Genomic DNA, 72089 nt, shown 5'->3' on the forward strand with positions numbered 1-72089 from the left:
AAGGAAGGGGGCATTATGATCAGCAGACATAATGTAGGGGGTCACGGGGAGAGCTGTATAACACAGAGAAGACAAGTAGTGATTCTACAGCATCTTACTACGCTGATGGACAGTGACTGTAATGGGGGTATGTGGGGGGGAGATGGGTGATGGGAGAAGTCTAGTAAACATAATGTTCCTCATGTAATTGTAGATTAATGATACCAAAGAAAAAAAACACAGTGAGTTATCACCTCACACCAGTTAGGATGGACAGTATCGAAAAGACTAAGCAACAAATGCTTGCAAGGACATGGAAAAGTGGAACCCTCCTACACTGCTGGTGGGAATGTCAGCTAATTCAACCATTGTGGAAAGAAATATGGAGGTTTCTCAGAAAACTAAAACTAGAAATACCATTTGACCTGGGAATTCCACTCCTAGGAATTTACCCAAAGACTATAATTTCTCAGATTCAAAAACACATATGCACCCCTATGGTTATTGCAGCACTACTTAAGATAGCTAAGATATGGAAGCAACCTAAGTGTCCATCAGTAGATGAATGGATAAAGAAGATGTGGTACATATACACAATGGAATACTACTCGGCCATAAGAAGAAAACAAATCCTACCATTTGCAACCACATGGATGGAGCTTCAGGATATGCTTGGTGAAATAAGGCAGGCTGAGAAAGACAAGTACCAAATGATTTCCCTCATTTGTGGAAGGTAACAAGGAAGCAAAACTGAAGGAACAAAACAGCAACAGACTCACAGACTCCAAGAAGGAACTAGCAGTTACCAAAGAGGAGGGGTAGGGGAGGAAGGGAGAAGGGGATTCAGGGGTATTATGATTGGCACACATGGTGTGTGGTGGGATCAAATGGAAGACAGTGCAGCACAGAGAAGGCAAACAGTTGACTCTGTGGCATCTTACTCCACTGATGGGCAGTGACCACAATGGGGCATGGGCAGAACACGATAAAGGGGTGAATGTAGTAACCACATGGTTTTTTCATGTGAAACCTTTATGAGAATATATATCAATAATACCTTAATAAAATAAATAAATAAATGAAAGAAAATATCTTACTTCTTGGCAAAAAGTGAATCTGTGGCAAATTACTACACTGATGGACAGTGACTGCAATAGGGTATGGGGGGCAACTTGATAATATGGGTGAATGTAGTAACCACATTGGTTTTTCATGTGAAACCCTCAAATGGGGGTATATCAGTAATACCTTAATAATAATAATAAAAATAATCTTACTTCTCAACTTCCTGAGTGCTAAAATGCAATCTCATCTTTAAGATGGGATCCTTCGTGCCTTTTACTATGTAGTCTGTGGCTGGGCTTACTTGCCGTATTAATTGCCCAGGTTATATATTACGTCATTAGGGGCTCGAGGAGGAAAAGCAGCATCCAGGCAAAGCTAAAGTTAAACTGGGCCTTTTAGCAGGCTAAAGTAAAGTTTACAATAGCCTCATTTAATTGACACAATGAAGACATGGGCCATGCTGAGCTATTTTCTTATCTGGGGGATGTTCACACATTCCAGGCCAAGTTTCTCCTGGCTTTTTAGTTTTAACTCAGCTTCACTGAACAATGCTTATACTCCTACTAGTCTGACATTTTACTTTAGAGAATTAATGTGACTCTGACTGCGCTCAACTGTTTAATACGGAGTTTTGGTAGGGGTCTTTTTCAGAGGCCCCCACGCTACTCTGACTATACCCATGGTCCCTGTCTCAGAATCTCTGCCGGTAATTGCAAACTACTCAGCTGCAGACCACAAACCTCAATGACTGAAAGACAGTAATTTTTAAATACAAGAAAATGCACTGTCAATTCCAAAACCAAAGTAAAGAAACTTCATTCCCAAATAGAAAATACGAGAGGTACCTCATGAAAAAATTTTCAATTCTAAAGGCATTGCCTTCCGGGCAGCCTCTACCCCGCCGCCCCGCTGCGGGTCCCACTTGAACTTCAGCTCCCCCGGCCCTCGCCCTCGAGGCCCCCGCCTAGAAAATCCACACAAGGCAAACCGCCCACGGGCCTCCACATCTGCGTGGCCTCACCTGTGCCCTCCACCTGTGGCCCCGGCCCAGTCGGCGGTAGCAGGTCGGCGGCTCGGCACCAGGCCAGACAGAGAGCAGCCGCCTTCACCGCCCGGTCCCAGACAGAGGAGCAGCGGTCCAGCCAGCCCCTCTCCCCTGCCTGGCCGACTTCGGCGGCGGCGCGGACAGCCTTCTCAGCGCACTTGCTCCACCTCCCTCCCTCCCCGGACAGCCCCTCTGGTGGAGTGCGCCATCTCCCGACCCCCGGCCGGGCCCGGCAGGCCCACCACCCGTGTCGGTCGCTTCCCGGTCACACGGGCGATGCAGTATCCGCCAAGCAACTTGCATGGGCGCCCCTCACCGGCTCCACCGCGACCTCAGGTGGAGACAGGGGTCCCCGCGCCCCGTCCGGGTCCGGCCGCCCACCGAGGTCACGTACCTTCCAGCCCGCAGAGCCGTCGCTTCGCCTTCATCCTTCAACTAGGGCCTGCTCTTGACCACCCACCATAGATCTGCGGCAACGTGAGCTGCTTCTCGGCCAAGCTCTCAATCTCGATGGACTCAGCGATGCGGTCGGCATGGGACAGGTTGCACCACGCGCTGCGGCCGGAAGAGATGCTCTTGCGCGATTGCCCCTCAGTGGCCACCGAGGCAGAAGGCAGGCCCACGGCGGCATCGGGGTTCCTGGTCGCGCCGCCCCACGGCGCTAGGCTGGAGGTGGCAGAGCTGTAATGGCTCACGTCCGACCGGGGCAGCGGCTTCAAGTCCAGGTCGATCGCCGCCTTTCGCCCGCCACTGGAGAGAAGAGAAGGGGCGAGGGCGGCGCCAGGGGCCCAGCAAGCGCGAAGAGGTGATCCGAGGCTGGGGAGCGAGGTCAGTGCTGCCAGCACATTCGTGCCGGGAGGAAGGCACAGCCAAGGACAGCGCGGGTCCAACATCTGGTCTCCGCCGGGCACGCGGTGCGAAGGAGTCGGCTGTCTGAGGGCGCCAGGTCGCCCCTGCGGACAGGGCCGGAGGACAGAAGACCGGAGGGAGCCGTTAGAAACCCCTCTCCTGGCGGCGCTCGCGAAGCTAATGAGTACTGAACACGGAGGCGGGAAAGCCTGCAGCTACTGCGCAGCCGCCTGAAACACGTGTTCTGTGGGCGCCCCCAAAGGCGGGCTGCACTGCGTCGGCGCTCACTCATTGGCCGCGAGGGACGCCTGTCTCGGGCGGGCCTGCGAGTGACTCTGCGCAATAAATGGCAGTCAGCGCCATCAATCGAAGGGAGGCAGCCAATGGGCGTGCACACAGAACACAGATTGAATAAGCAAAATAGCACCAGATTCACATAACCCAAGAATGGACTAACAGTTACCAAAGGGAAAGGGACTGGGGTGGATAGCTGGTAATGGAGAGATAAGGGGAGAGGGAAAGAAAGCGTGCATTACTATTAGCACGTATAATGTGGGAGTGGGGATCACAGGGAGGGCTATACAACACAGAGAAGACAAGTAGGGATTCTACAGTATCTTACTATGCTCATGGACAGTGACTGCAATGGGGTACCTGGAGGCATCTTCATGATGGGGGGAGTCTAGCAAACATAATGTTACTCATCTAATTATATATTAATGACAGAAAGATAGATAGACAGATAGGTAGATAGATAGATAATGAATGAGTGAATGAATGAATGAATGAATAAATAAATAAATAAATAAATAAATAAAAGAATGCAGCAGACCAGTATAAAAAAGATATGTGCACCCCTATGTTTATCACAGCACTATTCACAATAACCAATCTACAATTATATGAGCAACATTATGGTTACTAGACTCCCCAGGTCATCAAGTAGCCCCACCACATACCCCATTACAGTCACTGACCATCAGCCTAGTAAGCTGATATAGAATCACTACTTGACTTCTCTGTACTAAACTGACTTCCCCTTGGGACCCCTCCCACATTATGTGAGCTAATTGTAATACCCCTTTGTTTTTCCCCGCCCTTATCCCTCCCTTCCCACCCATTCTCCCCAGTCTCTTTCCTTTTGGTAACTGTTAGTCCATTCTTGGGTTCTGTGATTCTGCTGCTGTTTTGTTCCTTCAGTTTTCCTTTGTTCTCATACTCTACATATGAGTGAAATAATTTGGTACTTGTCTCTTTCCACCTGCCTTATTTCACTGAGCATAATACCCTCTAGCTCCATCCATGTTGTTGCAAATGGTAGGATTTGTTTTCTTCTTATGGCTGAATAATATTCCATTGTGTATATGTACATCTTCTTTATCCATTCATCTACTGATGGACACTTGGGTTGCTTCCATTTCTTGGCTATTGTAAATAGTGCTGCAATAAACATAGGGGTGCAACTGTCTTTTTGAAACTGGGCTGCTGAATTTCTCTGAATTTTTAATACTGGCTTCCTGCATCCAGTACATGTGCTCCAGATTTTAATAGTAAACATGAATTTGTAACACTCCACCCTAAATTTCAGCTTTACACTAACTTTATTCTAATGATTTGAGTCCCATTTTGTTAAGTGCCTGAACCTGGCAAATGTTCCACATGTAATTCCAGTTTGGTTCCTAGAGTCTCGGTATTTTTGGTTTAATCATTGGTCTGAAAGCTTTCAGGATACTCTGCAGGAGAAGAAAATGGTATTGGCTCCCTTTTGGCATTTAGTATTGATCCTTCTTCCATAATTAAAAAAGATATTTTTTTGAGAGGGCATCTCTCATATTTATTGATCAAATGGTTGTTAACAACAATAAAATTCTGTATAGGGGACTCAATGCACAATCATTAATCAACCCCAAGCCTAATTCTCAACAGTCTCCATTCTTCTGAAGCATAACAAACAAGTTCTTACATGGTGAACAATTTCTTACACAGTAAATAAGTTCTTACATGGTGAACAGTGCAAGGGCAGTCATATCACAGAAACTTTCAGTTTTGATCATGCACCATGAACTATAAACAATCAAGTCAGATATGATTATTCGTTTGATTTTTATACTTGATTTATATGTGAATCCCACATTTCTCCCTTATTATTATTATTGTTTTTTAATAAAATGCTGAAGTGGTAGGTAGATGCAAGATAAAGGTAGAAAACATAATTTAGTGCTGTAAGAGGGCAAATGTAGATGATCAGATCTGTGCCTATAGACTAAGTATTAATCCAAGCTAGACAAGGACAACAAAACATCCACGGATGCAGAAGATTTCTATCAAAATGGGGGGGTTTGAGGTTCTAAGCCTCATCTCTGTTGATCCCCAATTTCTATCCTGATGGCCCCCCTGCAACTGTGCATGTCTTAGGTTGTTCCTCCCTTGAGGAATCTTACCTGTCTCTGGCTAACCAGTCATCTTCCAGGGCCATACAGGGAAATGTAAAGTTTGTAAGTGAGGGAGAAGCAATATTCTTTGAAAAGGATAGCTTTCTACTTCTTTGCAGATTTATGCCATGTGGCTTCTATGCCCAGCATTTGTCTTGAGGTATCTTTACCACTTGGAAGAATTATGATACTCAGTAATTTTCGATATGAGGCACGAATTCTACTAAAGAGTTGTAATTAGGAAGAAGAAAAGCTACAGAAGTAGCAGACAGAAGAAAATATGGGAAAATTGATTATTTCTTTGACATATCTTCTTGTAGAGTAACATAAGCATGTATAGGTTTTAACAAACTACTAATTAAATTGCATACACACATTAACAGAATAGGAATACAGATACATCACAAAAGCAGACCTACAATTACCAGCCATATCCAGTGAAACCAAGAAAACCAGTTAGGTACCCTAAGCATTTGTGAAAACTTATCAATGATATGATGGATAATGTCTAACTGAATTTGAATAGTTTGAGAAAAATCAGACAAATTAAAACAACACATTCCTGGGAACTGTTCACATCCCATATGTTCTTTTAACAGTAGATAGTCTATAGACGCACGATTTTGGAGCACTGCAACTTGCCCTTCTCCTAATTCTTGGTTGAGTTCTGACAGTATAGATCCAGTCAAATTTGTTGTTTTACTGTATACACAGGCCAGCTTAGATATCTCCTTCTTCATTCCAATGGCAAGTCCAGGAACCGGTGGGATGAATGCAGCTACAACTGCAACAGTGCCAGGGTCTTTGTTGAAGTTTTTTGATGATCATCTTCTGAAATGACTCTTCCAGAGGATGTTGATGTTGGAAGATCTTCTTCATACAGTACCTTAATTCATTTTCTGGGTAGCCAAATTAGGCCTTCATCCTCTGTATAAACACAAACAAACCCTTTGCCCACACTTTGATATGACCTTTATACCATTGTGAAGAACCTATTGGAGATCACCACACAGGAACTGCTGTTTTTTTTAAGAGAAAGATATATTATCAGAAAAGTGTACTTCCATAGCTGATCATCTCACACCCTTTAAAAGATCAATATTAAGGATATGTAAAGGATGCATTAATCATTGATTTACAGTTAGTTTTATCCTATCGGGAAGTATTCCCCCATTTCTTTCTTTTTTTGTTATCATTAATCTACAATTACATGAAGAATATTATGTTTACTAGGCTCTCCCCTACACCAAGTACCCCCCACAAACCCCATTACAGTCACTGTCCATCAGCATAGCAAAATGTTGTAGAATCACTACTTGTCTTCTCTGTGTTGCACAGCCCTTACCTTTCTCCCACCCCCCACATTATGCATGCTAATCATACTACCCCTTTCTTCTTCCCCCCCTTATCCCTCCCCATCCACCCATCCTCCCCAGTCCCTTTCCTTTGGTAACTGTTAGTCCATTCGTGGGTTCTGTGATTCTGCTGTTGTTTTGTTCCTTCAGTCTTTCCTTTTTTCTTATACTCCACAGATGAGTGAAATAATTTGGTACTTGTCTCTTTCCACCTGGCTTATTTCACTGAGCATAATACCCTCTAGCTCCATCCATGTTGTTGCAAATGGTAGGATTTGTTTTCTTCTTACGGCTGAATAATATTCCATTGTGTGTATGTACCACATCTTCTTTATCCATTCATCTACTGATGGATGCTTAGGTTGCTTCCAATTCTTGGTTATTGTAAATAGTGTTGCGATTAACATAGTGGTGCATCTGTCTTTCAAACTGGAGTGCTGCATTCTTATGGTAAATTCCTTGGAGTGGAATTCCTGGGTCAAATGGTAAGTCTATTTTGAGCATTTTGAGGAAACTCCATACTGCTTTCCACAATGGTTGAACTAATTTACATTCCCACCAGCAGAGTAGGAGGGTCCCCCTTTCTCCACAACCTCACCAACATTTGTTGTTGTTTGTCTTTTGGATGGTAGCCATCCTTACTGGTGTGAGGTGATATCTCATTGTGCTTTTAATTTGCATTTCTCTGATGACTACTGATGTGGAGCATCTTTTCATGTGTCTGTTGGTCATCTGAATTTCTTCTTTGGAGAACTGTCTGTTCAGCTCCTCTGCCCATTTTTTAATTGGATTATTCACATTTTTTTGTTGAGGTACATGAGCTCTTTAAATATTTTGGATGTCAAGCCTTTATGGGATCTGTCATTTACAAATATATTCTCCCATACTGTAGGGTACCTTTTTGTTGTATTGATGGTGTCTTTTGCGGTACAGAAGCTTTTCAGCTTGATATAGTTCACTTGTTCATTTCTGCTTTTGTTTTCCTTGCCTGGGGAGATATGTTCAAGAAGAGGTCACTCATGTTTATGTCTAAGAGATTTTTGCCTCTGATTTTTTCTAAGAGTTTTATGGTTTCATGAGTTACATTCAAGTCTTTGATCCATTTCGAATTTACTTTTGTGTATGGGGTTAGAAAATGGTCCAGTTTCATTCTCTTACATGTAGCTGTCCAGATTTGCCAAAACCCTCTGTTGAAGAGACTGTCATTTCCCAATTGTATATCCATGGCTCCTTTATCAAATATTAATTGACCATATATGTTTGGGTTAATGTCTGGATTCTCTAATCTGTTCCACTGGTCTGTGGCTCTGTTCTTGTGCCAGTACCAAATTGTCTTGATTACTATGGCTTTGTAGTAGAGCTTGAAGCTGGGGAGTGAGATCCCCCCAACACTTTGTTCTGCTTTGTGAGGATTGCTTTGGCTATTTGGGGTCTTTGGTGTTTCCATATGAATTTTTGAACTATTTCTTCCAGTTCATTGAAGAATGTTGCTATTAATTTGATAGGGATTGCATCAAATCTGTATACTGCTTTGGGAAGGATGGCCATTTTGACAATATTAATTATTCCTAGCCAAGAGCATGGGATGAGTTTCCATTTCTTAGTGTCCCCTTTAATTTGTCTTAAGAGTGTCTTGTAGTTTTCAGGGTATAGGTCTTTCACTTCCTTGGTTAGGATTATTCCTATTTATTTGATTCTTTTTGATGCAGTTGTGAATGGAGTTGTTTTCCTGATTTCTCTTTCTATTGGTTCATTATTAGTGTGTAGGAAAGCAACAGATTTCTGTGTGTTAATTTTGTATCCTGCAACTTTGCTGTATTCCGATATCAGTTCTAGTAATTTTGGAGTGGAGTCTTTAGGGTTTTTTATGTACAATATCATGTCATCTGCAAATAGTGACAGTTTAACTTCCTCTTTACCAATCTGGATTCCTTGTATTTCTTTGTTTTGTCTAATTGCCATGGCTAGGACCTCCAGTACTAAGTTAAATAACAGTGAGGAGGGGGGGCATCCCTGTCTTGTTCCCGATCTCAGAGGAAAACCTTTCAGCTTCTTGCTGTTCAGTATGATGTTGGCTGTGGGTTTACCATATATGGCCTTCATTATGTTGAGGTACTTGCCCTCTACACCCATTTTGCTGAGAGGCTTTTTTCATGAATGGATGTTGAATTTTGTCAAATGCTTTTTCAGCATCTATGGAGATGATCATGTGGTTTTTGTCTTTCTTTTGGTTTATGTGGTGGATGATGTTGATGGATTTTTGAATGTTGTACCATCCTTGCATCCCTGGGATGAATCCCACTTGGACATGGTGTATGATCCTTTTGATATATTTTTGAATTCAGTTTGCTAATATTTTATTGAGTATTTTTGCATCTACATTCATCAGGGATATTGGTCTGTAATTTTCTTTTTTGGTGGGGTCTTTGACAGGTTTTGGTATTAGGGTGATGTTGGCTTCATAGAATGAGTTGGGGAGTATTCCCTCTTCTATTTTTTGGAAAACTTTAAGGAGAATGGGTATTATGTCTTCTCTGTATGTTTGATAAAATTCCGAGGTAAATCCATCGGGCCGGGGGTTTTGTGTTTGGGTAGTTTTTTGAGTAAAATTTCAATTTTTTTGCTCGTAATTGGTTTGTTTAACTTTTGTGTTTCTTCCATGGTCAGTCTTGGAAGGTTGTATTTTTCTAGGAAGTTGTCCATTTCTTCTAGATTTTGCAGCTTGTTAGCATATAGCTTTTCATAGTAGTCTTTAATAATTCTTTGTACTTCTGTGGACTCTGTCGTGATTTTTCTATTCTCATTTCTGATTCTGTTGATGTGTGTTGATTCTCTTTTTCTCTTAATAAGTTTGGCTAGAGGTTTATCTATTTTGTTTATTTTCTCAAAGAACCAGCTCTTGGTTTCATTGACTTTTTCTATTGTTTTATTCTTCTCAATTTTGTTTATTTCTTCGCTGATCTTTATTATGTCCCTCCTTCTGCTGACTGTAGGCCTCATTTGTTCTTCTTTTTCCAGTTTCGATAATTCTGATGTTAGACTATTTATTTCGGATTGTTCTTCCTTCTTTAAATGTGCCTGGATTGCTGTATACTTTCCTCTTAAGACTGCTTTCACTGTGTCCCACAGAAGCTGGGGCTTTGTGTTGTTGTTGTCATTTGTTTCCATATATTCCTTGATGTCTATTTTAATTTGTTCGTTGAACCATTGATTATTTAGTTACATGTTGTTAGGCCTAAATGTGTTTGTGAGCCTTTTTGGTTTCTTTGTAGAATTTATTTCTAGTTTTATACCTATGTGGTCTGAAAAGTTGGTTGGTAGAATTTCAATCATTTGGAATTTGCTGAGGCTCTTTTTGTGACCTACTATGTGGTCTCTTCTGAAGAATGTTCCATGTGCAGTTGAGAAGAATGTGTATCCTGTTGCTTTTGGATGTAGAGTTCTATAGATGTCTATTAGGTCCATCTGTTCTAGTGTGTTGTTCAGTGCCTCCGTGCCCTTACTTATTTTCTGTCCAGTGGATCTATCCTATGGGGTGAATGGCGTGTTGAAGTCTCCTAAAATGAATGCATTGCATTCTATTTCCTTCTTTAGTTCTGTTAGTATTTGTTTCACATATGCTGGTGCTCCTGTGTTGGGTGTATATATATTTAGAATGGTTATATCCTCTTGTTGGACTGAGCCCTTTATCATTATGTAATGTACTTCTTTATCTCTTGTTACTTTCTTTGTTTTGAAGTCTATTTTGTCTGATACTAGTACTGCTATCCCTGCTTTCTTCTCCCTATTATTTGCATGAAATATCTTTTTCCATCCCTTGACTTTTAGTCTGTGCATGTCTTTGGGTTTGAGGTGAGTTTCTTGTAAGCAGCATATAGATGGGTCTTGCTTTTTTATCCATTCTATTACTCTGTGTCTTTTGATTGGTGCATTCAGTCCATTTACATTTAGGGTGACTATTGAAAGATCTGTACTTATTGCCATTGCAGGCTTTAGATTCGTGTATACCAAAGGTTCAAGGTTAGCTTCTTTAATATCTTACTGCCTAACTTAGCTCGCTTATTGAGCTGTTATATACACTGTCTGGAGATTCCTTTCTTCTCTCCCTTCTTATTCCTCCTCCTCAATTCTTTATATGTTGGTTGTTTTATTCTGTGCTCTTTCGTGTTTCCTTTAACTGCTTTTAGTGGGTTGTTGATTTTATTTTTTGCCTTTAGTTAGTATTTGGTTGGTCTGCTTTCTTTGCTGTGATTTTATTTTCTCTGGTGACATCTGTTTAGTCTTAGGAGTGCTCCCGTCTAGACTAGTCCCTCTAGAATACCCTGTAGAATTGGTTTGTGGGTGGCAAATTCCCTCAACTTTTGCCTGTCTGGGAATTGTTTAATCCCTCCTTCATATTTAAATGATAATCGTGCTGGATACAGTATCCTTGGTTCAAGGCCCTTCTGTTTCATTGCATTAAATATATCATGCCATTCTCTTCTGGCCTGTACGGTTTCTGTTGAGAAGTCTGATGATAGCCTCATGAGTTTTCCTTTATAGGTGATCTTTTTCTTCTCTCTAGCTGCCTTCAAAACTCTGTCCTTGTCCTTGTTCTTTGCCATTTTAATTATTATGTGTCTTGGTGTTGTCCTCCTTGTGTCCTTTCTGTTGGGAGTTCTGTGTATTTCCATGGTCTGTTCGATTATTTCCTCCCCCAGTTTGGGGACGTTTTCAGCAATTATTTCTTCAAAGACACTTTCTACCCCTATTTCTCTCTCTTATTCTTCTGGTACCCCTATAATGCGGATATTGTTCCTTTTGGTTGGTCACACAGTTCTCTTAATATTGTTTCATTCCTGGAGATTCTTTATCTCTCTGTGTCAGCTTCTATGGGTTCCTGTTCTCTGCTTTCTATTCCATCAATGGCCTCTTGCATCTTACCCATTCTGCTTATAAATCCTTCCAGAGTTTGTTTCACTTCTGTAATCTCCTTCCGGACATCTGTAATCTCCCTCCGGACTTCATCCCTTAGCTCTTATATATTTCTCTGCATCTCTGTCAGCATGTTTATGATTTTTATTTTGAATTCTTTCTCAGGAAGACTGGTTAGGTCTGTCTCCTTCTCATGTGTTGACTCTGTAATCTTTGTCTGCCTCAAATTTTACCTTTTCATTTTGATAGAGACAGTTTGCAGAGCTGGCACGAGTGACGGCTGGAAGAATTTCCCTTCTTGTTGGTTTGTGGCCTTCCTCTCCTGGGAGAACAGTGACCTCTAGTGGCTTGTTCTGGGCAGCTACATGCAGACGCAGCTTCTGATTCTTGCCCGGCCGCTATGGAGTTTATCTCTGCTGTTGCTGTGGGCATGGCCTGCCTCGGGCCACTGCTCCGATATGGCGGAGCCGCGTTGGAGGGGAAACGGCCGGGAGGCTGTTTTTCTCTGTGAGGGACCTCTGTCTGACCTGACCTGCTATCCAGGGGTTTAGGGTGCCCGGAGTTCCCTGCTGCTGGACTGTGTCCCAGGACGCTTCCGTCTGGCTGTGTGGTCCCTGTCCCTTTAACACTTCCAAAAAGCACTCGCTTTTCTTTTTCTCTGGGGCACCGGCTACCGGGACCTACTCACAGATCTTACTGTCCTTTTTCCCTAGTATCCAGCACCCCACGCATGCACTGTCTGCGGTCCAGTGCGGATGGCAAGGGCTGGCTGATTAGCAGTCCTGGGATCCTTCTCCCTCCCTCTCTGACTCCTCTCCTCCCACTGGGGAGCTGGTGTGAGGGGCGCTCAGGTCCCACTTGGCTGTGGCTTGTATCTTACCCCCTTCTTGAGGTGCTGGGTTCTCGCAGGTGTGGATGTAGTCTGGTTGTTTTCCTGTGTCTTCTGGTCTCTCTTTCAGGAAGAGTTGTCTTTGTTGTATTTTCAAAATATATGTGGTTTTGGGAGGAGATTTCTGCTCCTCTACTCACGCCGCCATCTTGGCTCCACCTCTAAGAAAGATTTTGACATCTTAGGGAAAATGATTGATTCCATGTATGGTACCAAAAGATCACAAAGTTAAATTGAGAATTGTAGGGTTATCCCAAAGGAAAAGGAATATGCCATTATATTTTTAGAGGAATCAATTCTTTCTTTTAGACATACTGATAATTAATCTTGCCTTTAGAGCCCTCTGGCTGTATTTTTTCTTAGCAATATTATGATCTATTTTTGATGTTTTAGTTCATAGAAAATTTCAATCTGTTACATATGTTTACATTTATTGAATTCTTTTTCTTCTTTGAAGTTCTATTCATGGTCTTCATAGGACTGATTTTATCTTGGTTTTCACAGTGTATATTGTGGTACCTCATTAATTTGGTGAAAGTAGAAGTTGGTTTGGTATATCTAATCTGTATTGCTCTCATCTTCATGAATTTAAACAAACATCTTTCTCCTAGGCTTGAGTTTCTATATCTTAAGCAGTTTGGATTACGTGACCCCTACCACCTCTGAGATGTTTGGACTTAGTATTGTCCCCAGGTTGAAGGCTGTTTCATTCTTAGTCCCCTCCCTAGTTGCTTCACTGTACCAATCCAAGACCATTTCATAATTTAGAACAGGTGAGTAGCTGTTTGGTTCTTGGTAAAAACTAAGAAAAATGTTTTTAGAAGGAATTTTGAAGCCACATCTTAAATGTTATCAAAATGGAATTTACCTATAATTAATGATGCTGTAAATATTTGTGGTGTAAAATTTAATGTGCTGTAGAAATTAGTGATGCTATAGTTGGAATTTGAAGAATTTTTATAGCCAACATGTAATTTTTTATTTAAATACAGTTCATCTGTATATTACTATTTCATCCAATTTACGATGCCATTAATGGATAGACACAACCTTATTTAAAATACTGCTAAGAAAGACTGCCAGCTAACAGACTCACCATTGAGTCTAAGGTATACCCCTATTTCAGAGACATTAAAATGTAAATCTTAGCCATTTTGAGTTTTCAGGCCCTTTTCTGTCCTAACAGTGACATGGGAAAACTCTTCTATTGACAGTTTATCTTAAAACACCTGCAAAACCGGAAGGAGTTCCTGTTTCATAAGAACAAGTGGACCTCTTTCCTTCACCGTCACTAGTAAGAGTAAAAAATTAGATTTTGTAGTTTTCAAAGAAACCATGCTTATCTTATTGCTGATTTTGTGTATTTATGTGTGTCCCTTTATTAGCACCTCAGGCAAGTAGAAGTGGCTGGAAAGTTTTTTGAGATTTTTGGAAGTGGAGTTTCACAATTATCTGTAGTGGATCAAACTACAATAGCAAATATGTGTCCAGAATATGGTGCTATCCTCAGCTTTTTCCCTGTTGACAATGTGACTTTAAAACATTTAGAACATACAGGTAAGAAGCAAGATCATTTAGGATAAACTTGTTACATTTCCAGTGTGTGTCTCTGAAATATTCTATAGTAAGTCACTATTCTTGTACATGTTATTTAGTTATTCATGAAATTGTCTTATTTTAAAAGAATGCATAAAATGCATATTAAACTTCCCAGATTCTGGTCTGTTCCTGGTTCCCTGGGGCCCATTTACGGCAACGTAAAGGGATTATCTATACTGCCTACCTTCAGCTTTGTTTTTCCCCATAATGATGGAGACCTCCATTCTGCTTAGGGATCAGAGGTTGCAGTTTAATGGGAGTCAAGCTTGAGAATATTCTCATCTGTTCTTTTAGCAGGAATAGGTGGTCACCAGACAAAGAGTTTGGGACCCAGTGCTCTGACAGTAAGAAGCACGTGATTTGGTGAAAAGCAGCACAGGGTTACAAGTTCCGAATCTTCTGTAGCCTGGTAAGCTAGGAGTTTTTACCACTCTTATGTTGAGTAGTTTATGTATTATAAGAAGTACCTGAAAACCCACAATGTGTTGATACTACATAAGGCCCCTTGTTTTTAAAAAGCAGGATCTCTTTTCTTATTTTGATCCACTTCCTCTTTTTTTTAAGTAAAAACAATTTTGTTTTTTTATTGAAGCATAGTTGCTATACAATCTTATATTGGTTTCAGGTATACAACACAGTGATTCAACACTTACATACATCATTAAATGCTCACCCCAGAACTGTTGACTATATGCTGTACTTTCATGTCTGTGACTAATTTATATTATGATTGAGATTTTGTGACTCTCTGTTTCACCCACCAACCCCAATTCCTCCCCCATGGTAACCACCAGTGACTTCTCAGTGTCTATCAGCCTATTGCCTGCTTTTTCATTTTGTTTTGTTTTGTTTTTAAATTGCCCCTCTTCCTCTTTTAAAGAGATCATTGCTGAACTCCTAATCTCTAATCATACATATATTTGGGGAATATATTCTAGTATTTTTCATTTTGGGAGAAGATTATTATAAGTCACATGGCAAAATGAATAACAATTCATTTGGATTCTTGGAGAGGGAATAGTCCTCATAAAATGCTGAGATTTCTTCAAGCTGGATTTTTATGGGTGGCTTCTACATGGGTCTGGGCTTTCTCATGTGGTGGCTTTAAGAATCCAGTGGTCTGAGGACACAGAGACAGCCAGCCTTCTGCAAATCACACTGCTTTGGTGCAGGGGGAACACAGACCCCACCCCTTGCTGGAGGAATGTTACTGTTACATTGTGAGAAGAACTTATAACTTGGAGGATGTGTTCTGTGACAATCCTGCAGAAAGACCATCTGCATAAGTCACTTTACTTCTCATCAGGCTTACAGACAACCACCTCAATGTTCAATTGGAAACTTTTAATATCAACATCTAAATTCTTTAATTTCTGCTTTTTCTCTGTAAAACTGTTCTTAACTTTCACTTTATTCTTTCATTTTAACTATTAATATTGTTTATTGTTTATGGAAAGTGATGGATTTCTTCCTTCATGGTGGATAGTAATTTATTATGTTTGGTTTTATTACTGGTTTTTCTTTTGCAAATAATATTTTTTGCAAGTCTTATAGAAGTTGCTCAGTATTTATCATCAGTGATTAACTTTTAAGTAAGGGCTGGTAGGTGTTTTTAGCAAGTAGCGTTTTCATGAAGGGTAAACTTTACTCTTGAGAATAATATCAAATATTAATTTGGAAAGAAATCTATTCTGAGTAGTATGTAATCTGGAATATTTGTTTCTTCCTCATCATTGGAACGCAGAACCCTACCCCCAAAGATTTCACAATTCCTTACTTGATTTTTGTTATTAATCTTCTTTTTAGGTTTTGACAAAGACAAACTCAAGTCAATGGAATCATACCTTAAAGCTGTGAAATTGTTTAGCAATAACCAGAATAATTCAGGAACGCCTGAGTACTCCCAAGTATATACAGAATAACCCAAGTAGTAGTGAAGAGTGTAAATTCTGGAGCCTAACCACCTGGGTTTGAATCCCAGCCCTAAAATTTCTTAGTTTTGTAACCTTGGGCACTTTATTTAGCCTTTCTGCCTCAGTTTCCCCATCTCTAAGATAGGAAGATCCTATCTAACTCAGGATTCTTTAAAGATCAAACACAAATTCATTAGAATAGCCTCAGGCACATAGTAAGTGCTCAATAAATTTTAGCCATTATTACTATTTAACAAGCTAATGGGTATGTGAGTCTCATTTTATTAATTAATTTTACATAGATTTCTATTACAGTGAATTTTTCAACTTTTTATGGGGTCTAAATTTTTAGTATTTAAAGTACAAAATTGACTCTTAATTTAGCACTCTAATCTTTTTCTACTTCATGATCACTATAATATCCTCCCAAAATAGCAGTTTTGATGATGTCTGAATCTGGTTAATGTCTATATTTTGTGAAAATTCACAATTATGAAAGGGATATCCAGTTATGCAGTCTTAAATGTTAAATATATTTTACAATCTAAGCAAACGTTTCTAATCTGTTGAGGATTTGTGTTTATATTGAAGTAGGTAGTATTCACTTTCAGGAGTCTTAATTTTAATAACATTCATTTTCTTGTAGTGTGTCAAGGATCTAAATAAACTAGAGGATGTTATCATAGGTGTGGTTAACTGTTAGCTATATTTTTTGTGGGGGGTGGGAATCCATTTTCTCACCCAGCTGTATTGTTCTTGATAGCATGTATCCCTCCTTGAAATTTTAATTTGTGTACTGGTTTGTCTGTCTTTCCAAATGGAAGGTACACATAGGCTCCATTAGGACAGGAACTTCTGTCAGCACTATTTATTTTTATTTATTTTTATTTTTTGCATTGCATCTTCAGCTCCTAAAACACTGACTGGCACACAGTAGATATTCAGGAAACATGTTAGGCAAATAGGTGAATACATTACTGGCATATTGAAGGCTAGTATAGGACCCGTCGGGATTGAATTGGTGTAAATTTGCTTTGGTCGGGTCTTCTAACTTCTGTGAGGATTTTCTGGTCCACTTCACTACTGTTTATTGACTCTAGTGCTTTGTCCACATTAAAAAACAAAGAAGGGAAGAAAGAATTGTAGGAAAGAGTAAGAAAAAGTAAGTAGAAACGTGGTAGTGGTAAAATAAAATGGAATACATTTGCTTATTAAAAACCTGACCATATTAAGAAATAAAGCTATAACCCATCAAGAAATTGATTTCAAGAGAAACTCATGAATCCCACTTTTAAACACAAAGACTACGATCACCTGGAGCCAAGAAATGAAGGCATAAGAAAAGCAGGTTTGTGGTCAAGGTCATTCAGAACAAGCAGGGTTGTAGAGGAATCATGAAGGTCTCAATGAAGGGAAACTTAATTTGCACATACGCTGGATAAGTGGATGACAGGAAGTGATAGAAATACGAGAGAAATTAATAGAAACTTAGGTGGAAGGTGGGGCTTTTAAAAAAATAATTTTTTGAACCAAGGAATAAAAGTGTGACCTGCAGGAGCCTGCCTGGCCAGCTAGACACTGGGGAACCAGCAAATGAAAAACCCTTTCTCTGTTGGGTCCCTCCAGCACCATCTACCGACTGGCCGTGAAAGGGTAAATGCTCACGAGCCCAACTCCACTGTCACAGAACAGGCAAAGAAGGGAGAATTTAGAGCTCAGAGGCCAAAGTTGATAGTCACCACAGGCATCCACTGTACAAGAGACATCTGTGAAGACAGTGTTTATCATCTTCCTGGGAAAAAAAAACATTTGGGGAACAGAAAATTTTTTACAGACTATTCAATTGATGTTGGACAGTGTGTGCATTGTTCTGCTAGTCTTCTAGCAGTTTTTGTCATGTTTCATAAATGGGGTTGTTAAAAAAATCTGTATTTCTGGGGTTGAATGTCAGAATGAATACGTAACTCAGTGTGCTTCAGAAATTAGTCCTTAAGTTAGAATCTTTACTTAAAGTTCTAAATCCTTTCCCTTTTCTCCATGATCTAGGTGATCCAGATTAATCTGAATTCAATAGTTCCATCTGTCAGTGGTCCAAAAAGACCTCAGGATAGAGTTGCTGTGACAGAAATGAAAAGTGATTTCCAAGCTTGCTTAAATGAAAAGGTAGATCACTCTATTGATATCCTTGTCAGTGCACTTTGTGTTGAATAAGTAATATAGAACTAGCCAGGTGACCCATAAAGTCAATCTGCTGTGTTTTTTTGTTATAGCACACACCATCAGCCCCATTTTTCCTTCTGACCAAAGTATAGATCAGTCGTTTACCCAGGTCCACTGTGAGGAGCAGAGGTTGTCTCTCTTTAAGTTAAAATTTAAATTAATTAAAATTTGGGTTTCTTAGTCACAGTGGCCTCATTTCAGGTGCTGGATAGTTACTTGTGGTTAACACTTTTGTGTTGGACAGCATAGATACTAAATATTCACATCATCACAGAAAAATTCTGTTGAATAGCACTGTTCTAGACTTTTGTGACTTCCCAGAATAGGAGAAAAACACTACTGTGTATCTAATTATTCTCAAAATCTGGTAAAAAGTGACCTCTTTGACTTGGGGGTTTATACAGAATTTCTGAGAATCATGGCTTCAATCTTGCCACTTTCTCTATTCTGAGAACTAGTAGCTGGCTTTCAGAGCCTTCCTTTCTTAAAATTTCTTTGTGTGTGTGTGTGTGTGTGTGTGTCTGTGTGTGTGTGTGAGAGAGAGAGAGAGAGAGAGAGAGAGAGAGAGAGAGAGAGAGAGAGAGAATGTCAGACTTAGACAGGAACAAAATGGTGTGTTGAATTCCCATGTACTTCACTTCAACAATTAACAACTCATTGGCAGTCTTGCTTCATCTATTTTATACACATAGGTTCACAGGCTCATTTTGAAGCAGATCTTCAGGGCCATTGTTAACAAAGAAAATTTGTACATCTCTTGAGTATTACCTGAACAGCAGTGAGCAGAGAACAATAAAGCCAAGGTATACCTGCATTCTGGGTAGTTGGCTGTACCTAGTAATTCTTATTGTGACTACTCAAATTCATATTTTAGCTGAATCTTAACTACTAAAGGTCATGAATCTTTAGCAACACTCACAAATAATCAGAACTTCCAGTGTCAAATCATCATATGTCAAGGATCTGCTGTATTTTCTGCCAGTCTTTTTTCCTATTTGTATCCAGAATGCATAGTTTATATTTATGTGCAAATTTACATAGGTTGGATTTAAAGGCTTCCAAATTGCTGCCGAAAAGCAGAATGATGCCTTCACTATTTGCTATGAATAGGTGTCTATCAGCTGTCCCATGAGTCTGTCGTCGTCGCTGCAGTTACCAGTTGCATCAATAACTGCAATCCATCTGTCATGCTCTCTGCAGGTAGGTTGTGTTTTATGGCCATACATAGTCTTTTCCTAAATTAGTTTTTACTTTTCTGTTATGTGGTTTTTCTATATCACACGTGAGTATCAGTGTCTGTGTCTGAGAAACTTCATGAGATTTTTAGGTCTTCAACATTAGGTCTCAAGGAGACTAGGTTTGATTTATGTTACTAATTTTGTTTTTATTACATGGGAGGTAAATTTTAAAAAATCATAACTTGCATGTCTATTAGTTTTAGGTTGTATCTGCTGCTTCTGGTAATTTAGAAGTATAATGATCGAATCCCTTGATAATCTATGTGAAGTTTCCATAGTAGTGTGCCATAGTCCATTGAGAGTAAAAGATGATTGGTAAGGATTGTAAATGAAATCAGTTGTATGCACATAGAACCACTCATTGTTAAAAGTCATGTGTAATACATGCTGAATTATTATTTATTATGACTGGAATTTTAAAAGGCTCACTATGCGTTGGTTACTGTGTGCATTATATTACTACATATCGTCCTTTGGTCCATTTATGCGCATGCCACATCAGGCTGCACGTGAACGATTTACAATGTAAAGCTAGTGTATCTGCTGCAACTTGTGGTTTGTTTCAAATGAAAAAAATCAAGAGCATAGAGTGGACAAAATAATGACAGTAAATTCATGAGTGTGGACTTTTACCCTGACAAGAGATGGAGATTGGCTTGTTAAATAAATACTTTCTCGCTTCCCCCTTTAATGTGAGGAAGGAGGGAGAGACATCACCGTAATGAATCATTGTTCACTGTGCAGGTCTTTTGGCTAAAAAAGCTGTTCAAGCTGGTCTGCATGTTAAACCTTACATCAGAATGAGTTTATCTCCAGGCAGTTGGATGGTTACACATTACCTCAGTTCCAGTGGAGTATTGCATTCCTTAGTAAACTCGGGTAAGTAAGTGATAGTTACACCTCTTTACACTGACATTGGTACTCAGCAGTGATGGAAGCTGCTTCCTAGAACCCTTCATAGTCAAGAAGTTAGAAAAATTGTGCTCTAGCTTACTTGTTACCTCGCCATTGTCACACATCTTTGAGGCCCTGTCACTCACAGGTAAGATTGGTTATAGTCAGTGAACACAGCAGCAGTGTGCTGACTGCAGAAGTAGGAAATGTGGATTCGAGTTTAAGGATGGAAAGACAAAATGGACAAGTAAAACCAAGTAGCAGTGGCCGGCCATATATGCCATGGTACCATGTAGAGTGTAATTTCCATGAGTTGGGAAGACAGGAAGAGTGAACTCTTACAGGTTGTTTTATTAACTGAGTAAATTGTCTTGATTGGGGCTTGTGATGTGCTGGGGTCTATTAAATAAGCACAGGTGAAGTTGTCCCTGAACTGTGGGGAAAATACGTTTACATTTCTTACATAATCAGAAAAATAAATTGTGGCTAGCTATATTCAGTGTCTATTTTGGAACATACCCTACATAAGTAGTCAATTCCTTTGCAAGAGAGATACATTTTAGATTTTCTTTTTGCTTTTAGAAGGGCAGCTGGAGGTAATTTTGAGGATTTTACCTACAGTTTTTTAGTTATATCATCTTGGGATTTTTTTCAGGGACTTTTTTTTGGTTAAGAATGGGAAGATTTGTTCCTGTCAGAGGACCCAACTCCAGCGCCTCTTTGGTGAGCTTTGGTCAGCTTGTTAAAGCCAGGCTGTCTTGAGGCTTTGTAGTTTAAACCCTCAGGCAGAAGTACAGCATCAGTTTTTTGAGTGCTCATGTTATGTTCCTAGCAAGTAGTAGCTGAGGAGTTTTCTTGTGTAGTGTGATTGGCTCTCTGCAGAGTTAGTTACCAATCCTGACTAGGGCTTGTCCTAAGCATCAGGACTTCAATGGTTGGCATCCAGTGCAGGCTGCATGCCCGAGAGGGAGAGTCAGGCTTGGTTGCTCAGAAACCGGAGTAGACATGCCGATGAAGGTTGATCCATCTGTCATGAATATTCTCTTCAGTGATCTTATTACAAAGGTGGAAATAATAGATAAGGCTTGTCGTGTCTTCACAAATGTTGTGACGTTCTGTCCAGTCATATTTCTGTTTTGAAATGCATATTTGAAATAGTTGGCTATGGATGTTCAGCATGTGTGGGAAACACAGCACCCTTACCATAAGCCATTTTAAATGCAGTCAAACAGGTAAAATGTGTCACTCAATAAGATAACGAACTCTGTTTTATTAATAAATTACAGAAAATGTATATTGACCTTTGTATTTCTGTAGACCTATATATATTCTGTGGGAATAGTAACCTGTCAATCTTAAAATGATTCTCAAAGAATAACACCAGGAATTAGTTTATTTACAGTTTTGATAGTTCTGTAATAATTGGTAGAATATGTTTTGTTATCTTGTCCTCAGAAGTACAATATTTGAGATTGTTTATGTATATATAATTATCCAAATTTGTACCATCTCTAGAATATATATTGTTTGTGTGTGTTTTTCTTCAGGGTGATTTGGTTACCTGTGGAGTTTTATCTGGAAACAAAAATTTTGAAGGTCGTCTTTGTGATTGTGTCCATGCCAATTATCTTGCCTCTCCACCCTTGGGTGGCTTATGCCATAGCAGGTACAGTGAATATAGATTTCCAGACCGAGCCTTTAGGTATCTCTTCCTTTATCTGCATACATATGTCCCTGCGCACACTTTTTTCCCAGAGGCTGTTGTATTTTTGAAATGTTTCTTAGATCAGCCATTATTTGATCATTTCAGGACCTCTTGGTGTAATGCATCGTCATTCATTTCTGTGTTTATATGAAGAAAGTAAAATGGGCATAGTTGCTTCCTTCAGCTGCTTATGCCTAAAGCAGTCTGCTGTTGAGTAATTTACTTAGTTTGTATGATAATTCCTTTGGCGATGTGAATGTCTTGAATCTCATACTAAAATATTTTAAACAGGTACTGACACTACTGGCAAGAACATTTATCTACATAATATTTGGCCTCCTCGAGAAGAAGTTCATCAGATAGAGGAAGAGCATGTTATATTGTCCATGTTTAAAACATGAAAAGAGGAAATAGAGGTAAGAGTCTCATTTCTTCAGCAGTTCAGTGAAGTGTCGATGTTTTCTTTATTTCACACATCCTGCTTTCTGAATAGAATAAAATTTTAGATTACATTATTTTGAACACATACGTTTTAATGAGTGATAGTCATTTTGTATCTGGAAATCTCTAGTATCTGAGAGAATAGCTTAGAGTAACAGAATTGATTTATTTTTTTTACCTATTAGAAATATGTAGCAAGCATTTACATTTGGCATCTTGAATATGGGCACACTTCATATAAACTTCTCTGTTAGTCCACTCAGATGGTTCAGATTTCAAAAGAAAGATGGTGCAATGAGTCTGTCTCACCCATGCCTGGCCTCCTGCTTCACCTCCTCAGAGGCAACCAGTGCTTGTCAGTTTTTTAAGCATCGTCCCATGGATGTCTTTTACACCTACAAGTAAATACATATAGTCACACTTTTTTTTTAATAATGGAAAATATAAATATGAGGGCACAAAAAGTGTTTATTCACTTAACAAATATTTACTGAATCTCTGCTGTGTGCCAGGCACTCTTCTAGGTATGCGGATTTCATCAGTTAACAAAACCCAACATTCTCATGGGGAGAGGAAGGCAGTGAACCATTAGCAGAATAACTAGGTAGATTACATATTATGCTAAAAAGTGGTAAGTGGTAATGAAAAAATATATATGATCAGGGTAAAAAGAACCAATTGTGCAAAATTTGGGGAGTAGATTGTAATTTTATATAGAGTGGTTGAAAATATGACATTTGAGCAAAACTTTGAAAGATGTGAATAAGTTAGCCATATATCTGGACAAAGAAGAGGGCTGCCCGGTGGAGAAATCAGGGTAAAGGCCTCAAGGAGGGCAGTGTGGCTAGAGCATGGGAAATAAGGATAGTGGTAGGAAACGATGTCAGAAATGGAGGTCCCAGTACATAGGGAACTTTAGACCAATGTTAAAATGTAGTCTTGTACTCTGAGTGAAGTGACACGGGGAGTGGGAGCCATGGGAAGGTTTCGAACAGAGGAGTGTCATACTCAAAAGGGTTGCTCTTTGTATTGAGACTTTCTTGGGGGTGAAGGTTGGGTAGAAGCAGGAAGACCAGTGACAGCAGAATCCAGAGGGAAAGGCGATGATGGCTGGACTGCTGGGGTGGTGGTGCAGGTGGCAAGGGTTATAAGTGTAGTTTGAAAATATCACACTGTGATGTGGGACGTGCATTGAAAGAAGTAGCGGTTTTTGTCCATGACGATATTCTGAAGATCAACAGCAATACCCACACACAATCTCTCTTTAGCAACTTGTGTAGATATTTTTAAGTTTTTTAGATTTTTGGAGTCTACAAATTTTGACATTCAGTTTCTATTGAAACTTAACTCACAGGGTAGTGCTCCTAAAAATCTGGTGTGTTGGAATTTGATGAGCAAATCTTTATTGATTCCATCCAAAATGTCATGATTTTATAGAATGTGCTGTCAGCTTTATTTCTAAATCAGTAAGACCTATTTTTTTCATTTTAACATAAATATTTTATTCCCTTGATCATTTATATAAGCCTCTTTTTATGACTCCCATTTTATCTTTCTTTTAATTCACCAACCAAAACCATATTCACAGATGGGAAATAAGCAGTGGGATTCCCTAGAAGCACCATATTCACTCTTGTTTCCATGGGACTTGAAGTTTACTTCTATCAGATGTCCTTCATTTTTTGATAAGCTTGTTAAGTACTGTTTTATCACTGTTTCATCTTTTTAATGTTGTTATAACTAAAAAAACTCATGAAGAGTTAAATGCCTTTAACTTTTTACCTTTTAGACCAAAGAGCCAGTTTCACTGCAGTCTATTGAAAATGCCCACGTCCTACTGCATCTGGGAGACTGTGTCACCACAGACCATATATCGCCCGCTGGAAGCATTGCGAGGAGTAGTGCTGCTGTTAAATACTTGGCCAGTAGAGGGTATGTGTGCCTGGTGTTCAGATGCTTTTATTTTGTCTCCTTTCTTACTGATTGAGAGGCTTCTGGTCACGTTCGTTCCTCCAGGAAGTACCTGCTGTCACAGGTGTCTGCTTGCCATGGTGACTTACGCAGTAACTGGAGTACCTGTTGGACCTGATTTTGCTTATGTTTTTAGAAACTAAATTTGGCTGTTTTAAATTGCACCCCTAATAGAGGGGTAGCCAAAATAAACAACTGATTGGAAGCAAGACTTCTCTTTTCAATTTTTCTTTGTTGAAAAGTCATCATGGTTTGACCTGTCAAATTACCCTAACCACCCTCCCCTAGTTAGAAATTTAAATGTGTCTTTTGTGGACTATAAGATGCATGTGCATGAAGCTAGGCTTGATCTGTGTCAAATGGAAAGACAGTGAATTCCTGCTTTTTGAGTCTAAAATTTTACATAAATCAATGAATGTAAAGATCGTTTATAGAGGAGTTAACAATCTGAAACTAGAAACACATTATTTCATTTCTCTGTGCATGGTAATGCTCTCTGGTGTCACAGAGCCATCCTGACACCGCAGACAGGTTTGCTGAAGGTGGGACATGCTGCCCAATCAACCTTGGTGCTTGTGCTGCTTGAATGACAAGACTTTGCAGTGAAATCTCATACACAGACCATGTCGTGTGGCTTGGTTTGTCATGTAGTAAACCTGAAAACTCTTACTGTAGTTTCAGCAGTGCTGTCGTCAATTTTGTGTTTGAACTTACTTTCCAGTTAACTGTAGTTTGGTGTGAATTAAAGTACTTTGGTAGAAATTACTAATAGCAGCTGCCTTTGGTAAAACTTCACGAAGATGAATCAGTTTGTTACCCACTTAGCTTTTATATACAGTGTTGAGAAATAAGGTAAATTTTCTTTTTCCCAGATATTTGTTGGTTGTGATTTCCATCTTGGTCATAATTGTGACATTGCTGCCAACCCTCAAAAAAAAGGAGCCACCACTTTCCAAGATACAGTTTTTATATTTATTGTAATTTCAGATCTTAGAATATTTAATCCAGTACTTCTCATAAATCAGAATTTTTTTAAATAGACATATGAACCATCCCCCACCCCCACCTCCATTATAAAAACCTTTAAGTGTACAAATTTAGAATATTTATTGCCTTTACCTAAAAGGCCGAACAGACACTTAGCTGTTGTTGAGATGCTTAGCTGTTTCTTGTCCTGGTGACCAGTCCAGCCCATTAACACCCAGATTATGGTGTCTGAATGCCATAGCACTGTACAGGTATCTCAGCTTTCCAGAAGCTCAAGTCACACCACTTTGTTTTCACAAAAGACCTACATTGGTGTGGTAACATCTTTTTTCGTGGAAGTGAAAATCCTCTTCGGATTTCTTTCCGTTAGCAAAAAGGCAAGTGCTAGCGTAGGTCTATGGCAAAAGTGGAGGGATGTGACCCTCCAGAAATCAGGAGATACCCTGCACTGGATGCTCTTTTGGTTTATGAATGGTTATGTTGGAACATTCTCTTACAGATAGGAGGGGAAATCCGTACAAACAACCAGTGCTTCTTGGAGAGATGATTGATTCCAAATTAGGGTCCGGAAAATATCTATATTTTTCCCAGTGAGAAATTGCTTCCAGAAACTACAGGGCTTCTGTGAAAAGGTCTCAGGAACCAATTTGAACCTGCCACTGCTTAAAGATGGGACATGCTGAGCATCAGTAAAAAATACTAACTGGAATGGATTAAATCATGCATTTTAGTCTCTGAGTTTATAATAATACTGAAAGAAAAAAACAGACCAACTTACCTCTGGAAGTTGGTAGGGAACCATCTGATTACTTAACAGTCATAGATTTGTAAACAGTCTTTACCATGTGGAATGAATTTCAGTATAACCTAATCATTGATGAAGGACATTTGTCTTTATAGAAGTTTTCCAGCTAAAAGTTGGAGGAGGAGTGATGAGTATCACTGTTGTGTAATCCCTAATGAAAGATTTAATCTGGACAGTGATGATAGTCCCTGGTAACATTCCAGAAAGAGACAACTGGGTATCATGTGCCTCCAATGGATGTTTGACCTATGAGGCCTGTTACACAAATTAACGTTAAAAACCCAAATATTATCAAGCCATTGGATCTGACATCTTGTTTACAGGAAATAAAGTGACAGAGGATTGGGAATGACACCGTGGGAATGCAGTTAGCACAGTATGAATGCAGGAAACTACAACCAGTGACCTGTTTCCTTCAGAAAAAGTACAAGAGGGGCAAGAAGGGAAAGCAGATGTGAAGATTAAGAGATTGACTGAATGAATATATGAAGCATATTTGGACCCTGCCTGATTTGAACAAACCAACAACAAATGAATCATGGGGAAAATCAGGGACATTTGAATATTGACTGGCTCTCTGATATTAAGAAACTGTGGGGGCTTTTTTTGGTATCAGGATAGTATTTTACGAGTCCGAATCTTTTAGAGGAACATACTGAAATAGATACAACTAAAATGTGTTTTCCTCAAAATAATGTAATAGGGGATAATTATGGAAGAAACAGAGTCCATGATTTGATTATTACAATGTGATGAGAGGCACCTGCTTGTTGATTCACTGTTCTGTTTGCCCTACTTTTGTACATACTTGAAATTATCCATAATAAAAAATGTTTTGAGTAAGTTTTACAATTCAGTAGTACATGATTATTTTCCACCTGAAATTAAATTACTTACATAATTTTCCTGTAGCCTTACCCCTCATGAATTCAACTCTTACGGAGTCCGAAGAGGTAATGATGCTGTAATGACAAGAGGAACTTTTGCAAATATCAAGCTTTTTAATAAGTTTATTGGAAAACCAGCTCCCAAAACAATTCATTTTCCACCAGGACAGATAGTCAGTATATATACAAAGTATTTAAGCAGTTGCCAACTATATCAAAATTTGTGTTAATGATTTTTGTGTTTGTTTGACTCTATAGCTAGATGTGTTTGAGGCTGCTGAGCTGTACCAGAAAGAAGGTATCCCACTGATTGTTTTAGCAGGAAAGAAATATGGGTCAGGAAATTCAAGGGACTGGGCCACCAAAGGACTGTTTTTGCTGATATCAATTCTTAAATTTTATCTTACTAAACTTCAAAGAGTTTTAAATGTTTCCTTTTGGCGGTAACATCCTGTGAAAGTTTATTTTCCTCATTTGGATTTTTTGTACTTATTTGAATATCATATTTTTGTTTTTTTTGTGATCTTATATAATATTTTGTACTAATCTAGCTTCACTTTAATACTCTGTATTTGATTAAATCTAGGTCACTCTTTTCTTATTTGAGGAAATCAGTATGTTAGAAGGCAAGAAGATTCTGTCCTGCTTGATAATAAAAATTACTTGTGCACAGTGGTAGTTTACTTAACCCCTTTTGTCTGATTTGCTCCATCAGGGGTTAACAGACTCAGAGATAGTAGGCTACGTTTTCCTTTTTATTCCTAGAACAGGTGAAGATGGTGACAGGTCATCTGCCCCAAGACATTTCTCCTGAGACTCTTTATTGGAGAGCAAATAGGGGTCCACTGGAGAGAGAAGTCATAGGACTTGTAGTTTCTGACATTTCATACTCACAATTTGTAGTTGTAAAAAGGCTGGGCAAAACCAACCCTCACCACTCTCATATCTTAGGAACTTTGTTCTTTTTGAGTTTTTAGTCTTCACCCTTAAGATGGACATGCTGATTCTCTCATCTTTCTGAGATAGTACAAATATTGTGAATATTAATTACAGGTATAGGTTCCCTTTTTCCTGAGACGTTTTTGAAATTAAGGTATCATTGATATACACTGTTATGAAGGTTTCACAAGAAAAACAATGTGGTTATTACATTCACCCTTATTATCAAGTACCCCGCCATACCCCATTGCAGTCACTGTCCATCAGTGTAGTAAGATGCCACAGAGTCCCTATTTGTCTTTGAGCTACACTCTTCCCCGTGACCCCCCCACACACACCATGTGTGCCAATCATAATGCCCTTCAATCCCATTCCTCATCACTCCCCACCAAATCTCCCCAACCCCTCCCCTTTAGTACCACTAGTCCCTTCTTGGAGTCTGTGAGTCTGCTGCTGTTTTGTTCATTCAGTTTTTGCTTTGTTATACTCCACAAATGAGGGAAATAATTTGGTATTTGTCTTTCTCTTCCTGACTTATTTCACTTGAGCATAATACTCTCTAGCTCCAGCCATGATGTTGCAAATGGTAGGATTTACATCTTTCTAATGGCTGAATAGTATTCTATTGTGTATATGTACCACATCTTCTTTATCCATTCAACTACTGATGGACACATAGGTTGCTTCCATATCTTAGCTATCATAAATAGTGCTGCAGTAAACATAGGGGTGCTTATGTCTTTCTGAATCTGAGAAGTTGTCTTCTAAGGGTAATTTCCCTGAGGTGGAATTACTGGGTCCAATGGTATTCCTATTTTCATTTTTTTGAGGAACTTCCATATTGCTTTCCACAGTGGTTGAACATTCCCACCAGCAGTGTAGGAGGTTCCCCCTTTCTTTGCATCCTCGCCAGCATTTGTTGTTCCTAGTCGTTTCTGTGCTGGCCATCCTAACTGGTGTGAGGCGATATCTCATTGTGGTTTTAATTTTCATTTCCCTGATAATTAGTGATGTGGTGCATCTTTTCATGTGCCTGTTGGCCATCTGAATTTCTTCTTTGGAGAAGTATCTGTTAATATCCTCCACCCATTTTTTAATAAGGTTATTTGGTTTTTGAGTGTTGAGGCGTGTGAGGTCTTTATGTATTTTGGATGTTAAGCCCTTGTGGGATATTTCATTTACAAATATTTTTTCCCATACTGTAGGATGCCTTTTTGTTCTGCTGATAGTGTCCTTTGCTGTACAGAAGCTTTTTAGCATGGTGTAGTCCCATCTGTTCAGTTTTTATTTTGCTTCCCTTGCCCGAGGAGATGTGTTCAGGAAAAAGTTGCCCATGTTCATATTCAAGAGATTTTTACCTATGTTTTCTTCTAAGAGCTTTATGGTTTCATGAATTAACATTCAGCTCTTTGATCTATTTTGAGTTCAATTTTGTGTATGGGGTTTGACAATAATCCAGTTTCATTCTCTTACATGTAGCTGTCCAGTTTTGCCAACACCAGTTGTTGAAGAGACCGTTATTTCCCCATTGTATGTCCATGGCTCCTTTATTGTATATTAATTGACCATATATGCTTAGGTTTATATCTGGGCTCTCTAGTCTGTTCCATCGGTCTATGGGTCTGTTCTTGTGCCAGTACCAAATTGTCTTGATTTCTGTGGCTTTGTAGTAGAGCTTGAAGTCAGGGAGTGTTATCAACCCCCACTTTATTCTTCCTTCTCAGGATTGCTTTGGCTACTCATGGTCTTTTGTGGTTCCATATGAATTTTAGAATTATTTGCTCTTGTTTGTTGAAGAATGCTGTTGGTATTTTGATAGGGATTGCATTGAATCTGTAGGTTGCTTTAGGCAGCATGGCCATTTTTTCAATATTAATTCTTCTTACCCATGAGCATGGGATGTGTTTCCATTTATTGGTATCTTCTTTAATTACTCTCATGAGTGTCTTGTAGTTTTCAGAGTACAGGTCTTTCACTTCCTTGCTTAGGTTTATTCCTACGGATTTTATTCTTTTTGAGGCAATTGTGAATGGCAATGTTGTCCTGATTTCTCTTTCTGCTAAGTTCATTGTTAGTGTATGGGAATGCAACAGATTTCTGTGTATTAATTTTGTATCCTGCAACTTTGCTGAATTCAGATATTAGATCTAATAGTTTTGGAGTGGATTCTTTAGGGTTTTCTACGTACAATATTATGTCATCTGCAAATAGTGACAGTTTAACTTCCTCCTTGCCAGTCTGGATGCCTTTTATTGCTTTGTGTTGTCTGATTGCCATGTCTAGGACCTCCAGAACTTTGTTGAATAAAAATGGGGAGAGTGGGAATCCTTGTCTTGTTCCCGATCTCAGAGGAAAAGCTTTCAGTTTCTAAATGTTAAGTATGATGTTTGCTGTGAGTTTTTCATATGTGGCCTTTATTGTGTTGAGGTACTTGCCCTCTACACCCATTTTGTTGAGAGTTTTTATCATGAATGGATGTTGAATTTTATCAAATGCTTTTTCAGCATCTATGGAGATTATCATGTGTTTTTTTTTAATAAAAAATGGCATTTAATAAATCTATACAGTGAATAGCATGTCTTTATTCTATTTACAGTACAATTGTTATAAATATAATACATTTTTGAAAAGCTTATTCTTAATTCACTTGAGTAGATTTATATTTTAAACAGATCAACTCAATTGTTAAAGTTCCATAATAAAGAATATAATTTAAATGACAAAAATCTCATATTGTGAAATAGTGCACTCTGCAGAGATGAATGAGGAAAAAAAGTCAAACTCCTTTTGAAACCACATTCAAAGAATCAGAAAAAAATGTTGTTTTACAAAGTTATGTATAAGCCATAGGAACCACAAGATACTGAAGTATGAAGACTCTATAACCAAAGTTCAAACCTGGTATTAGAGAATTGTATGAAGCAAAACAGGAAAATTTGTATTTAACACTCTAGAGAAACTTCACAGTAAAGCTGGAATTTATTAACAGGAGCATTGCCAACAAGGCCTTTCCTTCCTCAAAATCATCTCCTGATATTCATATATCATCGATAAGTTGTAACAGCAGACTCAGACATTGGTTTTTAAGATGGGGCTTCATAAGGTGCAAGGATATGTTGAAATTCTGTATTATGAGCACACAAATTATTACCAGGGTTTAAAGAAATACAAAAAAAGAATGTAAGTATTCTCAGTCCAACATGCTCTGTCCTCAACAAACTGACAAGTCCAAGGACTGTGCATTGATCTGACACCAGTATCTGCAACAAGGCAGGCCTTTCAAACACTGCTGCAAGGCCCACTCCGTGAACAAGCTGGCTCCTGGGCACTCCAACAAGTCTACAAGATGTCACACGTCATTGATGATGATCAGGGCAGGCATGGAGTTCTGCTGACTTGTTTCAAACACTGAAAATTGGTCCGATAACTTGGCAAACACCCTTGGTGTTCCAAGGTTATAAACACCTGTGTGGACAAAGCACGCTTTCAGCTGCAAACTGTGAATCTCCTGGCTTTTAAGCTGAAGTTTATACTGGGTTTGTCCAAGCCACGTAAACGATCCATGGATTTCCAATGCTTCTGGACTTGTTGTTTTATGCCGAAGATCCACGATCACATCAACACTGGCCTTGGAGCAGTTGGAAAGTAAAAGGGTCACTGGTACTAAACAAAGGCTTTTCTGATGAAATGGATGGTTAAATGATTCTGGATAGTGAAAATTCGTTTTAATGAGATTAGAAAGCTGCTCTACTGATGGCCTTGAAGAAACTGTAGTGTTTTCTGACTTGAAAAATTTTAACAGTTCCATTTCTGGCGGCTCCTGTTTCTGAGGACATGAAAAGGCTTCTTTTCCTATGGTGCGAAGGGTAACGTGATGCTGGCCTTCCAAAATAAGCTGCTTACTGTCCTCCACGATGTAAGCCTTCCACAGGATGACAATACTCAAATCCACCTCATTGCACTTCTGAATCCATCTCACAGCTTCCCCTACTGACTGCTTTTCTGTATGCACACATGGCTGGGCTGGTGGCTTCTTACATTCAGAAGACAAACTTCGATAAAAGAAGTCTGCACAAGGGCTTGCTGAACTTACTATCTGCTCGTTTCCCAAGGTGACATCTGCAAAGGTGTGTTTTTCTGAGGACTGCGCAGCAACTTCTTTTTCCTTACATCGTGTTGTCTTGAAGCAAAACTTTCCTTTCTCCCTACTGGCAAGTTTGGCATCTTTGTTTTCAGAGAGATTTACAGATTTCTGTAACTTCCAGTGTTTGCTACTACTTGATACTTGGACTATATGGAATTCCTTAACACCTGCTTCACTAGTATTGGTATTCTCCACATCCACAAAGACAAGCATACTGCCTCCTCTGCCATCCTCATCTTCAAAAGAATTACTTCTGCAGACACTGGCTCGTACATTCAAAGATCGGCTGGTACAAACAACTGCAGTGTGTCTTAATATTCTGTGACGTATCTTAGGCTGCTTTTTAAGACTTTCATAGTAAAACAAAAAGTTAATTTCATGGACCCCTTCTTCGTCTGGGCCGTGTAACCACATTGGTAGCTGAACTGAAGCTCCAGGCATAAGAATGGCGTCAGGAAGGGGGACAGGAGCCACCTCGGGCGGACTCCCTGTGCCAATGCCAAAGTCAACAGAGGAAGCTGAGGAGAGGAGGGCTGCACACACACAGGTGGAATCTGTCACCACAGTCTTATAGGCACTGCAGTTTTCAGAGGCTGAGGGACTGAGCGGTGTTAGAACAGCTGTGTTACCACCAAAAGTAAAGAATTCTGGACGTTTAGAAACAACCTTCAATTCGGTAAGAGGGCATTTGCTGACATTGACAAATTCCACATATGCTTTTCGGATTTCTCCACAGAGGAGCCCTCCAAGAGTGGCATTTCCTCAGTGATTATGGGATCTAAACGTCGATCAGGACCATATTTAATAGATGTTTTCTCTTCTTTTGTGTTGTTAAGTCGAGGACCTTGAATTTCTAAGTCCTGTCTCCCTCGGACTGACATACTCAAGGAATGTTTTCCTGTGTGACATCCAGGAAGAGCACCAATGCCATCTACTGCCATGGAGCCCTGAATAGTGCCAAGATTATAAACCACTCCCAGAATATGCAGCTCCCCTATGTGATGGGGAAAGAGCTTTAGTCTTGCCACTTTAGATTCTTCACTATTAATTAAGAACTCTGAAATAACTTCAGTTCCAATCATTTCAGGTTCACCTGTTACTGGTTCTTTAACTTCTTCATTCTCCTTTCCACTGAAATCTTGAGGTTGAAATTTCCATAGCAATGACAAGTCAGTCAACAAAAGCGGAACCTTCAACGGGTTTCTAAAGGCCACCTCCACTGTCACTGGTTCTTCTACAACTGCAAGTGGAAATCTTGAGTTATCTGAGTAACTGTTCAAGCAATACTGGGTGGGGTGGAAATTGGGTGGAATTACTCCTCTGTTAACCACAGCAACAACTTGTTCCTCGAGCTCTCGCCACTGCTGAGAGGATTCAGAGTCATATTCCTGATCGAGACTTACATGAGTAGCTGCTTGTTTTTCACCATCTGCTGGCCGTCTGTCATGGCCAAAGAACACCCGCGTTGCTGAGCTGTCAATGTGCGGTAAAGGGAGCTGTGGCAAAGGCCCCTCTGGTGACAGCTGACTTACATTCTTGTAAACATAAAGATATTCTCTGAGGAAGGCCCCTTGCTGGGCAGCAGACTGTTTACTTTCATTGATTAAAATATGCCTAAAAGCAGAGACAGCATTGTCCATCTGCCGAAGAGTGTAAGACTGGCGCCCAATGGTGAAGTTAATGTGATCCTCTGCAAGAGACCAGCCTTTTCCTTTATAGACTTGCATGGCTTGACAATAGCAGCGTAAAGCATGCTTTTTCTGTCCTGCTTTACTAAACCGATGGCCTGCCAGTATCATATGAAATGCGTATTTTCTAACCATGGGGCTCTTCATGTTTATAAAGCAATGTGCTGCCTGTTCCAGAAGAAGTGCACTTCGAAGGTCAGAATCCTCGCTGGTCAACCGAATCAGGAGCGCTGCAGCCTCCGAGTACTTGCTTTGGCTTTTTAAGATTTCAGCACTCAGCAACACACACCTTTCAGCCAGGATCATATTCTTGCAGATATCCCGGTAAGTCTGGACTGCTGTATCCATGTAATGTGCAGGGTATGGCCTAGGTGCTCCCGGCTGAAGAAAAGCTGACACTGCTGCCATTTCCAAGGCACCAGCTGCATAAAGCATTGCTTGGTCATTCAGAAAATCCTTCTTTGCAGTGTGATAGCAACTGTAGGCCAAATCATAATGCTGCACCAGGAAACATAAGTCAGCCATCTTCAGAGTCTGAAGTTCCGGCGCCTCTGGGGGGTACAGCAATCCAGATGTATTTTTCAGCTCATTAATGCTCTTTTCTGGTACTTTACTGCCACTAAACCATTTTTTAGTTGCAGAAAATAGAGATCGACTCAAACCTTTCCTTGATATTAGCTGGTCATTTAATTGCCGAATTGTTTTCTCTATATGTGGCAAAAGGCCCCGAAATGTGAACTCTTGTATAAACTGTCGAATTCTATCATGATCAGTAAGGGTTAAACATGCACCATGAATAATTCCAGTATTTGCTTTCTTTGTCTCATATAATGATGAAGCAGATTTTACATGATCTGGGCCATCGGTGCTGTTAGAAAGGTCACTGGATGGGTCCAACTGAAGTGGGTGAGCTCTAAAGTTATTTGGTAAGCCATCTTTGACTTCGTTATCTAATCCATCCAAAGAAAGCAAGCTATTATCAGAATTCTTATTTGAAGTTACTGTACAAGGGCCATCTTCATATGATTCCTGGTTTTGAATACTATTTTTCTGGAGATACTGACTGCAAGGATCTGGTATCTGTTCATCTGATGCTCGATTAGATGCTCGAGAATTAATTTTAAGTAAATAGCAACCCTGAGTTCCATATTTCTGTTTCATTTCTTCATAAATTGATTCAGCTCTCTGTTCATCTCCTGCACTTAAATCATGTAAAAGTACATAATACTTTAGAGTATTTGGTATAAACCACTTGGGGTAGGAATAGTCACTATTGTGCTGAATTCGATGCTGTTCTTGTGACAACTTTGAAAATTGTTCCACAGGTTCAGCTTCACAAGACGATGCTACCAACATACATGCTAAGTAGTGGTTCAGAAATTCATGGTCTGATGCTGGCATCGACTGAAGAAAGGTCTCTCTATAGGACTCAAACCATGGAGTAGTAGCTGTATATAATGAGGATTCTTTCAATTCCATCAGTGTGTCTTTCCAATTACTGTACCAAGGAACACTAGCTTTAATGGACCGATCACTGATGTTGAGGTCATAATCTCCTGCGGTAATCACATTAGCTACTAATCCTTCTGCAGGCTGACTGCCAGAAACGACATCATTCAAAAGCTTCCGAATGGCTCCAGGCTGAGGTGCTTGGGTGACAATATTGCTTAATTATGTGAAGCTGATTATTGGGATCTCTCATATGAACCTCGGAGGTGAGGCGGCAGAAGGGCCTCAGCAGCTCCGCGAAGCTCAGGTGGTTGAGGCGCGTGAGCCGCTCCGCCTCGTCGCTGCACAGCGCGGCCACGCAGGGCACGAAGGCGTCCGGGATGAGTTCCTGCACGGACTGCACGCACTGAGCCATGGCCGCGGCAGAGGCAGGGCGGCGCCCACCCCGCGGCCGCAGAGGCCGCAGCCGCCGCCCGCCGGCCTGGCCCGGCCGGGCGGGGTCCGCACTAAAGCCCTGGGACCAACGGAAGGCACGGCCGCCGCCGCCTCGGCTCCTGGGGCCCCCGCCGCCGGCCCCGCCGCGTCACGGCCTCCTCAGCGCTCGCCCCGGCGATCTCGCATTCCACCCAGAGGAGGACCCGCCGACAACCGCCAGGGAGGCCTCCCGACGGCCAAACCGCGGTCACCACCCGGCCGGGACCGCCATGTTGGGGCCGAACCTATCATGTGTTTTTTGTCCTTCTTTTTGTTGATATGGTGGATGATGTTGATGGATTTTTGAATGTTGTACCATACTTGAATCCCTGGAATAAATCCTACTTGTTCATGATGGATGATCTTTTTGATGTATTTTTGAATTTAGTTTGGTAATATTTTGTGGAGTACTTTTGCATCTATGTTCATCAGGGATAGTGGTCTGTAATTTTCTTTTCTTGTGGTGTCTTTGCTTGTTTTTGGTATTAGAGTGATACTGGCCTTGTAGAATGAGTTTGAGAGTATTCTCTCTTCTGCTTTTTGGAAAACCTTAAGGAGGATGGGTATTAGGTCTTCACTAAATGTTTGATAAAATTCAGCAGTGAAACCATCTGGTCCAGGACTTTTGTACTTAAGTAGTTTTTTGATAACCAATTCAATTTTGTTGCTGGTAATTGGTCTATTCAGATTTTCTGTTCTTTCCTCGGTCAGCCTTGGAGGGTTGTATTTTTCTAGGAAGTTGTCCATTTTTTCTAGGTTATCCAGTTTGTTAGCATATCATTTTTCATAGTATTCTCTCATAATTCTTTGTATTTCTGTGGTATCCACAGTGATTTTTCCTTCCTCATTTCTGATTCTGTTTGTGTGTGTAGGCTCTCTTTTTTCCTTGATAAATATGGCTAGGGGTTTATCTGTTCTGTTTTATTTTCTTGAAGAACCAGCTCCTGCTTTCATTGATTATTTCTATTGTTTTATTCTTCTCGATTTTATTTATTTTTGCTCTAATCTTTATTATGTCCCTCCTTCTACAGACTTTGGGTCTCATTTGTTCTTCTTTTTCTAGTTTTGTTAATTGTGAGTTTAGACTCTTCATGTGGGATTATTCTTCTTTTCTGAGGTGTGTCTGTATTGCAGTATACTTCCCTCTTAGCACAGCCTTTGCTGCGTCCCACAGATTTTTGCGATGTTGAATTATTGTTGTCATTTGTCTCTCCATATTGCTTGACCTGTTTTTATTTGACCATTGATCCATTGATTATTTAGGAGCATGATATGAAGCGTCTATGTGTTTGTGGGCTTATTCATTTTCTTTGTGTAATTTATTTCTAGTTTCATACCTTTGTGGTCTGAGAAGCTGGTTGGTATAATGTCTGTCTGTTTGAATTTACTGAGGCTCTTTTTGTGGCCTAGTATATGATCTATTCTTGAAAATGTCCCATGGGCACTTGAGAAGAATGTGTACCCTGCTGCTTTTGGATGGAGTGTTCTGTAGATGTCCATTAGATCCATCCATTCTAACATGTTGTTCGGTGTCTCTGTCTCCTTACTTATTTTCTGTCTGGTTGATCTGTCCTTTGGAGTCAGTGGTATGTTGAAGTCTCCTAAAATGAATGCATTTCATTCTTTTTCCCCCTTTAATTCTGTTAGTGTTTGTTTCACATATGTAGGTGTTCCTGTGTTAAGTGCATAGATAATTTTAATAGTTATATCCTCTTGTTGGACTGACTCCTTCATCATTATGTAATGTCTCTCTTTGTCTCTTGTTACTTTCTTTGTTTGGAAATCTATTTTGTCTGATACAAGTACTGCAACTCCTGCTTTTATTGTCCCTATTAATTGCATGAAATATCTTTTTCCATTCCTTTACTTTCAGTTTGTGTATGTCTTTGTTGATGTCTCCAGATGGTTTAAATGGCTGATGTTGTGTTACAGATGTGGTGTGGTTAAACAGGAAAGAGATTGGCATGAGTTTCTAGTCATTATTCTTTGGAATACAAAATACACTGTTACCACAAACTGCTGACACACAGGAACTTAAAGCACTCTAAAATAGAGTTGGGTACCTTTTGCACTAATCCCTAAATTTTGATAAGGCCAGTGTCTAAAGTAACAGTAGTCAGATCTACAGGGTTTAGTAAGTATCTGCATCCTTACTCAAAGCTTCATATTCACCAAAGGTAGAACAGAGCTCTATGACTTAAAAGACATTAAAATTTTAAGTCTTGTATCCTCTTAAAGGTGTTGTTTTCTGTAGATTTCAGAGCAAGAATTTTCTATTTTGTTGCATAATTAGCAGTTTCTCAACAGTCTCTGCTTGCCCTTCTAATCAATCTTTTCTGTTCTCTTTATCCTTCCTCTTTGAGAAGAAGGAGAAAAAATTAAATCATAAACCCACTTTACTTTCTAGGAATTTATTAAGTCCTGCTATAAATCTAATCACTGTTTAACTGGCCAAATATAACAAGAATGTTAACAATAAAAAATTGATTTCTGTATAATTTTGATTGTGCACTAAAAAAATCATCACTCTAAGGTTTACTCAACATCATAGGCACAATCAAAGAATGTTCTATCTTTGATCACACTTGTGTAACACACTTGTAGGGCTGTGTAACTCCAAGAGGAGCTAAAGCAAAAGCCTTGGGGAAATTCCGAGCTTGCCCTGTTTTTAATTTAAATTACCATGTACTAGTATTACCCACAGTTTAAGTAGAACTAGTCAAAAATGTGTGGACTACTAAGCTTATCTACAAATAAGGATGTCCATTAACCAAGCAAATTGGAAAGAACAGATCTGTCAGTGCTTTTGTACTGACAGCAATCAATGCTAACATGGTTTTTTCTTTTGTAGATAATTATTTTTTATTGAAGGGTAGTTGACACACAGTATTACATTAGTTGCAGGTGTACAACACAGTGATTCAAGATTTATATACATGATAATTCTAGGTACCAGCTATCACCATACCAAGTTGTTACAATATTTTGACTATATTCCTTATGCTATACATTACATCCTGGTTACTTATTAATTTTACAATTGGAAGTGTGTACTTTTTTTTTTGGTGAGGGCATCTCTCATATTTATTGATCAAACGGTTGTTAACAACAATAAAATTCTGTATAGGGGAGTCAATGCTCAATGCACAATCATTAATCCACCCCAAGCCTAATTTTCATCAGTCTCCCATCTTCTGAAGCATAACGAACAAGTTCTCACATGGAGAACAAATTCTTACACAGTGAACAAGTTACATGGTGAACAGTACAAGGGCAGTCATCACAGAAACTTTTGGTTTTGCGCATGCATTATGAACTATAAAGAGTCAGTTCAAATATGAATATTCATTTGATTTTTATACTTGATTTATATGTGGATACCACATTTCACTCTTTGTTATTATTGTTTTTAATAAAATGCTGAAGTGGTAGGTAGATACAAGATAAAGGTAGAAAACATAGTTTAGTGTTGTAATAGAGCAGACGCAGATGATCAGGTGTGTGCCTGTAGACTAAGTGTTAATCCAAGCTAGACAAGGGCAATAAAACATCCACCTATGCAGAAGATTTCTCTCAGAACAGGGGGTTGAGGTTCTAAGCCTCACCTCTGTTGATCCCCAATTTCTCACCTGATGGCCCCCCTGCGACTGTGCCTGTCTTAGGTTGTTCCTCCCTTGAGAAATCTTACCTGTCTCTGGCTAACCAGTCATCTTCCGGGGCCATACAGGGAAATGTAAAGTTGGTAAGTGAGAGAGAAGCCTTATTGTTTGAAAAGGTTAGCTTTTTCCTTCTTTGCATATTTATGTCCTGTGGCTTCTATGCCCAGCATTTGTCTTGAGGTATCTTTACCACTTGGAAGAATTATGATACTTGGTAAATTCGATATGAGGCACAAATTCTATTTAGGGCTTGTAATTAGGTAGGAAGAAGAAAAGCTATAGAAGTAGCAGGCGAAAGAAAACATGGGAAGATTGATTATTTCTTTGACATATCTTCTTGTAGAGTAACTTCATCATGTATAGGTTTTAAGCTACTACTTAAATTGCGCACACACATTTACATAATAGGAGTATAGTTACATAACCAAAGCATACCTGTAATTACCAGCCATCTCCAGTGAAACCAAGAAAACCAGTTAGGCACGTTAGGCATTTGTGAAAACTTATCTATGATATGGTGGATATTGTCCAACTGAACTTGACAGTCTGAGAGAAATCAGAAAAATTAAAACAACCCACTCCTGGGGAATGTTCACATCCCTTATGTTCTTTTAACAGTAAATAGTCTGTAGTTGTAAGACTTTGGAGCACTACAATTTGCACTTCTAATTCTTGGTTGAGTTCCAACAGTATAGATCCAGTCAAATTTGTTGTTTTACTGTATGCACAGGCCAGCTTAGATATCTCCTTCCTCATTCCCACGGCAAGTCCAGGAACTGGTGGGATGAGTGCATCTACAGCTGTAGCAGTGCGTGGATCTTTGTTGGGGTTTTTTGATGATCATCTTCTGGCATGAGTCTTCCAGAGAGTGCTGATGTTGGAAGTTCTTTTTCATATCGTATCTTAGTTAATTTTTGGGGTAGCCAAATTAGGCTTTGATCCTCTGTATAAACACAAACAGACCCTTTGCCTACACTTTTATATGCAATTTATACCATTGTGTAGAACACATTGGAGGTCAACACACAGGAACTGCTTTTTTTTGTTGTTATCATTAATCTACACTTACATGATGAATATTATGTTTACTAGGCTCTCCCCTATACCAGGGCCCCCCTATAAGCCCCTTTACGGTCACTGGCCATAAGCATAGCAAAATGTTCTAGAACCACTACTTGTTTTCTCTGTGTTGCACTGCCCTCCCCTTTCTCCCACCCCACATGAATGCTAATCTTAATACCCCCTTCTTATTCCCCCCCCTTATCCCTCTCTACCCACCCAACCTCCCCAGTCCCTTTCCCTTTGGTACCTGTTAGTCCATTCTTGAGTTCTGCGGTTCTGCTGCTGTTTTATTCCTTCAGTTTTTCCTTTGTTCTTATAATCCACAGATGAGTGAAATCATTTGGTATTTCTCTTTCTCCACTTGGCTTGTTTCACTGAGCATAATACCCTCCAGCTCCATCCATGTTACTGCAAATGGTAGGATTTGCCCTTTTCTTATGGCCAAGTAGTATTCCATTGTGTATATGTACCACCTGTTCTTTATCCATTCATCTATCGATGGACATTTAGGTTGCTTCCAATTCTTGGCTATTGTAAATAGTGCTGCGATAAACATAGGGGTGCACTGATCTTTCTCATACTTGATTGCTGCATTCTTAGGGTAAATTCCTAGGAGTGCAATTCCTGGGTCAAATGGTAGGTCTGTTTTGAGCATTTTGATGTACCTCCATACTGCTCTCCACAATGGTTGAACTAACTTACATTCCCACCAGCAGTGTAGGAGGGTTCCCCTTTCTCCACAGCCTCGTCAACACTTGTTGTTCTCTGTCTTTTGGATGGCAGCCATCCTTACTGGTGTGAGGTGATACCTCATTGTAGTTTTAATTTGCATTTCTCTGATAATTAGCGATGTGGAGCATCTTCTCATGTGTCTGTCGGCCACCTGTATTTCTTTTTTGGAGAACTGTCTTTTCATTTCCTCTGCACATTTTTTGATTGGGTTATTTGTTTTTTGTTTTTTGAGGCATGTGAGCTCTTTATATATTCTGGACATCAAGCCTTTATCGGATCTGTCATTTTCAAATACATTCTCCCATACTGTAGGGTTCCTTTTTGTTCTATTGATGGCGTCTTCTGCTGTTCAGAAGCTTTTCAGCTTAATATAGTCCCTCTTGATCATTTTTGCTGTGGTTTTCCTTGCCCAGGGAGATATGTTCAAGAAGAGGTCACTCATGTTTATGTCTAAGAGGTTTCTGAATATGTTTTCTTCCAAGAGTTTAATGGTTTCATGACTTACATTCAGGTCTTTATCCGTTTTGAATTTACTTTTGTATATGGGGTTAGACAATGGTCCAGTTTCATTCTCCTACATGTAGCTGTCCAGTTTGGCCAGCACAATCTGTTGAAGAGACTGTCATTTCCCCATTGTATGTCCATGGCTCCTTTATCAAATATTAATTGATGATATATGTCTGGGTTAATGTCTGGATTCTCTAGTCTGTTCCATTGGTCTGTGGCTCTGTTCTTGTGCCAGTACCAAATTGTCTTGATTACTATGGCTTTATAGTAGAGCTTGAAGTTGGGGAGTCAGATCCCCCCTACTTTATTCTTCTTTCTCAAGATTGCTTTGGTTATTCGGGGTCTTTGGTATTTCCATATGAATTTTTGAATTATTTGTTCCAGTTCATTGAAGAATGTTGCTGGTAGTTTCATAGGGATTGCATCAAATCTGTATATTGCTTTGGGCAGGATGGCCATTTTGATGATATTAATTCTTCCTAGCCAAGAGCATGGGATGAGTTTCCATTTGTTAGTGTCCCCTTTAATTTCTCTTAAGAGTGACTTGTAGTTTTCAGAGTATAAGTCTTTCACTGCTTTGGTTAGGTTTATTCCTAGGTTTTTTGTGTTTTTTTTTGATGCAATTGTGAATGGAGTTGTTTTCCTGATTTCTCTTTCTGTTGGTTCATTGTTAGTGTATAGGAAAGCCACAGATTTCTGTGTGTTGATTTTGTATCCTGCTACTTTGCTGTATTCCGATACCAGTTCTAGTAGTTTTGGGGTGGAGTCTTTAGAGATATTTATGTACAGTATCATGTCATCTGCAAATAGTGACAGTTTAACTTCTTCTTTACCAATCTGGATTCCTTGTATTTTTTTGTTTTGTCTGATTGCCGTGCCTCGGACCTCCAGTACTATGTTAAATAATAGTGGGGAGAGTGGGCATCAGTGTCTAGTTCCCGATCTCAGAGGAAAAGCTTTCATCTTCTTGCTGTTCAATATAATATGGGCTGTGGGTTTATCATAGATGGCCTTTATTATGTTGAGATACTTGCCCTCTATTCCCATTTTGCTGAGAGTTTTTATCATGAATGGATGTTGAACTTTGTCAAATGATTTTTCAGCATCTATGGAGATGATCACGTGAATTTCGTCTTTCTTTTTGTTGATGTGGTAGATGATGTTGATGGACTTTCGAATGTTGTACCTTCCTTGCATCCCTGGGATGAATCTCACTTGGTAATTTTGTATGATCCTTTTGATGTATTTTTGAATTCGGTTTGCTAATATTTTGTTGTGTATTTTTGCATCTACGTTCATCAAGGATATTGGTCTGTAGTTTTCTTTTTTGTTGGGGTCTTTGCCTGGTTTTGGTATTAGGGTGATGTTAGCTTCATAGAATGAGTTTGGGAGTATCCCCTCCTCTTCTATTTTTTAGAAAACTTTAAGGGGAATGGGTATTATGTCTTCCCTTTATGTCTGATAAAATTCTGGGGTATATCCATCTGGCCCGGAGATTTTGTTCTTTGGTAGTTTTTTCATTACCGCTTCAATTTCGTTGCTGGTAAACGGTCTGTTTAGATTTTTCTGTTTCTTTCTGGGTCAGTCTTTCAAGGTTGTATATTCCTAGGATGTTGTCCATTTCTCCTAGGTTTCCCAGCTTGTTAGCATATTGGTTTTCATAGTATTCTCTAATAATTCTTTGTATTTCTGTGGGGTCCGTTGTTATTTTTCCTTTCTTCTTTCTTATACTGTTGATTTGTGTTGACTCTCTTTTCCTCTTAATAAGTCTGGCTAGAGGTTTATCTATTTTGTTTATTTTCTCAAAGAACCAGCTCTTGGTTTCATTGATTTTTGCTATTGTTTTATTCTTCTCAATTCTATTTATTTCTTCTCTGATCTTTATTATGTCCCTCCTTCTGCTGACCTCAGGCCTCATTTGTTCTTCTTCTTCCAATTTCGATAATTTTGACATTAGACCATTCATTTTGGATTGTTCTTCCTTTTTTAAATATGCTTGGATTGCTACATACTTTCCTCGTAAGACTGCTTTTGCTGTGTCCCACAGAAGTTGGGGCTTAGTGTTGTTGTTGTCATTCGTTTCCATATATTGATGGATCTCCATTTTGATTTGGTCATTGATCCATTGATTATTTAGGAGTGTGTTGTTAAGCCTCCATGTGTTTGTGAGCCTTTTTGGTTTCTTTGTACAGTTTATTTCTAGTTTTATGCCTTTGTGGTCTGAAAAGTTGGTTGGTAGGATTTCAATCTTTTGGAATTTACTGAGGCTCTTTCTGTGGCCTAGTATGTGGTCTATTCTGGAGAATGTTCCAGTTGCACTTGAGAAGAATGTGTGTCCTGTTGCTTTTGGATGTAGAGTTCTGTAGATGTCTATTAGGTCCATTTGTTCTAGCGTGTTGTTCAGTGCCTCTGTGTCCTTACTTATTTTCTGTTTGGTGGATCTGTCCTTTGGAGTGAGTGGTGTGTTGAAGTCTCCCCAAATGAATGCATTGCATTCTATTTCCTCCTTTAGTTCAGTTAGTATTTGTTTCAGGTATGTTGGTGCTCCTGTATTGGGTACATATATATTTATAATGGTTATATCCTCTTCTTGGACTGAGCCCTTTATCATTATGTAATGTCTTTCTTTGTCTTTTGTTACTTTCTTAATTTTGAAGTCTGTTTTGTCTGATACCAGAATTGCAACACCTGCTTTCTTCTCTCTGTTGTTTGCATGAAATATCTTTTTCCATCTCTTGACTTTAAGTCTGTGCATGTCTTTGGGTTTGAGGTGAGCCCCTTGTCAGCAGCATATGGATGGACCTTGCTTTTTTATCCATTCTATTACTCTGTGTCTTTTGATTGGTGCATTCAGTCCATTTACATTTAGGGTGATTACTGAAAGGTATGAACTTATTGCCATTGCAGGCTTTAAGTTTGTGGTTACCAAAGGTTCAGGGTTAGCTTCTTTACTATCTTGCTGTCTAATTTAACTCGCTTGTTGAGCTATTATAAATGCGGTCTGATGATTCTTTATTTCTCTCCCTACTTATTCCTCCTCCTCCCTTCTTCATATGTTGGGTGTTTTGTTCTGTGCTCTTTTTAGGAGTGCTCCCATCTAGAGCAGTCCCTGTAGGATTCCCTGTAGAGGTGATTTGTGGGAGTCAAATTCCCTCAACTTTTGCTTGTCTGGGAATTGTTTAATCCCTCTTTTATATTTAAATGATATTCATGCTGGATACAGTAGTCTTGGTTCGAGGCCCTTCTGTTCTTTGCATTAAGTATATCATGCCATTCTCTTCTGGCCTGTAGGGTTTCTGTTGAGAAGTCTGATAGCCTGATGGGTTTTCCTTTGTAGGTAACCTTTCTTTTCTCTCTGGCTGCCTTTAATACTTTGTCCTTGTCTTTGATCTTTGCCATTTTAGTTATTATGTGTCTTGGTGTTGCCCTCCTTGGATCCCTTGTCATGAGAGTTCTGTGTACCTCTGTGGTCTGTGAGGCCATTTCTTCCCCTAGTTTGGGGAAGTTTTCAGCAATTATTTCTTCAAAGACACTTTCTATCCCTTTTTCTCTCTCTTCTTCGTCTGGTACCCCTATAATGCGGATATTGTTCCATTTAGATTGCTCACTCAGCTCTCTTAAATTCTTTCATTCCTGGAGATCCTTTTATCTCTCTCTGCATCAGCTTCTCTGTGTTCCTGTTCTCTGTTTTCTAGTTCATTAATGGTCTCTTGCATCTCGTCCATTCTGTTTTGAAGTCCTTCCAGAGCTTGTTTTATTTCTGTTTTCTCCTTCCTTAGTCCTTGCATATTTCTCTGCAAGTCCATCAGCATGGTTATGACTTTTGTTTTGAATTCTTTTTCAGGAAGACTGGTTAAATCTATCTCCCCAGGTTCCTTCTCAGGGGAAGATGTAGTAGATGCCCAAGCTGTCTGGGTTAGTCTTGTCTGGATCATATTTTTTTGTCTTTTCATGTTTACAGGTGCTATTGACTGTCAGCTGGGAGGGCAAAACTTTTCACTTGCTACTGGCCTTTCTTTACTGGGACAACTGCGACCCCTATTGGCTTGTGTTGGGTAATTGCATGTAGGCTGTGTCTTTGTGTCTTGCCAGGCTGGAGTGGAGGGATCTCCCTTTCTGTGGGCGTGGTTTGCCTTAGGCTTTTTCTCTGCTTTTGCAGTGCCTGGAGGGGTAATGGACGGGAGGGGGCTGCTTGGCTGTTTACCTCCATGAGGGGTCTCAGAGCTGTTGCCCAGGGGGTTAGTGCGCCCGGTTTTCCCTGTAATTTCCAGCCACTGGGCTGTGACCTGTGTTGTTTCCGTCTAGCTGTTAAGTCCCTGCCCCTTTAAGACTTTCAAAAAGCACTCGCTTTTCTTTGTCATAGGGGCATCAGCTTCGGAACCCGCTCAGAGGTCTTGCTGCACTATTTCCCTAGTTTCCAGCCCTCCACGCATGCACTGTGTCTGCGCTCTGGTGCGGGTGGCTGGGGCTGGGTGTTTATCAGTCCTGGGCTCCCTCTCCCTCCCGCCAGGAGCTGGGGGGAGGTGTTCTCAGGTCCCGCCGGGCCGGGGGTTGTATCTTACCCCTTTCACCAGGTGCTGGGCTCTAGCACGTGTGGATGTAGTCTGGCTGTTGTCCTGTGTCTTCTGGTCTTTCTTTTAGGATTAGTTGTATTTTCAAAAATATATATGTTTTTGGGAGGAGATTCCCACTGTCCTTCTCATGCCGCCATGTTGGCTCCACCCTCTCCTAACATAATTTTATCACTCACATGCACAGAGTTTCTGGGTTTATGTGTTCTGAAGAAAATTCCATCATGAAGATGAATGACAAAGACTTAATTCACAGCACTTAAAATTTTATAATTAGGTTGTGGCTTGTGCCATGAATGAAAGGAGCTTTATCAAATGTGGGCATCTTTACAACACACAGATAAAAAGCAGAGAAACACTTAGGAACTGACATTGTGGAACAAGATTTGGAACTATAGTTTATGGTTAGTGAAAAAGGGACAGCCAAGATCATAGGTGATGCTACGGGGCCAAAGAATGATGCATTCAAAGGCAAACCAAAATTAAAGTATAAGGACCATAAAGTCATTACAGCTAGGAAAATCACCATAGCCTGAACACCACCAAGTGATTAACATCTGCACTGCTAGTTTACTAAGAAGTTTTCCAACTCAGTTTGTCATAAATTTTTTTGTGTATGTGTGGGAAAAGATTTCTAATATTATATGAAGGTCAAAATGAAAAGACATTTTATTTATAATCATTTTGATAAAACATAGCAATTCCATAAAGCTAGAATATCTGTTCAGATTATGAATAGCAACTATTTTTCTGTGGACTGTCATGTCTTCTGTATGAGCACACCTTTCCAGACTCTTGCCAGTTGAGTTCTATTCCAGTCAAAATGAGACCCATGTGGAAGTGGAGAGAAAAGGACCATGTATGTGAGTGATAATAAAGGAGTTAACTGCAGTTCTTACTCTCTTCCAAACTTCATTTTATACATTTCCCTCCTTATTTACCCAGCTCACAACCATAACCTGGGTCTATCTCATCATTAAAAAAAATACTTCTCTATTAAAATTACTAACAAGAGCCTTCAGTGAGTATTTTAAAAGATGCCCCCTGAAGGCACAAATATCTAGTACAATATTATATATTCTGAATAGCTGTAATTTCTATCCACAACTAAATCTAACTTTTTAATTTTTTAATTTATATTTTAATTTTGTTGTCATTAATCTACAATTACATGAAGAACATTGTTTACTAGGCTCTCCCCTACCCCAAGTCCCCCCCACAAACCCCATTACAGTCACTATCCATCAGCATAGTATGACGTTGTAGAATCACGACTTGTCTTCTCTGTGTTGCACAGCTCTCCCCTTTCCCCCACCCCCCACATTATACATACTAATCATAATACCCCCTTTCTTCTTCCCCACCCTTATCCCTCCCTACCCTCCCATCCTCCCCAGTCTCTTTACCTTTGGTAACTGTTAGTCCATTCTTGGGTTCTGTGATTCTGCTGCTGTTTTGTTCCTTCAGCTTTTCCTTTGTTCTTATACTCCACAGATGAGTGAAATTATTTGGTATTTGTCTTTCTCCATTTGGCTTATTTTACTGAGCATAATGCCCTCTAGCTCCATCCATGTTGTTGCAAATTGTAGGATTTGTTTTCTTCTTATTGCTGAATAATATTCCATTGTGTATATGTACCACATCTTCTTTATCCATTCATCTACTGATGGACACTTAGAAAAGGAAGGACACACGTCCATTTCTTGGCTATTGTAAATAGTGCAGTGATAAACATAGGGGTGAATCTGTCTTTTTCAAACTGGAGTGCTGCATTCTTAGGGTAAATTCCTAGACGTGGAATTCCTGGGTCAAATGGTAAGTCTATTTTGAGCATTTTGAGGAACCTCCATACTGCTTTCCACAATGGTTGAAGTAGGTTACATCTCCACCAGCAGTGTAGGAGGGTTCCCCTTTCTCCACATCTTCGCCAGCATTTTTGTTCCTAGTTTTTTCTATGTTGGCCATCCTAACTGGTGTGAGGTGATATCCCATTGTGGTTTTAATTTGCATTTCCCTGATAATTAGTGATGCTAAGAAGCATCTTTTCATGTGCCTGTTGGCCATCTGAATTACTTCTTTGGATAAATGTCTGTTCACATCCTCTGCCCATTTTTTATTGGGTTGTTTGCTTGTTGGGGGTTGAGACGCTTGAGTTCTTTATATATTTTGGATGTTAACCCGTCGGATATGTTATTTACAAATATATTCTCCCATAAAGTAGGATGCCTTTTTGTTCTGCTGATGGTGTCCTTTCCTGTACAGAAGCTTTTTAGCTTGATGCAGTCCCATTTGTTCATTTTTTTTACTTTGTTTCCCTTACCCGAAGAGATGTGTTCAGGAAAAAGTTGTTGCTCATGTTTACATTCAGGAGATTTTTGCCTATGTTTTCTTTTAAGAGTTTTATGGTTTCATGACTTACATTCAGGTCTTGGATCCATTTTGAGTTTACTTTTTGGCATGGGGCTAGACAATAGTCCACCTTCATTTTCTTGCATGTAGCTGTCCAGTTTTTCCAACACTAGTTGTTGATGCACTGTCATTTCCTCATTGTATATATATATGGCTCCTTTGCCATATATTAATTGACCATATATGCTTGGGTTTATATCAGGCTCTCTAGTCTGTTCCATTGGTCTATGGGTCTGTCCTTGTGCCACTACCAAGTTGTCTTGATTACTGTGGCTTTGTAGTAGAGCTTGAGGTCAGGGAGCATAATCCCTCCCACTTTATTCTTCCTTATCAGGATTGCTTTGGCTCTTCAGGGTCTTTTGTGGTTCCAAATGAATTATAGAATGATTTGCTTTAGTTTGTTGAGGAATTCCATTGGTATTTTGATAGGGGTTTCCTTGAATCTGCAGATTGCTTTAGGCAGGATGGCCATTTTGACAATATTAGTTTTTCCCATCCATGAGCAAGGGATGTGTTTCTATTTATTGGTATCTTCTTTAATTTCTCTTATGAGTGTCTTGTACTTTTCAGAGTATAGGTCTTTCACTTCCTTGGTTAGCTTTATTCCTAGGTATTCTATTCTTTTTGATGAAATTGTGAATAGAATTGTTTTCCTGACTTCAATTTCTGCCAGTTCCTCGTTAGTGTGTAGGAATGCAACAGATTTCTGTATATTAATTTTGTATCCTGCAACTTTGCTGAATTCAGATACTGGTTCTAGTAGTTTTGGGGTGGATTCTTTAGGGTTTTTTATGTACAATATCATGTCATCTGCAAACAGGGACAGTTTAATGTTTTCCTTGCCAATCTAGATGCCTTTTATTTCTTCATGTTGTCTCATTGCTGTGGCTACTACCTCCAGAACTATGTTGAATAAAAGTAAGGAGAGTGGACATCCTTGTTTGTTCCCGATCTTAAAGGAAAATCTTTCAGCTTCTCACTCTTAAGTATGATGGTGGCTATGGGTCTGTCATATATGGTCTTTATTATTTTGAGGTACTTGCCCTCTATACCCATTTTCTTGAGAGTTTTTATCATGAATGGATGTTGAATTTTGTTGAATGCTTTTTCAGCATCCATGGAGATAATCATGTTGTTTTTGTCTTTTTTGTTGATGTGGTGAATGATGTTGACAGATTTTCGAATGTTGTACCATCTTTGCATCCCCGGAATAAATCCCACTTGATCATGATGGATGATCTTTTTGATGTATTTTTGAATTCTGTTTGCTAATATTTTGTTGAGTATTTTTGCATCTGTGTTCATCAAGGATACTGGTCTGTAATTTTCTTTTTTGTGGTGTCTTTGCCTGGTTTTGGTATTAGGGTGATGCTGGCCTCGTAGAATGAATTTGGGAGTATTCCCTCCTCTTCTACTTTTTGGAAAACTTAAAAGAGAATGGGTATTAGATCTTCACTAAATGTTTGATAAAATTCAGCAGTGAAGCCATCTGGTTCAGGAATTTTGTTCTTAGGTAGTTTTTTGATTACCAGTTCAACCCCATTACTAGTGATTGGTCTGTTCAGATTTTTTGTTTCTTATTGGGTCAGCCTTGGAAGGTTGTATTTTTCTAGGAAGGTGTCCATTTCTTCTAGGTTATCCAGTTTGTTACCATATAATTTTTCATAGTATTCTCTCATAATTATTTGTATTTCTGTAGTGATATTTCCTTTCTCATTTTTGATTCTGTTTACGTGTGTAGACTCTATTTTTTTCTTGATAAGTCTGGCTAGCAGTTTATCTATTTTGTTTATTTTCTTGAAGAACCATCTCCTGCTTTCATTGATTCTTTCTTTTGTTTTATTTTTCTCGATATTATTTATTTCTCCTCTAATCTTTATTACATCCTTCCTTCTACTGACTTTGGGCCTCATTTGTTCTTCTTTGTCTAGTTTTGTTAATTGTGAGTTTAGACTGTTCATATGGGATTGTTCTTCTTTCCTGAGGTAGGCCTGTATTGTAATATACTTCCCTCTTAGCACGGCCTTTGCTGCATACCACAGATTTTATTGTGTTGAATTATTGTTGTCACTTGTCTCCATATATTGCTTGATCTCTGTTTTTATTTGGTCATTGATCCATTGACTATTTAGGAGCATGTTTTGAAGCCTCCATGTTTGTGGGCTTTTTCATTTTCTTTGCGTAATTTACTTCTAGTTTCATACCTTTGAGGTCTGAGAAGCTGGTTGGTACAATGTCAGTCTTTTTGAATTTACTGAGGCTCTTCTTGTGGCCTAGTATATGATCTATTCTTGAAAATGTTCCATGGGCACTTGAGAAGAATGTGTATCCTGCTGCTTTTGGATGGAGTGCTCTGTAGATGTCTGTCTGTTAGGTCCATCTGTTCTAATATGTTGTTCAGTGACTGGCACTATAATCTTGTATGGTATGCTCATTGTGAACAAAGTACTTTCTCTAAATTATATTTCAAAGTTTGTGGAAGTTTTAAGGCTGAATACTCAATGTTTTTTCTGATAATTGTAAGAAGCACTATTTCATTGCAAGTGTGTTTGTTACTGAAAATCTCTGTGGAAGACCTGTGTCTATAAGGATTCAGAGAGTGGACCCAAAGCAGTATATGCCAGATATATTTCAGGGTACCTGTCTGCCATGCCCTTTAGGGAGACTAGACCCTCATAATAGAAAGTAGCATTATTTTGTATTATGTATATATTTTATAACAAACCTCCCTCTCCAGGCCATAGCTAACCTGGAAAAGGGTACGTACCTGTCCCAGAGGTAATTGCAGTAAACTCTGATCTTGATAGAACTCTGACTTCTTCAGGTAATTTTCCAGGACTAATTTTCATTTTAAAAGAAGAACCAATGTGTACATTCATATACCTTTGAACAGAAGGACTTTTCTGGGTTCCTATTAATATACTGCCATTCATTTCTACTCTCCAGATATAAGGCTTAATTTACCAGAACAAAATGACCAGAGTGAAATCCCAACTCCAGATGTGGGTCTGATAATCTCATTCAGCTTAGCAGTGATGGGTTTAGCAATGGTATATTCTGATGGCTTCTCTTTCTTACCAATAGAGTTTATTAACCAAAAGAAATCTCTACCTGCAAATCTGGCCAATAAAACATGAAGGGGCATCTGCTCATCTCCATATTTTAGGAATTTTTCTTTCACTTCTAAGAATAAGCCACAGGAAGAAATGGCCACTTTTTCTCTGAATGTTGTTTTTTTCTGGATGTGATGCCTGGAATGGCTGTAGCCACTTTACAAAGGATAAAGCCAATCCCAAGTATGGTACAGTGAAGGGATGCACAGAACTTGAAATTTCTGATGACAATGTTGAACCTCTAATCAATCAACATTAAAGGCTGCCCTTCATCCAGACTTCCTGTTATAGGAGATAATATATTTCTTCATTTTTATACCAATTTGAGTCAGGCTTTTATTACTTGTAGCCAAAAGATTGCTGGATCAGAAAGGATACTATGACTTGGACTGAGGGAGTTGGATAAATTAAATTTCCTCTCTTGGGAAATACTGAGGGAAAGGACTGAGAAACAAAGAGGGATGCTGCCAGTTACTTGTGAGGAACTGAACTGAAAGAGCATGTGAAAACAGGGAATTTTAGGAGGCATTATAAAAGGAATAAGCAGTCAGAAGCCAGCTAGAAGAGATAAAAGAGGGTTAGATGTGTATCAAGAAACAGAGAAGTCATTAGAAAGAACAAAACTGCTTCTTTAAGAAAAATATATTCTTTTAGCTTTCTAGTTCCTATGATGCCTAGCTAAGCTTTTCTTATCCATGAATTTCTGAGACATCTCTGAGCCTTACACAGTCCTCCCTTGACAAGAGTTAGTTTGAGTGTGTTCTCTGCTACTTAATGAGCCCTGTCCTAGGACACGTTAGGGTGTAGATGGGAAAAGGGGAAAGTCAATTAGACTAAAACTGCAAATAAAAAGGGGTCAAAAATAATGGATGTAGGATGAAAGAAAGGTTCCAAAGACAGTAAAACTTAACAAGTAAGATTACAAAAGTAAATAAAAACTGAAAATGATCACATAATCAGTGTCAGCAAACTGGCCACTAAACAAAAAAATCATGTTGCGTGTCAAAGAATGCCAGGGCTTGACATTTTTGTTCTGTAACCTCTCTTACATCTGGAGCTTGTTTCCTCCACACCTTCCTTTCCCCCCCAGCCAAACTGAGTTCTGCCACATTAGCCCATATTATCCTGATTACATTTCCCCTGGGTTACTGTAATATTTGTCAAGGTAATCACCATGGCTCCAGGATTTCCCAATTCCAATACAAATTAACTTTCCTAAAGCAAAACTCTGAAAATGCCATTTCTCTATTTAAAAATTCCCCTTAGCTTTTACATATTTATGGCATTAATTAAACCCATAATACTCTTTAGCCTATTTAGTGTACAGAACCTCTCTAAATACAGTTTTAACCAATCTTTCATGCCCTAACTAATACTTCCTATTACCATTCACCTTTCCCCCCTTATTTGCTCCAGTCAACCTGGACCACTTTGGTCCCCATAGAGTCCTCATACTTTTTGAATTCGGTACTTTAGCTCACACTGTTACTGTCACCTGAAACTTACCTCCCCCCACTCTAAATTTGCTTCCACCATTGTAGGAAAGCACAAACTAGTAACAGATTTTTAGAAAAAACAGAATATTCTAATTAATACGATCAGCATATGGATGGATCACAGTAGATAGATGTAAAACCACTTTAAGGACTTCAAAGTCAGTAATACTTTAGCAAAATAGAAAGATAGGAAGCAGCCAAAATGGGAGTTAATCAGCAAGGGCAGCAGCAATCCAAATGTACCCACCCAAAGGTATCAGTCAGAGGGACCAGATCCTTTCAACAGTTCTTCAAATTCCAACTCAAATACCGTCTCCTTCAAAAATCCTGCCTTGCTCTTGCACTTTTATACAAATAGGTCTTATTTATTCCAATTGACTTGAAAGCATGTCTTATGCAATCTGATGCGAAGCATCACAAGAACAGTGCACTAAGAACAGTGACTTATAAATAACAGATGTTCAATGAGATTTGCATAAATTTATTCTCAGGCTATTGGAGAACAAAAGGGACACTGAGGTTTGCTTTTATATCATTAATGTAAAGTAAAAGGACAGGCCTTTTAAAGATTTCTACTTGTCTCTCAAGGGGAATTTAAGTTAGCTAAACATGCAGTTTAGAGGGCAAAACGTAATTGAAATGTAAGATGATATTACTTTGAGGGAGGAAATAGAAGTTAATGAAAAAAGTTACATAAGAAAATTGAATGGGAATTGAATTGAGAAACTAGCTTACATAGGATTGTTATTTTATTTTATTAAGAATGCTAAAATCACTAACAGTAAATATCATATGCATAAGGCATAATGGAAAACAAAATTTCAGCTCAGACATTTCAAACATGCATTTATAAATAACTGGATGGGTTATTTTGCATTATGAATAACTTGTACCCATCTGTTTCCATTAATGAGTTTCTCTAAAAAAGAGAAAAAATGGCAACAACTACCATGTCATTTATCTTCATAGAGTAATAAAATAGACACACGTGAGTTGTATGTATGGAGAATGGGTAACAAAGTGGCTTGAAGTCATGTAATAATCAGGTCAAATTACCTTTATGTTAAGGCCTATCAGCATTTGACTATACTGAACAAAATTATCTGCATATGAATACATTTCAAACATTAAGCCTCCTTGGTAAACTGAAATACAATATTTTCTGGAAAATGAACAAATAGAACTATTAATAACAGAGAAATTGTTAAAAGCAATATAAATATGTTTTTGGCTGACTAACTCGGTCCATAGAAGCACAACTTTAGTTTAAAATAGTAATAACCAATGAGAGAGAGTCAATTCTCTCAATTTCCTCATAAACATTTACATAGTATCTACAATATTCTGTAGGCTAAGCATCCTGCCAGGTACTGGAAATAAAAACATTAATAAATATTTTCTGCCCCCAAGGAGTTCATTCTATTCAGGGAGATAGATCTAGAAGCACAGAATTATAAAATGGCAAGTAGAGCATTCAAAAGTACGCAGAGTTCAGAAGATTGGAGACTGACGAAAATTAGGCTTGGGGTGGATTAATGATTGTGCATTGAGCATTGACCCCCCCTATACAGAATTTTATTGTTGTTAACAACCATTTGATCAATAAATATGAGAGATGCCCTCACAAACACAAATATATATATATATATATGTATATATATATATATACATATATATATATATATACACACTTCCAATTGTAAAATAAATAAGTAACTGGGATGTAATGTATAGCATAAGGAATATAGTCAAAATATTGAAACAACTTGGTATGGTGATAGCTGGTACCTAGAATTATCATGTATATAAATGTTGAATCACTGTGTTGTACACCTGAAAGTAATGTAATACTGTGTGTCAACTACCCTTCAATAAAAAATAATTATCTAAAAAAAAAAAAAAGTACGCAGAGGCCATTATGGGACCACAGAGAAGGGACCTCTGCCTACTCTACCTCGAAGAGGGAGGAGGCTTTTCAGTCTACTGTTCTCTCAGTAATGTCTATCACCACTGTCACTATCATCATCAGAAGCCTCTGTAAATACAACAAAAAGCAAGCAGCATAGTCCCCAGGCAGATTGTAAGCAATTGTTAATATAAAACACAGAAATGAAAAATTGCTGATATCTCTTGGCCTAAAGAAATACGTTTAAGATCAGATTGTACTGGTAGGTCAGGTGATGAAAGGAAGAAGAAAAAAATTTTTCATTTAACTTAAGCAAAACCTGTCCCTCAAATATCATATATATGTACCTGTCCCTCAAATATCATATATATGTATACTCAAATTCAAGGAGCCACTGAGAAGTCTAATAAATTGTTGGCTACATTGCAGAATGCTTTAAATATTCTCATTAAATCTTTTCTCAAAGGAATGTGTATTCCGAAATCATATTTCATACTCATAGTCATCTTCTAAAGGGTCTACATCTATAGTAAAAAATAAAACCAGTGCTTACCCGGAGAGGAAAACTTCATCTCAGAAAACATGAAGTCATATTCACCGTGAAGCTTTTGTACTGTACTCCTGTAAAAGTGTGAAGCTGATGGGTGTACAAATTCTTAATAAGACACAACAGACTGACATGGTTAGTGAAACATGGTTAAGACCAAGGAGAAGAGGCAGTTGATGACAAGCAGAAAAATGTACAATTCTCACTTACATTTAGGTGTGGATAACTGATTTAAAAGCTACTTGAGATGCCTGTCTCAGAGCTTTAAAACTATGTGTTAAAAAGTTCTTTTATGCTGATTATACATAGCACATATGAAAGAATTCACCTTTCATTTTAAATAACTCATAACTGGGTTTTTATATAGCTCAAACTATAAACAGGATACCAAATGACAAAGTCATATAACTAATTTTAGAAACAAGACAAGAAAAAGGGACAGCTAACCAGTACCTATTTTGCCTAAAAAAGCTGACAAGAGCCAGATACTGTTTGAATAATAAAGATTCAAATCTTGGAGCATTTTATATTGCAAAGAGTAAAAACCTGTAGCATAGGAGATCATAGAACAATGAGAGGTTTTAGCAAGTAAATGAAATGTGTAGCAGAGAGAAGGATATCAGCTACTCTAATCCTGACCTATAGGGCTTTTTTCCTTTTTTGTTTCTCCACAAGGATTTGCCCCATGACTAGAGTTTCTCAGAGTTTTTTCTCCCCTTTAAACATGTTTATTCTGTACTAAAAAACACTGGAATAAGAGCAGAAATCCCTTGAAGAGGAAACAGTAAAGTCATTAACATGGAGCAATAAACATTTACTAAAATACACTTTATCACAATCATGTTTTTTCCAAACAATTTATTTTTGCTTTCTCCACAGTTTCTTTTGTTTTAAATTCTTAACAGTGGATTTCATCTTATAATTGGCTTCAGAATTCTAAAGCACATATGCATGTGCCAAAAAATGGCTAATTAATAAAGTGGAATTAAGCAAAGTGAAATCAGAAAGGTGCATAATCTATATAAATGACATATAAATTGCACATACATGGAGGAAGACAAATTTAAGAAAGAAAAAAACAATTCAAATCACAGAAACCTCCCGGCTTGCCCCACGATAATCCTAAAATTACTGGTAGAACATATTGGTACTAGCAATGAAACTGGATAGAATCTACTTTCTGATACAATTCTTTGGCATAAATCAGCGTCCTGTTGCTGCAACTGACTAACTGTCACTGAGGAGGACAATCCTTCATTAAACCACAGTTGGAACTTTTCCCTGAAAATGCCAATTTTGTTTCCTACCGCTCTCCTTTAGGGTTTTCTATTTTGTGTCCTGCCTTGGGGAAGTTCTTCTAGTGCAGAGCAGGGTGGCACCAGGCCTGAGGGTCAAGTTACTGAGTGCTGCTGACCTGAGTAGGAGTAGGAATGAGAGGCTACTTTTTTCACTTGATGGTTCCCAGAACTATTCCAGAAATGACAACATTTAAAGTCAAGTCTGAAGTCATTTTTATGACGTATACTGTGACTGAAGGCTCTCCAAGTTAACTCTCTTTTCAGAAATGAAGTAACAACGTCTTTTTCTATTACCTCTACTGTTGAATGGTCTCCTGTCTGTTCTGCTTTTGGGGTGGCCCTTCTGGTGGAGCTGAAGGGTAGATCATCCCAGGGTTGAAAGTCAAGTTACTGAGCCCTCTATCAGTATTACTGAGTAGGAGGGAAGAGAAGCTGCTGTGTTTTCCTGGAAACTTTCTTCTTGGGGCACATGGAAAGACTGAGGATTCAAGGCTGGGTTAGACTTCAGTGGTCGGTTCATGGAAGCTAAGTGACAGCTTGAAGCTCCTCCTTGGATCTGTGGGTTTAGACAGGAAGGTGAGGCTCAAGGCTCTCAAACTGCTAAAAGTTGGCTAAGACAGGATTCCAGGTTGTAGCTTCCAAGAGTTTTAAAAGAAAAAAGTGAGACAATTTGACATTTATTAAGGATCTCTATGTGTTAGGGACTAAACTAAGAGATGGAGACACAAACAATGAATAAACAAGAATCCAGTCTCAAGGATACAGCTTAATGAAGGAAAAGAGACAGTTGAAATACAATGTTTCGGTGTTATGATATAGGTATGGGCAATGTCTTTAATGGAGCAGGAAAAGTTAGCACCCAGTTCTGTTCAGTCTACTGGGAACATCCTTCTCTTCTTAAGCATAAGTCTCAATCTTTAATTTAGACTTTAAGTCAGCCAAGTCTTCTATACCACAACCTGTATTTTCCAAAATTACAAATATTGCCAGTCTGTATAGCACTTAGTCATATTTCAAAAATTTCATATATTTCATTCCTAACATCAGAATATTCCTCATCTTCCTACCCATCAGCCCTTACTGGTCTTCACCTACTCAAGCTGCCAAAGTACAGCATAGTGCAGTGGTTCTCACACTGTAGTGTTCTTAAGAGTCACTCTGGGAGACTTGTTAAAAATGCCTAGAAATCTTTTAATATAGTTATCTAATATAATGTTTATGTCTGTGGTCTACAAAACATACTTTGAGAAACACTACTGTGATGGTTAAGAGCATGGATTTTTTAAATCAAGGTACATCAGGGTTTGAATCCTTCCTGTTTTTCCATTTACTAACTATGTTATTACCATGGACAAAATTACTTTGCTACTGAATCTTCCTTTCCTCATGTATAGGAGGATAATAACATCCACCTATGTGAGGTTTAAATGGGACAAAACGGACAAGACCGTTAGTAGAGTGCCCAGTGCATGGTAATTATTCAATAAATGTCAGTTATTGTTTATTAGCATTATAAGCAAGTGTAAAAATTAGCTTTTCTAATCAAGGCCATCTGAATCTGATTGGTTTTGTCTTTCCAAGAACTTATATTAGTTAAATGCCCTGTTACACAAATTATTCTTTATAAGTTACTCTACTCATATTTAAGTGACCCATGTTTTTAATAACTTGCTTAAAATTGGTGTGGTAAGCCACAGGCAGCCAACAGCCCAAAGATGGCATTAATGACATACTGTCACCAGGATTTTTGGCAAAACTACAAACTAGGAGATTTGATTTTGGTGTTCAACCAATTACTGTCATTATTCCACCCCCCATCCCACCGCACCAAAACAAATAACCCATATGATGACTATAAAGATGTTAAACAGTCAGAAGTGATTAATTGTGGCCATACCTCCTTAGCCACCAATTTTACATAGATTTAGTGTATCCAGTGACAAGATTTGAAATTATATGTTTTCTATATTAACTCAGGATATGATTTGTTTATATATCTATATATTTAATGCATATACACATAACTAATATTTATCCCTTTTATTAATATATGTTTTTCATTGTATACCCAATAAATTAGACAGATATTTTAAGAAATAGAGTGTCTAGAGACCTTAGAAGCACCTATGTATTATCTTCAGTCATAAGGTTATACATTTGTATAAAAAGCTGATATTGGATCCTTGGTACAGCTAATGTAGTATTTATGCAAGACTTTTGGAGCAGCAAATTACTTCCATTAAAATCATCAGCCCACCAAAAGAAAGCTACAGAGCCTGCAAAGTCTCCCCAACCAGAGTATCGTATATGCCACCAACAAAGCCAAAGTCACGACGTGCTACACCAAAGCAGATTGGTCAGACCGAAGTGCCTGCCATACTGTAGGGTAATGAAGACACACCCACCTAGTTCATGTCTGTTGATGATGTAACAAAGAAATAAGAACATTATCTTAAAAAAACACTGAAACTGAAAACAAGCAAGTTTCCCACTAGAGCTCAGTTAAAACCTAATTCCTACAGATCACTAAATTAATAACTCAAATTTAAATTACCTTTAATTTTACTTTAGTGAGTTAAAGAACAATCTTCCTTGCAGGTGATGGTAAAATATTAAATGTTTCAGCAAAGAATATATAGTTTGAGACAACTTAACAGTATCATAAATCTAACTGGAACTCAGAAGTGAGTTCAAGTGTCTCTTAACAAGGCAAAAGAGGTCCACTAGAGCATAAAAGAAATCAATTTATATATAAAATCAAAGGTAAAAGATACAATTTTTCCCCCATGCTGAAATTCATGATGAAACAGTACTCTTTCTAGAAAACTCTTGCCTTCCAAGAGCAGACATATTATTAGGTAAACATAAAAGTAGAGCTCACTTTGGTTTTAGCTATATTGAATACAACTGTGCTTTAAGCTTATTTTTACTTTTATTTACCTTATTTAAACTTATGAAAAGCATTTTTCCTATTTTAAACATAAATAACCTAGGAAAAAACAAGCAACAATCATTTCAAAGAATTTATATTTCGATGTTTGAATTACTAGAAGTCTGAACAAATAGAAGTGGCTGAGAATGATTATTTAAGATCAACAAAATGTTTATAATATTTTTAGATAATGAGGCTGAACCTTTACTTACCCAAACTAATAACTATGCAAGAGATAACTCTACTAGAGCATTCATCATTGTAATTTCTGTAATTGGTGTACAATAAATATTTTTAAAATGATAAGCAAGAAGCATTTCTGCTTTTTAGGGGAATGCTATTTTCATGAAGGCTTTTTCTAATTGACTTTAATCACAGCAGTCAAAGTTCTTCTCTCAAGATCTTAAAGAACAGCAAGTATAAGAGGTAACTACTGATAGTCATGTGCTTCTAATAAATCAGGGATTTTCTTCCAATTGTTCAGAAACTTTTGAACAGAGATATTTAAACAAGTCATGAGTTGAAATCTGGTTGCTCAATAAAGACCCCCCTTGACCCCTCCATCCGAAGAAAAGGAGAAAAATAGAACTGCTGTAGCTAAAATTCAGAAAATATACTTAAATTAAGGAGAGCAGGTGATATTTTAGCTGGTTAGTAATTGACATAAGGCATGTACATCCCCTAATGCATTGTTTTATGGAGAAAGTGTCTACAGAGTCACAGTAAAGCAATAAAGATTTCAGGACTTACTAATGAGCTGTTCATAGCTAGTATTGAGAAGAAACTACTGTGTTTGTATATGTCTTGAATTAACATTTATAAGTAAATCACTAAACAGTATTTTTCTGTCTCTCTTCACTCCCTAGATCAGCTTCTGGATGTGTAAATACTTCAGAGTGCTCCTAGAACAGTGCATTTTTTTAAATGAAGAAACTATTCTGGAGAAAAAAAGATCTTGCTTATGAAAAAGTGATGTTGAAGATGTACTAGCGATGCCTCCCTTCTGTCCTCCCACTACCACCGTGAGGCCATCACCAGCACACGTGCCATCACAAGGACTCCCAGTTAGCACAGTAACAGAAGCAGGTGTAGATGTCAGAACTGCACCCATCTGGTCCTTTAGCATTTATAAAATACTCTCACATGCATCATGTAGCTTAATCCTCATGTTCAACCCTGGTTAGGTTACCTCACCATCAAGTACTGTTAGCCTGAAGTAGATGATGCTACTTCCTAAGTGCATAATAGAGCTAGGACAATTACATGGGTCTCCTGGTATCTATTTAAGTGACTTTTCCACTACAGTACCATAAACTTTGGGTATTCAAATATTTTCACTTGGCTACCTATAGTTATCTTTGAAGATAAAAGTTATCTAATCTGGGAAGAAATTATTTGTTACATATTTTCAACAATATTATTTTAGAACACAATGGTCACCAGCTAAACTGTACACAGTGCATGACTAACCAATTCAAAGTGAGAGTATAGATAGATACATGGAATATGTGCAAGCACCAACAAAATGCTGAACACACAGATGGAGAGACAAATGTACAGAAAAAAAAGAGTGAAACTATGTGACACTCCCTGAACCAGCTGCAGTATGCTGAAATATAACCAGTGCTAGAAAGCTAGAACTGACAAGCTACATAACATATCAGTTACAATATATGTGTAGCATGACAGAATTTAGGGAGGAATAAAAAGTATTCATTTTGCTGACTACCAATTCAGGAACACAAACAATGACTGGAAAGCCAAGATTGGTAAAGAAGACATATATTCCAGCACTAGGATACACTTGTCATAGCCTCTTATCTAAGCTGGACCTTCTCCAAAAGATCTACATTCTAAAATGTCTTCTGAACATAACTGCAGAGCTCTCTTATATTTCTCCAAAAGAAAATATAATATTTTCTCCAATAGTTAAAGCTGTGTATACTCATTGTGAAAAAACTTCAAACACAGAAGAAACAAAGTACAAAGAAAATCTGCCTGTAATCCCATCCATTAGACACATCACAGTATAGCAATTCATATTTTCTAAATTTTTCTTTAAGTCTATGAAAGTATGTATGCAGAATGAAAATAAATATGTATAAATATATTTGCTATGTAAATGTAGCAATCGTCTATCACCTCTCAATAGGAACCATACATTATATAAACTGTTTTAAATAGTAAAGCATTAATTAGTAAAAATATTTATTTGAAAACCTAAATGCCATCATAGCATATATTACTATTCTACAACTTATTTATCTTTTATCTCTTCACAATTTATCTTTTTACAGATCCCCTAATTCCAAGGGTAATTCTTTCATAGGTACACTTTATTCAGAAAGATAAATTTCATTTACTATATAATATGAATAGAATAAACGAGTTTTAAGACTAGACTTATTTTCATCTATAAATTCTAAATAAAGTAAAATAAAAAATGCTTCATTACACAAAAGGAGTATTTTGACTATCTAACATATAGTTTTGACTAACTGTATCTGACATAAATCTAGAACACAAATGAAAAGTTCTCATTGATAAAGACTTAATTTGTCATATGTCTAGAAGGCAATCTATAACAAAAGCTTTAATGTTTGGCCAAGCTTTGATTTCTAGTCATTTATCTTAAAGAAGTAAGTAAGAACATGTTCAAAGATTTAGTTTCAAGTAAATTCATCATAATATTGTTTGTAGTAATGGAAAACACTAAATGACTACCTAAAAATAATTGGTTAAACACATCATCTACACAGTCATTTAAAATAATTTTATAGGAATATATTAACTGACTTGAGAATACTTTCATAAAGTATTACAGAGATACAAGAATACACTTGTATTTCTTAGAAAGTTAAATAAACATCTATCATATGATCCAGCTATTCCATTCATAGGTATTTAGCCAAGAGAAAAGTAAGCATGTATCCACACACAGATTTATACATGAATGTTTGTAACAATTTTATTTGTAATAGCCAGAAACTGGAAACAACCCAAATATCCACCAGCTAGGAGAATGGATAAACAAATTGTGGGATGGCCAAACAGCAAATACAACTCAGCATCAAAAGAAATGAACTACTGTCAAATGCAGTGTCAAGGATAAGTCTCAGCATGATTGTGCTGAGTAAAAGAAACCAGACAAAAATAAGAGGACATACTATATGATTCCATTAAATAGAATTCTGGAATTCTGAAAGCTCATTTATAGTGACAGAATGCAGATCAGTGGTTGCCCAGGGCCGAGGGGTTACGGAGGAAGAGGCGGGAGGGAAGGATTACAAAGAGATATGAGGAAATGTATGTCAACTGTATGAGGCTGTCAAATCACACACACACACACACACACACACACACACACACACACACACACTATACTTATACCATCATCCCATTTCTTTGAAATATAAATCACAAATGGAGAAGTGCCTAAAATGTAAATATGTAGTTTAATCAATCATTACAGACTGCTATATAACTGCTATTAAGGTCAAGAATGGAACATTTCCAGCATTTGAGAAGCACCTCCCCAACTTTCACCCTCCTGGTCACTACCACTCAGTTTCCCCAGAGGAAACCCTATTCTGACTTTTACTTTTTTGCTTCTCTCTCTCTCTTTTTAGAATAATTTTACTATCTAAGTATGTATCCTCAAGCAATATAGCTTAGTTTTTACCTAGTTTTGGGTTTTTTATAAATAGAATGTGTTCTTCATTTGTTTTCCTTCTCTCAGTGGAATGTTCATAAGAATCAATCACAGAGTGCAGCACATTGTTTCTGTGGCTGTACAGTATTTCAGCTGAATACACTACAACTCATTTATCCATTCTACTGTTGGTGGACATTTGGTGTTTCCAATTTGGCACTATTAAAAATAATATTGCCATTAACATTCTTTTAAGTGCATCCTGATTTATACGTACATGAAGCAGAGTGAAATTTCTGGATCATGGGGTATTTTGACATTACTTGGTAATACACTACCAACTGTATATGAAAGTCCTGCAGCTTTAAGTCCACATATCTTCTTCACAGTGCTTACTGCTACCTGACAATTCCTTCTTTACTTTTCATTGGTTGATGTCCACTGCTCCCCAGTATAGAATGCAACCTCCATAAGTGCAGGGAGCTTGCCTGTCTTGCCCTCTCTCTCTTCTCTTAGCACCTAGAACAGTGACTGAAACAGTGAGTGACACACAACATCCGATGAATTACAACTGAAAAAAATGAAAATCCCAGCTCATTAGTAATTTCAGCCAGGGCTAAGCAGAAAGACAACTGGCCTTTCTTGGTGACTGTAAAAATATTTACATGCTATGTAGTAAGAAATGGATACATAGGAACATGTATTATGATTTCAAATGTAGAAAACTACATGTACATATCAAGAATAGAAGTGGAAGTAAACAAAGCTTAGGAACATTTGTCTTTGGGTACTAAAGGTCTCTTTCTCCTTTCTCCTCACCTTTTACATATTTTCTAAATGTCCTCAATACATGTGTTACTTTTGTGAAAAAAGGTAAACTTAAAAATATATAATAAGCAATGAAGATCACGGATGAATCTCACAGACATAAGGTTGAATAACAGAAGTAGACACAAAAGAGCATTATTAAAGTTATCAGAAATTATAAAATAAGCAAACTATGGTGATGGACATGGGCTAAGGGTCACTCTTGTGGTGATACTGAGTGGGAGGGAGCATGAGGGTCAGGATGATGGAAATGTTCTATAGCCTGCACTAGAAGATGGTTATCTATGAGGATACATATGTAGAAAATTCATCAAGCTCTAAAATTAAGGATTGTGTACTTCACTGTACATAAATTATAGACAAATTTTAAAAAAGGAAAAACATGTAAGTGAAGAATGAACACAAAATGAAAATGGGTTTTTTGGTTCTAATTTCTTTTAAACTATGCTATTTATATTACATTAAAAACAAATAATAGAGGTCCAGAAAGCTTTTAAGTGTGTTAATCAAGAAAGCAGTGTTAGGTTTTTGAGTCAAATTCCTTAAATTAATGGAAGGAAAACATGACAGTTTCTGAATCTTTCAGTTTTCCTCTTCCTAAGGTTTCTTCATATTTTGCAGCATGTACATACATGCACATACTGTACATTTAGAATATAAATTTGGAAATAAACTGACAGGTGAGTATGTAACAGAGCTTTTCTCATTCCAAGCAAATTTGCATTTTCTGAAATCAATGATTATAATACTGCTCTTTTAGCAGAAATGCTGACAGCAGTCACTTAGAAAATGAGCTGTATGCCATGTGTCCAACATGTTAAAATAATGTTTCCCTTTTTCTCAGTGCCTTTAGTGAAAATAGAATTTCATATATTTGTTTGACACTGTGACAAACATTAAATATATTGTCTTACTATGATGAAAATGGGTTTTTTGATTCTCAAGGTACTGCCTACTTTTAATGAATCAGTTAAATCAATATTCAAAATTTAATAGTCCATTATCAGAAAGTTTTTGAAAATAAAATCTATTTATATACCAGTAATGACTGCCTGACTAGTCTACATCTTAAAAATAATATACCTTAGAATTATTGTCTAAATCCATACACAAAATTGAACTCGAAATGGATCAAAGACCTGAATGCAAGTCATGAAACCAAAAAACTCTTAGAAGAAAACATAGGCAAAACTCTCTTGAATGTATACATGAGCAATTTTTTCCTGAACGCATCTCCTCGGGCAAGGGAAAGAAAAGAAAAATGAACAAATGGGACTACACCCAACTAAAAAGCTTCTGAACAGCAATGGACACCATCAGCAGAACAAAAAGGCATCCTACAGTATGGGAGAATATATTTGTAAATGACATATCCGATAAGGGGTTAACATCCAAAATATGTAAAGAGCTCACATGCCTCAACACCCAACAAGCAAACAACCTGATTAAAAAATGGGTGGAGGATCTGAACAGACACTTCTCCAAAGAAGAAATTCAGATGGCCAACGGGCACATGAAAAGATGCTTCTTCACATCACTAATCATCAGAGAAAGGCAAATTAAAACCACAATGAGATATCACCTCACACCAGTTAGGATGGTCAACATCCAAAAGACAAGAAACAACAAATGCTGGTGAGGATGTGGAGAAAGGGGAAAATTCCTACACTGTTGGTGGGAATGTAAATTAACTCAACCATTTTGTGGAAAGCAATGTAGAGGTTCCTCAAAAAACTAAAAATAGAAATATCATTTGACCCAGGAATTCCACTCCTAAGAATTTACCCAAAGAAAACAAGATCCCAGATTCAAAAAGACATATGTATCCCTATGTTTATCACAGCACTATATACAATAGCCAAGATATGGAAGCAGCCTAAGTGTCCATCAGTAGATGAAATAATAAAGAAGAGGTGATACATATACACAATGGAATATTATTCAGCCATAAGAAGAAGACAAATCCTATCATTTGCAACAACATGGATGGAGCTGGAGACTATTTTGCTCAGTGAAATAAGCCAGGAGAAGAAAGACAAGTACCAAATAATTTCCTTTATTTGTGGAGTATAACAACAAAGCAAAACTGAAGGAACAAAACAGCAGCAGACTCACAGACTCCAAGAAGGGACTAGAAGTTACCAAAGGGAAGGGATTGGGGAGGGTGGGTATGTAGGGAGCGATAAGGGACACTACAATTAGCACACATAATGTAGGTGGGTCAAAGGAAGGCAGAACAGCATGGAGAAGACAAGTAGTGACTCCACAGCATCTGACTATGCTGATGGACGGACAGTGACAGCAATGGGTTAAGGGGGGGATCCAATAATGTGAGTGAATGTTGTAACTACAATGCTGCTCATGTGAAACCTTCATAAGATTGTATATCGATACCTTAATAAAAAAACATAATACACCTTAGAAACAAAACAAGTCCTAGCTCATTCACTCAACTACTGAGTGCCTATTATGTGCCAGACAGTTAACTTGGTACTGAGGATATGAAAAAGGATTAAGGTACAGGTCCTGCCCTTGAGGAAATCACAGTGGAGTAGGAGAAAGCTACATTAACTGATAATGGAACTTTGCACCAGAGAAAACCATGAGAATATAAATGCACCAGCTTTAGATGAAACTGGCACCTGTGCATAGGATAGACCCATAAAGGAAATACCAGAGGCAGGAAAGCATGTGAAATGCCACTCATGAGTTGGAAATGAATTAATGAGGGCCTAAATTAGGGTTACAAATGGAAATACAAAGAGAGCAAATGAAAAATAAACATAAAGAAGAAAGATGAGTCAAAGATACTCTGCAGTGATAAGAATGGAGAGACAGGTGACAGACTTCTGAACACAGGAGGAGCTTATTTAGAAGATGAGAATTAAAGGGCTCAGATTTGTAATTCATTTTCCAGATAATCAAAGCAGCAGTAAGTAAGGATCTGGAGTTCAGCCTAATGTGAAAGCTCAGGTCAAAGATTTGAGAATCATCTTCCTAGAGACATTGAAGCCTTTGGAATACAGACACAGACATTGACAGAATGTCTAGAACTGGTAGGGGACAGGAAAATGAGACAGAAAGATAAGTCTTAAAAGCAGGAAAAGAAACCTGTCACAGAAGAGAATTTCCAAGAGAAAGAGAGTGCTTGCTAAGTGTCAACTCGCCTCAGTGAAGACAAAGAAAGACTAAAAAGAAGCAAGTAGATTCAGCCATTAGGTCACTGGTGACTTTTACCAGGTACTACATTGCCACTGAGTTTGTGACTCTACACCCTGCAAATATTATCTCTGCTTGTTAAGGACTGTCTATTTAACCTAACTTTCTGCAAAACTTTTCTTGTACTTTCTAATAGCTCTTATCACATCACCTATTATAGTATTATAGCATAGTTATATCTTTAATTCTCCCTTTAGATAGTGCCCTCCTCCTCAAGTACTTAGATAAGAGCCCCAATAGTTATTTCTTGAATGAAGAGCCAAATAAATTGGCCCACACGGGATAAAGAAGCCAAGGGAAAATGTTATGCTATTTAATGTTTACCAACAGTGAAACTGGATATTTATTAACACACACACACACACACACACACACACTGAAACCCTGGTAGTAGTGGAAAGCAAATCGGTTTAAAAATGGTTGAGAACACAAACAAAAAGCAATAATGCAAATAAAAAATGGGCAGAGGAGCTGAACAGACAGTTCTCCAAAGAAGAAATTCAGATGGCCAACAGACACATGAAAAGATGCTCCACATTGCTACTCATCATAGAAATGCAAATCAAAACCACAATGAGATATCACCTCACACCAGTAAGGATCGCCACCATCCAGAAGACAAACAACAGCAAATGTTGGCGAGGTTGTGGAGAAAGGGGAACCCTCCTACACTGCTGGTGGGAATGTAAATTAGTTCAACCATTGTGGAAAGCAATATGGAGGTTCCTCAAAAAGCTCAAAATAGAAATATCATTTGACCCAGGAATACCACTTCTAGGAATGTACCCTAAGAATTCAGCAGCCCAGTTTGAAAAAGACAGATGCACCCCTATGTTTATCGCAGCACTATTTACAGTAGCCAAGAAATGGAAGCAACGTAAGTGTCCATCAGTAGATGAATGGATAAAGAAGATGTGGTACATATACACAATGGAATAGTATTCAGCCATAAGAAGAAAACAAATCCTACCATTTGCAACAATATGGATGGAGCTAGAGTGTATTATGCTCAGTGAAATAAGCCAGGCGGAGAAAGACAAGTACCAACTGATTTCACTCATATGTGAAGTATAAGAACAAAGAAAAACTGAAGGAATGAAACAGCAGCAGAATCACAGAACCCAAGAATGGACTAACAGTTACCAAAGGGAAAGGGACTGGGGAGAATGGGTGGGAAGGGAGGGATAAGGGTGGGGAAAAAGAAAAGGGGCATTACAATTAGCATGTATAATGTGAGGGCACAGGGAGGGCTGTACAACACAGAGAAGACAAGTAGTGATTCTATAGCATCTTACTACACTGATGGACAGTGATTGTAATGGGGTTTGTGGGGAGTACTTGGTGAAGGGTGGAGCCTAGTAAAGATAATATTCTTCATGTAATTGTAGATTAATGATACAAAAAAAAATGGTTGAGCAGAGACAGGCTCAAAAGGGATTATCCTGCCTGTTTCAAGGTGGCAGACTGAGAACTGGCTAGTTTCCCCCATCTACATCAAATCCTGGAAATGACAGAAAATTAATTAGTGGTCACACAAGAACAAAAGGAATTGAAGAGCTAGAAACTGCGAATACTCTGTTACCTAAAACAAATTAAAAATATGAAGAGGAAAATAACAGGCTGAGATGAACATGGATCTTCCAAAGTAAGAGACACACACAAAACAGCAACCGATTTGCCATTGCCCCTTGGCCACAGGTGGAATACAGGAACAGGAAGGGAAAGTGAACAGCACTGTTACTTGGACTACCACAGTGGGTGCAGCCAAGTCAAATGAGCCCATATTCATTCCCCACCAATACACCTGGCAGTGACCGAGGGCCTATGACACCAGGAGGGAATAATGCATATTAAGACCTTAGAGACAGGGCAGAATCCTCAGTAGCTGGTGACACTTAGAAAGGGAAGCTTTGGTTCCCAGAAGATCAGCCACCAGGATATGTAGCCCAGAAATATATTCTACTCGCTCTTTTACTGCCACTGAAAAACAAGTAAAAACTCCAATGGCAGGTCTTAGCCCTCTTCCCAAGCAGTCCAGAAGCAGAAGAGATAGACAATAAGGAATTTCAGTATTAAATATGCATATACAATGAAAGAATGAGCAAACTCTTGAGGAATGTAAAGCCCGTTCAAGACAGAAGACAAGTTAAACAAATGAACACAACCAAAGAAAGACTTAAAATATAATCAGAATAGAATTTCAAACTAAGTATGTTGACTTCTGCTTCTAGCTATAATGTAGTAACAGGAACCATATGTACCTTTCATTTAAAACAACTAGAAAACTGGCCAGAATATATAAAACTGTATTCAGTTACTGGACAACAGGCAACATAGGACTGTGGTGCCTGAGAGGGGAAATGAATGAGATGAGGCCTACGATCTCCTGGCTTTCTGTTGTGAGACACATTCTGGACTGCACAACAGGGACATAGATCCCATGCAGAGCATACCTGCCTTGCTGAGTAGAGGAGACAGAAATTAGAATTCAAGAAATCTGAGGTTTCTGGAAGGTGTGGGGCAAAGTTCCAGAGAGAAGGAAGCTGTGTAGAAAACTAAAGCTCAATTTACACAGGAATGTCACTAAGTCTTTGCTAGACACTAAGATGGGTGGGCACTGGGTCAAATTTTACAAAGCTGGGCAAAGAATGACTAGGGAAGTGTGAGCTGAATGGTTCCCAGAGCTCACATAGGTCATAGAATCATTCAGATTTCCACCAGCCAAAGTGCAGAGTTTTCATTAAACATTCAAGATATTCAGTAGAGACCTTAGCAGGACCATACCTTAGTAGCGAGGCTAGAAACTATCTCTAGTGTAATGATTATATTTTAATACCCACCCTAGCAAAACTTGAAAAAAGCAAACAGAACTGTAAGTCATTTAACTACCTTCCAAAGCTCAAAATTCTTTAAAGGAGGACAACAAAATCCAGAGACCTGACAATGTAATGTTGACAATGACCAGTATCCAGAGAAAAAGAAAAGTTACAGGCATGCCTTGTCTTATTGGTCGCTGCTTTCTTAAGTTTTACAGATACTGCATTTTTTAAAAATTGAAAGATTGTGACAACCCTGCATCAAGCAAGTTTATTGGTGCCATTTTCCCACAAACATCTGCTTACTTTGTGTCTCTATCACATTTTGGTAATTCTCACAATATTTCAAACTTTTGCATTATTATTATATTCATTACAGTGACCTATGATCAGTGATTATGACTTGCTGAAAGCTCAGATGATGGTTAGCATATTTAGCAATAAAGTATTTTTTAATAAAGGTATATGTAGTATTTCTTTTCTGACATAATACTCTTGCACACTTAAAAGACTAAGGTATAGTTTAAATTAACTTGTATATACCCTGGTAAACCAAAACATTCATTTGATTCACTCTATTGCAAACTTTGCTTTACTCCAGTGGTCTGGAACCAAACTGCAATATTTCCGAGGCATGCCTGTATTAGACATACCAAGAAGCAGGAAAATGTAATTTATACCCAGAAGAAAAACAGATGGAGATGCAGGAATAATAAACACTGTGGAATTATCAGACACAGATGTTAAAGAGTTATACGTTCAAGTATTTAAAGGAAAACAATGATGAGAAAAAAGGAACTTCTAGAGGTAAATATTTTTGTCTAATAATCTTCCCAGAAACAAGGAAGCATATCACATCTAAGAAAAAAGAACAGGAAATGGGAAAAAGAACGAATTAGTGAACTTAAAAACCAAAAATCTAACTGCTGAAATACAAACCTCAATCAACTTGAGAAACCTGAAGCCTTGGCAATGGAAAATGACTTGACTCAATATAATCTATCCTGAAGAATCGCTTAAAGACTCAGGAAATGATTGCACAAGGAAACCTGAAAGTGGTGTGACTGGAGCTAAAATAATGGTGATCCGTTGAAGTGTCTTAAGAAACAATTCAATTCCTATATCTCATCTCATATTCTATGTGACTGGGTGAGCAGAAATATAGAGCCTTAGCCCATTGATGAACTATGTAAATCAGAGGGTTTCTAGGCTTAACAACCCTAGGTACAGTTGAGGACAGGACCGCCACACTAAAAGTTAATTAAATCAATATATGCATTCTGTATACTGACACACCTCTCAGTCTTCTGTACCCAGGAGACCAAAACTATGGCAATCAGGCCTTTTCCATCTGGGTAGAAGATTGGAAAAATCTTCTCCTGGAACTCTATCAATTCCTGAGTAAAGATAAAAAACTGGGAATCTCCAATGAAAGAACACAGTCAGGTCACTCTTCCACA

The 72089-nt window shown here is 38.4% G+C and overlaps 2 pseudogenes; one reads left to right on the forward strand and one right to left on the reverse strand.

Annotated features, from left to right (window-relative positions):
- The first annotated feature begins 2599 nt into the window (after positions 1 to 2599).
- Positions 2600 to 27768, forward strand: LOC130684191 (iron-responsive element-binding protein 2-like; annotated as a pseudogene).
- Positions 27769 to 30653: 2885 nt separating this feature from the next.
- Positions 30654 to 36122, reverse strand: LOC130684120 (trafficking protein particle complex subunit 8-like; annotated as a pseudogene).
- Between the last annotated feature and the right edge of the window lie 35967 nt (positions 36123 to 72089).

This window comes from Manis pentadactyla, chromosome 6 (assembly GCF_030020395.1).
Source record: "Manis pentadactyla isolate mManPen7 chromosome 6, mManPen7.hap1, whole genome shotgun sequence".
Classification (NCBI taxonomy): domain Eukaryota; kingdom Metazoa; phylum Chordata; class Mammalia; order Pholidota; family Manidae; genus Manis; species Manis pentadactyla.